The sequence below is a fragment of the Olea europaea genome, chromosome 6, assembly GCF_002742605.1.
Source record: "Olea europaea var. sylvestris chromosome 6, O_europaea_v1, whole genome shotgun sequence".
Lineage (NCBI taxonomy): Eukaryota > Viridiplantae > Streptophyta > Magnoliopsida > Lamiales > Oleaceae > Olea > Olea europaea.
In genome coordinates this window covers 7,593,732-7,665,820 of record NC_036242.1, presented here as the reverse complement: position 1 = coordinate 7,665,820, position 72,089 = coordinate 7,593,732, and the positions used below count along the sequence as shown (strand labels likewise).

At 37.3% G+C, this 72,089-nt stretch overlaps 2 protein-coding genes and 1 pseudogene across 2 annotated transcripts; 2 read left to right on the top strand and 1 right to left on the bottom strand.

The window, feature by feature from the left end:
- The first annotated feature begins 7,154 nt into the window (after positions 1–7,154).
- Positions 7,155–10,747, top strand: LOC111395088 (annotated as a pseudogene).
- Positions 10,748–32,388: 21,641 nt separating this feature from the next.
- LOC111395692 lies at positions 32,389–33,599 on the top strand. The gene has a single exon (XM_023021809.1). It carries the CDS (start codon positions 32,646–32,648, stop codon positions 33,540–33,542), a length of 897 nt encoding a protein of 298 aa, XP_022877577.1. The 5' UTR covers positions 32,389–32,645; the 3' UTR covers positions 33,543–33,599.
- Positions 33,600–36,950: 3,351 nt separating this feature from the next.
- On the bottom strand, positions 36,951–52,990 carry LOC111395691 (trafficking protein particle complex II-specific subunit 130 homolog). Its single transcript, XM_023021808.1, has 21 exons — positions 52,682–52,990; positions 51,463–51,692; positions 51,124–51,305; positions 50,555–50,738; positions 49,922–50,012; positions 48,775–48,935; positions 48,418–48,507; positions 48,149–48,310; positions 47,872–47,933; positions 47,530–47,620; positions 45,402–45,565; positions 44,583–44,781; positions 43,731–44,276; positions 43,422–43,634; positions 42,871–43,258; positions 42,662–42,758; positions 42,477–42,561; positions 41,531–41,720; positions 40,564–40,862; positions 40,032–40,122; positions 36,951–37,403 (listed from the first exon to the last, which is right to left on the bottom strand). Exons 1-21 carry the CDS (start codon positions 52,743–52,745, stop codon positions 37,228–37,230), a joined length of 3,765 nt encoding a protein of 1,254 aa, XP_022877576.1. The 5' UTR covers positions 52,746–52,990; the 3' UTR covers positions 36,951–37,227.
- Between the last annotated feature and the right edge of the window lie 19,099 nt (positions 52,991–72,089).

Here is a 72,089-nt window from a genome sequence, read left to right as displayed (position 1 = left end):
CTCTATATTATTTTATTAAAAATTGAAACACTCTGAATGCATTTAATTATACATAGTGAGTTAAGAGAATCAAGCACACTCTCTGAATTAAAATATTAATTTAAATAATCTCTTTGATGATGATTTTAAGAGTTCGCACTTTAAAATAGAGAGCATCTCATGTTTAAATACTCTATTGAAGATGCTGTAATGGATAATAAAATTCCAGATTCTGTATTCAACAAATGACGCTAGAATGGGTGAAATAAATGCATCGACAAAACGAACAACCTCCAGCGAAAAAGAAAGAAAACAAAAAATTGGACGGCTCTTTCGGCTTTCAGTTCATGGAGATTGGAGACTGGACAAGCAATATGGGCCGGTGGTTATTCCTTTCTTTTTTTCTTTCTTTCCATTTTTTTTCCCCTTTTTGTACATATTAATTGGTATTACCCCATATATGATGTCATTTTGTAAATTTAGGTACTATATATTAATTTTGATATAATGGTAACGAAAATGCATTTGCTAAAAAAAGGGGGAAAAAAATACAAATTTGCAAGTATAAAGATGAAATTGACTTGGATTCGAGTATCTCGGGAAGGGAAAAAGATTAAATTTAAAATATATCGATAAAAAATGTTGAGATCATCTTGCAACTTATTTTGGTATTTTGGTCTAATTAATTATTTATAATTGCATATTTGCCAAATTTTTAGCAAAAGTTGTTTCTTGTTAGCATGTCTATATTGACCTACCCTTCCTTATATGTGCATCGGATTTCAATCGCATTGAAGCTCCCCAACAAAACTTATGGCATATTTATGTTCTTGACTTTTTTTGTTGTGGTAGCTTTGTCTTCAATCTTTCATTAATTAGCACATATTATCCTTAATTTCAATTCCTAGTAATTATATTAAGACACATTAAAAGACTTATTTGCCCATCATATTTTTAAGTAATAAAAGAATACCAAATCCAAAAATACAATTAAATATTTGCCTTTTATTTAAAGTATGCTAATAGATTTTTGGACGAAAATGTAATCAATAACAATATATGCTAATTAATGCAATGTTGCAGATAAGAATGCGATAAAAATGTTAAGGATATAAGTATAACAATAAGTAAAGATCATGAATATTAAGAGCATCTCCAAGAAAATTTCTATTTTTAAATAGCATATTTTATAATTTCGAGAATATTTATAAATTTAAAGAGTAAAAATCTTTTAAGTATTTCAACAGGCTCTTTATACTTAATTTTATTACTCCAAAATACTATTTATTGTTTTCCCTATCTTTTACCAATTTATTATATTATTTTCCTCCACTGAAAATTAAAATACTATGAATGCATTTAATAGAGAGTGAACCACTTTCTAAATTAAAATGTTAAATTAAAAAAATCTCTTGGAGCATAATTTTAATGATTGAATCTTTAAAATAGAGAATATCTTATGTTTAAAGGATCTCTTGGACACGCTCTTACTACATTTAAAATATAATGCATTTATAAAATATAATAATAATATATTGTGCAAATATAATTATATTTCTTATACCATACTCTAATCATATTTTGTAAAATATGAATTTACAAAATACGGTTGCTAAAGTATAAATATACATTACACATAAAGTGCACTTTGTAAATTTTCCTTTATAGAATTTGCAAATCTAATAAATTCACACCTAAATTCGTACAAGCTATTTCATGGGCTTCAAAGAAGATGTGGGTCTTCTTTTATACAATACGTATGGTTGGATAGTGGTCCATAATGATCAATCAACTCGATCGAACCAGGTTATATGAATATGGCTAGAAATTAGAGAGGGTCAAATGAATGCCATAAATATGTATTGAAGAGTTTATTTCAACTTTTTCCTTACATAGAATTGTAGGAATTGAATTGGCAAGCACCATACTATAAAAGATTAGAATGGGGAGAAGAAGTCGAAAGAAACATTATCACAGGATTGCATAGAAATATCCAACAAGATTCATTTGAATTTCGACATTTCACACTCTCATCGGTCCTTCCATGGTCCCATTTTAGTTAGAAAATTTGACCGATTTGAATCTTGAACATAGTTCATATTATTTGAAAAAATGACTTGAAAGTACATACTTGTTGAAAATGTAACTACCCATTTGAAATATCCCTTATAGAATTATGTAATCGAACAACTTCGTTCTAGCTAATGGAAATATATCTTAACCGCACACATGGCAATGGTGCGTTGTAAAATAAAATTTTGGGATCTTGAATTAAAATTGCCACTCACTTGGCTATTTGCTAAATTAGCACGTCGTGCTTTAAAGTTTAAACTTACTTATAAACTCGTGGTTTAAAACTCGTAACCTAGAATTCCTAAGATTCTTGCCAATAGAAAACAAACAAAAAATAAAAAATTCATCTAGAAATAACCTAAAGTTTATTTAAAAACTTGAATGTAAAATAAATAAATAAGATTTGGAACTAGAGAAAAACTTGGGCAATCTGCAAATTGCAGTCTCGCTGTTCAATTTAGTATTCTCCAGGAACTATGGCTTAATGTATTATCTTTTGAAGATTTAAAGTTTCATTTTGAATGTTTGTCATGTAAAAAGGGACACGAGTGAACCATAATACGGATACTTATACAACATTACCAATATTATGAATCCTTCTTATCACAGTCGAACATGTCAATGTAAAATAAAATAATTATCAATTATCACATGTTAATATTATATTCATATTTGTTTTGGTCTTGGTAATAATATTAGTTATAAGATTTATATAAGTCGAACTGCATAACTACTATCTAACTTTCCAAAGAATTGATCAGACATATGTAGGAAGACAAGTCGCTAGTGGATGAAACCAATTGTATAAGTTTTATTCAATTGCAATAGCCGACTATTGAAATTAATAACCACAAGGCAAACGATTTCAATTTATCAAAAAAAAATTCGTTTCAGAATTTTCCAATGACTGAAAAAAATGTTTGGCAATACAAAATCAGAAATATAAGTTAACTGCGGGCTAAAACTGTAAACGATGAATCTGGAAGCTACACACTATGGAACTACAAACTGCATGAATTAAATAATAATGCGAAAATAATCTGTAGAAAGAAAACACAAACTGCATAATGATCAATCAACTCAATCTAACCAGGTTATATGAATATGGCTAGAAATTGGAAAGGGTCAAATGAATGCCATAAATATGCATTGAAGAGTTTATTTAAACTTTTTCCTTAAATAGAATTGTAGAAATTGAATTGGCAAGCACCATACTATAAAAGATTAGGATGGGGAGAAGAAGTCGAAAGAAACATTATCACGGGATTGCATAGAAATATCCAACAAGATTCATTTGAATTTTGACACGAGATATAGACATTTCACACTCTCATCGGTTCTTCCACTTAGTTAGAAAATTTGATTGATTTGAATCTTGAACATAGCTCACATTATTTGAAAAAATGACTTGAAATACATACTTGTCGAAAATGTAACTACCGATTTGAAATATCCCTTATAGAATTATGTAATCGAACAATTTTGTTCTAGCTAACGGAAATATATCTTAACCGCACGCATGGCAATGGTGCGTTGTAAAGTAAAATTTTGGGATCTTGAATTTAAATTGCCACTCGCTTGGCTATTTGCTAAATTAGCACCTGTTAGATTTAATGCCTCAAAATTGGGTTGAAATCTTAGAAGATCATGTTTGGCTTGAATTTGGAAAGAAATCAAATTACATCCAAGATTTTTTCCTTTTACGCTGTTTAACTTAATTCTAATATATTTTCTTACCTTTTGGGACTTCATTAGTTTTATGGACGTGACTTATAAATTAGAGACTCTTTTATCAGTTTTAATGAAGCATTATTGCTGTCCTGCTTTATTCTCTCCATATTGTCGGGTTTAATAAAATTCATCGTTCCTCTACTTAGTTTCTCTTTTTCTACTTTACTTTAATATTGTTTTTGTGATGCAATCTTGAATATTTCATAATTGTCATTAATCTCAATTTTGCATCGCCTTTGGAATCAACAACACCTTGTGCTTTAAAGTTTAAACTTACTCATAAACTCGTGGTTTAAAACTCATAACCTAGAATTCCTAAGATTCTTGCCAATAGAAAACAAAATAAAAAATAAAAAATTCATCTAGAAATAACTTAAAGTTTATTTAAAAACTTGAATGTAAAATAAATAAATAAGATTTGGAACTAAAGAAAAACTTGGGCAATCTGCAAATTGCAGTCTCGCTGTTCAACTTAGTATTCACCAGGAATTATGGCTTAATGTATTATCTTTTGAAGATTTAAAGTTTCATGTTCAATGTTTGTCATGTAAAAAGGACACGAGTGAACCATACTATGGATGCTTATACAACATTACCAATATTATGAATCCTTCTTATCACAACCGAACATGTCAATGTAGAATAAAATAATTATCAATTATCACGTGTTAATATTATATTCATATTTGTTTTGGTCTTGGTAATAATATGCGTTATAAGATTTATATAAGTCGAACGGCATAACTACTATCTAACTTTTCGAAGAATTGATCAGACATATATTCTCCCTATTATCTATACGTAGATATTTTACTCGTAACCAAAGTTCTTTCTCCACTTGATGTTTAAATTGAATAAACTTTGAGAGAGCTTCACTTTCGTGTTTCAGAAAATATAACCAGGTGAACCGAGAAAAATCATCATAGATGACCATCGAATAATGAAAACCAGTGTAGCTAGATGTGTAAGGAAAAGATCTGAATGGACCAAATGAGGAGAAGCAAAAGATCTATTCTTTAAATTTAGGAAAGGAAGCCAATGAGACTTTCTATATTAACAGCCTGGACGATCCACATCATGATGAATTTCTTTATAAATAATAATTAATTTCTTTTCCAAATGAATAACACATTAGCTACAATGTGCTTCACAGTTGGAAGAATCTTTGTACCTAGAAGTACCTACTTACCAAAATAAGCCATTTGAGAAACTGAGGCGAGATTCTTCTTTAAGCCAAGAACATGACAAACATCAATTATTTATTTTCCTTTGCTTTGAAATTCCCTTCTTTCCCACTATACAGTCGAATATCAGAAAGTAGAGAGGCATTTCCCGTTGCATGATGAGAACAACCTGAATCAATGAACCATTCCTTGTTTAGTCGAGAGAACCATTTGCATTCTTATATGATTCTTCGTGGTGCAGATCATAGGTCACATTAGCCGGTTGATCAATAGCTTCAATAGATAAGCATTTTTTTTTTTTTTTGTCAATTGGAGCTGCTCATATTCACTACTTTCATGTGCAACATTTGAACCTGATTCCGTGAGTTTTACCCAACAATTTGGCTCTCTGACTTCCCTTCATTTTTTTTTAACGAGGTGTCCCAACTTGCGCCAGACTATATCCTTGTCCCTGAACCTCCGGCCCCTCAGCAGCTCAGGGAGGTAAATCGCGGGATGTGCCCTTGTTGGTTTCCAGGTTCCCACACGGCTTTTACTCCTTTCCCAAAGGGAGTCTCTTCACTGCCTTACAGCAACTTGCCTTCCAAGATAAATTTTACCTTCCAAGAATCAAACCCCCCACGCTTGGTTCCAGAGCCCCCCAATGTGATTGTTCCGCCAATTTGGATGTGTCCCGGGGGGCGACTTCCCTTCATTTTTGAACTGCTTACTATCACCTAAAGAATGATTGAGACACGGACTCGTTGCCACTGATCATTTGTTTTAGCAATGCTTCATTGTTTGGAGAGAATCTTCAGTGATGCTGCGACCGCTCTATCAGGGTTCGCCACCTCGGCGGGTGTGCGCCCGTCCCACTAAAGATTCTTTCCCTTGTTTGATGGCTAAATTCTCCAACTCAATAAAACTAGGCCCATCACAGCTTGTTGGGCTCTCTATATGGCTTGGTCCGCTAAGAATCGGAGAAATTGGGATTCCTCTTACACTTCTAAGCACAAGATATTGAAAATTAAGCTGTAAATTTTGGAGTTTATGATGGCCAAATGAGTTAGCAAGGTCATTGTAAAATTGATCATATCGGATTTATGAGGCAAATTATAAATTTTTTTTTCATTTGCTGACTCAGCACCATTTAATGAATTAAGTTACCCTATCAATTAGGAGTGGTGCTATCTAGTTCTGTTCTATTCTGAAGAAAATTGAACCGAATCAAGTACTGACGGGAGTCTTAGAACTGAAATCATTGTTTCCTTATCTAACTGAAACCAAACAATCAACTTCGGTCCAATCTAGTTCTTGTATTGAAAAAATTATGAAAATAGAGTATGAAATTTTATATTACTTATAAAATATTTAGATATAATTTGAATTACCCATTCAATATTTCAATTTGGTTTGAGAAGAAAAGAATCTAAGAAGAGTGAAGGAAGGAATGATAGAAATCGAAGCATAGAATGAAATTCGAAATATGACTGATGAGAGAGAATAAGAGAGAAAAAAGAATGAGGGTATTATATTTACCAAAAAAAGTGAGGGAAAAAAGGAGGTTGCCATAACCAAATTAAAACTGGCTAGGAAACGAGATCGAACTTGTCAAGTCTATCCTATTTTGATCCGATTCCACATGTCCTGAAAATAAATACCCACGCCTACTATCAATCTAGTTAACTTGAGCAATTATGTCTTAAGTTCAACTCAAATTTGTCTTAAAGAGAGCATGTGTACCTTTGTTTATCCTATTTCAATTCGATTCCACTTGTCATGAGAATAAATACCCACGCCTACTATCAATCTAGTTAACTTGAAAAATTATGTCTAGATTCAATTCAAATCTGTCTTAAAGAGAGCATGTGTAAATTTGTGTTTTTCTAACAAACTACTTTCTTTTTTTTTTAATCATGCTACAAATATATAATTTTTTGACAGAAAAATCTTACAAACAACACATGTTGCGATATCATTGAAAGATTTAAAAAAAAAAAAAAAACAATCCACTCACATTTTCCCACGTCAAAAAATGCACGTTATTGATCTTTTACCTTTTGTGACGCTATTCTCAGAAATTGCTTCAAGTTTACATTTCGAGCCGTGATAACGAGAATGCATTTTCAAGAACGAAATCCAAGACACCAAAATCTGCATTACCAACCCCTAAAATCGTCGTTTTTAAAGAATTAGAAAATATAATTCATGACTCCTGTGATTGTTTCTGTACGCATCCGTATTCGTTGCCTATGTAATGTATCTTTCCCAATTTGGAGGTGGATCTATCAGATTACTTTCTATTGTTCCCTTTCTGGGTTTGATCCAATTTCTTCTATGGAGAACGATAATGATGAATACTCCCAAGAGTTGAATGTGGCTGTCAGGGTCGTCCACATGGCTTGTTCCCAGTGCCAAAAGGTGCAGAACCAATTGCTTTCCTCAAACAATTCCAATCAGATTAAGTCCAAGGATGATGATTCTTTTGTTACTGTTGCCGGTACTTTATGCCTTTTCTTTTCTCTTCTTTGCTTGTATTGGGTGTTTGCATTTCATTTTTTTTTCTGGGTTTGATGAATTCTGATACAAATTTGATGCATTGGTGCCTTTATGAAGAAATTGAATTGGATTACATGTTGCATGATGCTGTTTCCTTTTTTATTTTTTTTGTATCTTCTCTTATTCTGGAAGTGAACTTCATGCAATATGTTTTCACCTAGAAAAGAAACACTAATTGGAAGGCTTCCAATGATTACAAGAGAGGTGTGGTGGTCATATATGAATTTGGGAATGGCCACAAATAGTACTCCTTTATCAGGAAGAACAAGGATCAGTAAATTGAGGTTATATATGTACTGCTTATTCTGATCTTGTATGAATTTTATCTTGATTCTTACTACTAGAATCAAAATCAGAGTTGGATCGTGGAAAATGTTTGGAATCAAGTTTTCACCACTCACACCAGGATAGATACACGTCTCATGAAATGATTCAACCATGTAAAGGTGGGAAATTCTTATGATGTATTGAATAGGTGTAATGGTGCTTTAGCCCTAACTCAGTTGCTTAAGATGAGTGGTAAATACCGTCGTATGTATTTAAGACTAATCTTGTACTTAGAATGGATGGTTATATTGTGGAAGCAGACAGTTTTTTCCATGGACAGGCTATGTATATGATCTGTCCTATCAGTCCTCGGTTTCATCTTCGATATTTGTAACAGGGTTTATATGTTGTTTCTTAAATCTCCATTTACCTACCTTCCTTTTAGTTTATATTTTTCATAATATGAAGGGCTTGTTTTCAGGATAGACTTCCTGTATTCTAATTCAGTCAAAACTATTGAACTTGTTCATACAACAAGGCCAAAAGTGACTTGAACTTATTCACAATAACTTTGAGGTATCTGCTGCATGAATTTTTTCCCCCACTGCATTCGATCTGTTGCTACATGCTCATTACTCTACTGGGGATTTTACTCCTATTCTTTTGCCTCACACTTACAAATATGATATCAGGTGGATATCTATAGAGTAAGTTTATTGATTTCTTAGTATATAGATACATAGAAGAATAAATTTATATTAAGTTTTGAAAAGAGAGTTTGATCTTTTCTTAACTGATAAAACTTCTTAAGACATAGAAGCAACATGCATATTTCACAAATCTTTAAAATGTTATGGTTTCTCTGTGTAAAAACGTGTTCCAAAGTAAGTTTCTAACGTGTACAATCTCTGTTCAAATTGAATATCTTGTTTATATTTTTAGGCCAAAATGATGGTTTGCTCAAAGTCATATCTTACATCAATTCTATTAAATATATGGAATGATTATTCTATGTGATATTTTCCTAATTCAGTGGATTATTTTCCTTCATAATTAATTGTGTAATTATAACAAATTTTTTCATTTGAGAACGATATGTAACCCAATAAATAGGATCTTTTAAATTTGTAATACGAAAGAAACATCATACACACACTTCAATCATTCCTAACACGGTCTCAATTCTTGTTGCCCTTTTAATGAAATTTTGCATGCATTAGAATTTGAAATAAATCATGCTCACAAGTGAGGGGCATGTTGAAAATAAAGTTTAAGTGATATACATATGGCCGTATAAATGCTTAAACTTTTATGTCAAGCGGTTCTACAAATTCATTTAGCTTTTTGATTAAATAGACCTTCTAAGTAGCAGTCTTAATGTGAATTTCATGTCTCCCCAGTTATTTCTCAAGACTAAACATATAGTAGGATATTATGAAAGTAAGCAGTCTGCTTCATCATTAAACTGAAATCAAGACATTCAAACTGGGAGAAGGTGTATAAATCAAATTATTTCACTTGCTAAAATGCAGGCTATGAGTGCCTGATTTGGTTATTTAGAATGCTTCTGCACGAATAGACTGCAGTGTTCAAGCAACTGTAAGCTGGATGCTCTCAGAAGCTTTTGGTGGACAAAATATCTCCATTGTTGCAGAAGAAGATGATCAAACTCTTTTGAAGCCTGAATCATCCTCTCAACTGGGAATAGTGGTCAGTGCAGTGAATGAATGCTTAGCTGAGGAGCCTAAATTTGGTCTTAGGGATCCTAATGAAGCACTTGGTGCTTCACAATTGAAGCTCAACCGATGCAACTCATCTGGGGGCCCTGTGGGACGGCATTGGGTCCTTGATCTCTGTTGATGGAACACTGGGTTTTGTGCACAGAGATCAGTATGCCATTGCTCTTACCGTGATAGGTGGTGGAGAAGTTGCCATTGGAGTACTTGGGTGCCCTAATTACCCTGTGAAGGATGATAGCCTGATCAAATATAGTCAACAATGTCCTGTTACGTCAGAAATGTCAGTGCGGGAAGAAGATTGTGTGACGTACACAAGGAAAGGCAGCAGAAAAGCTTTGATGCAGCCCTTAATTCATAGTGATAAGAGGCTTGAGTGGCAAAATTCTGCAAGAAATACACGTTTCTTCCATTGACGATCCTGCACTAGCAACATTCTGTGAGCCAGTGGAAAGATCCAATTCAAACCATTCATTTGCTGCTGGAATTGCTAACACTGTAGGGCTAAGGTCCGCTGATGCACTATTTCATGTTATTGGAAATTATAGTTCAATTCCTTGCATTCGGGCTTGTTGAGGTGAAGTCTCTGGAACGTCGCAAATCGCAGATTACTTCCATAGGCTACAAGGCCACCAAATGGTTGACAATTAAAGTATAATCATAGTCCAATTGTCTATGATTTCAATTCTTGCATTCTGGAAAATATGATGTCTGACGATGAAGGTCACTTTTGATGCCCATAAGGGTGCTTTGCCTGGGGTGATCTTATGGAGAAAAACTCATGAATAGCACAATTAATATCATTCTAGTTTAATTTGAAACCTGAGGATTTTTCCAGAGGAATATACCTAGAAGGTCTCGATAGTGGCATAGTTGCTTGCTCTGGGTTCAAGTTGCATGAGAAAATTATTGGAGCTGTTTACGAGAGCCGGGAATCTTCAAATTTATGAGCCTTCCTGTTCTGTAAATAGGACGTCATCCAGCAATTCTTTGGTCTGAAATATTTTCTTCTTGTTCCATGGGCCTAGTTGGATAAATTATTTCAGGTTCCTAATAGATTCTTTGAAAAAGGAGTATAATCTCGATGCCAAATCAAACGATTACTGGCAGAATTCATCCTAAATTGACTGTCAATTTGATAAAAACTCCAATGCAAGTTGATCAAGAAAAGGACAAAAAAATGTGCATTGCAAGTCATCGTTCATAGCATTGATGTTCTTGCTGCTAATAATTCTTTCAATTATTTCAGGCAAGGAAGTTATTGATGGAGTTGTTCGCTTATCCTAAGACATAAAATAAGAGTCATGGCTGCTTCTACTAACAAGTAATTGCTTTATTTTCTTGTTGTTGTGACTCGAACCCAGTTCTTTTTGCTTCCATAATTTTCAGCTAAAGATGTTTTATGGAAATGCGATTTATAAAGTGAATTTACACTGAATGCTGACACTTGGCACATCATAAACCGTTGGATAAGTCAATTGGTCTTGGTGATATATATACACGCTTGGACGTTTCGTTTGGCTTCAGATATTTTCTGACTTTTCATTTTCGAGAGGGTTCATCTTCTGTGAGTGGCTAGGGTTTTCTGATTCGTCATTATTTTGAACATCTCATTCGAAATGATACTTTGAGAGTTTAGTCTTGAATACATGTGATTTGTTATGTGAAATCTGAATAGTTTTGAGAACTAGGGTTCTGGTTTCGTGAAGTCAGATCTGCAGTTTCTTGTGTGATTCGAGCCAGATCTATTGGTTCTTTGTGAAAAGATAAGTCTCTTATACTGTATTATGGTATTAGCTAAACGTTTGTAACCTTCGTTGCCAGTTTAAGGCATTATAGTGCAACCGAGCAATATCCATTCTTGAATGGATGCTCAACAGGGGACTAGGTGTTCAGAGGGTCATCGGACTTCTGGGGCTTCGGTCGAAAAATTCCTCTGTGTTCAGTTTTATTTTTTGGAAGTTTTAGTTTCTGTTATTAATCGATCCTTAGTAACTTGTGTTTAATATCGTGTTTGGGCTTTTCAGTGGTATCAGAGCACTAAACTGGGGACAAGATACCTGGATCTTTGAAGGAAGGCACTGGTCTGTTCCAGATCTGAAAATTTTTGGAACTGCTTTTAAGCAGGATAAAGGATATCAAGTTTTTACAACTCGTTGGGTGAGATCTTTCTGAATCTTTTGGAAAATTTATTTTCTAAATTCGATTTTTGGATTTTTCCCTTTGACTTACCATACACTAAAACCCCCTGGAAAATATTCTTTGTCCAAAGGCTCCTACGAGGCCTTGGGAATCTGAGATAAATCCAGTATGGGTGTGTATCTAGAGGGTCTTTGAAGGAGAGGTCACTGAAACATAATTCTGTGATCTCTGATATTGTATTCCTTATATTGTTTTTGACTACATGTCCTTCTATGTTAAAACTTGTGACACTGTTGTAATTGTTATTACACAAAACTTGAAATAAATTGTTCCTTGTATTCTTGATTCATATCTAAGCACTTTGTGTTCTATTGATATGGCTACTGCTAATTTTGAAGTTGCTCAATTTGATGGAAAAGGTGATTTTAATATGTGGAGTCAAAAGATGAAAGTCATACTTATGCAAATGAGATGTGCTTAGGCATTAGATGATAGTTGGCCTCAAGATATGAATCCTGTTAGGAAAACTGAACTTGAAGAAGTTGCCTGGAGTACCACTTTCTTGTATCTTTTTGATAATGTGATACGAACCATTGGTGAAACCAAAACTGCTTCTGAACTTTAGACCAAACTTGAAACCTAGTATGTTAGTAAGACTATCCCAAATAAATGCTATCTGTTAAAGCAGCTCTTTTCTTTTAAAATGGATCCTTCAATTGATTTAGATGATAACTTGAATAAGTTTACAAAGTTGACCCAAGACTTAGCCAATTGTGATGAAAAATTTTCAAAAGATTAGTTGGCTATAGTTCTGCTGAACTCTATTAGTGATAGATATAGAGACATTAAGGTTGCTCTTGATTATGGAAGGATGAACTTACTACTGATGTGATTATAAATACCTTAGGAAATAAAATATTGGAAATCAAATCTGAAATTAAGGATAATCATAGTGGTGACACCCTTATGGCAAAAGGAAAGGGGTTCGGTAAACCAAGTTATCATTCTAAGAACCTTAATGAGAATAAAAACAAATGAAATGAAAAAGCCGAATCCAAGAACAAGGCTAAAGGGAAAAAATGTTTCTACTGTGGGAAAATGGGTCACTTCATTAAAGACTGTTATAAAAAGAAAAATAAGTTGAAAGAAAAGAAAGTTGAGGATGGGAATGCTGCCTTAGTATTCAATAAGGATAAAACTGAAGATGGATTGGTCCTTGTTATTGTTGCAAAGAAGCTAAATAATGAATGGATCCTTAACTCTAGGTGTTCCTTCCACATATGCCCAAATAAGAATAGTTTTCTTGACTTTGAAAAGACAACTGGTGGGCATGATATAATGGGAAATAATATGACCTGTAAAATAAGTGGAATAGGAATCATAAAACTGTTGTTAGAAAATGGAAGAGTCCTAAATTTGAAAGGAACAAGGTATGTTCCAGACTTAGAAAGAAATCTGGTGTCTCTAGGAATGCTTGATGATATGGAGTTTGACATTAAAATAGGTCGAGGACATATGAAAATTCTTAGGGGAAATGACTTGGTCATTAGTGCCTCTAAGAGACATGGTCTCTATTTTCTTGAAGCAAAACCTTTACTTGGTTTGACTGCTGCTGCTTTAACTGATAACTTTACCTTTGCAAAGTTGTGGCATGAAAGGTTAGGCCATAATGGCAAGAAAAGTTTAAAAGCTTTACAAAACAAAGGAGTTTTTGGAAATCAAAATTTTAGTGAAATTGGCATTTGTGAAAAATGTGTGATAGGAAAGCAAGTTGAACTTCCTTTTCTTACCTAGAATTCATAAGTCTAAACAAATATTTGAGTATTTGCATGCTGATTTAGGGGCCCAGCCTCAGTTAATATCTTGTCTGGTTTTAAATATTACCTTCTAATCATTGATGATTATTCAAGGAAAATCTGGATTTTCTTGTTAAAATCAAAAGATGTAACTTTTTCTATTTTTAAGGAATGGAAAATTCAGATTGAAAATCAAACTGATAACAAAATAAAGATCCCGAGAACAGACAATGATTTGAAATTTTGCAATTATGAATTCAATAATTTTTGCAAAGAATGTGGCATAGTAAGATATAGAACAGTTACTTATACCCCTCAACAAAATGGTATAGTTGAAAGGATGAATAGAACCTTGTTGAATAAAGTGAGATGTATGCTTTTGAGTTCTGGTCTATGTAAACTATTTTGGAGTGAAGCAGTAAAAATTGCTGCATATTTAGTTAATAGAACTCAAACAAGTGCTCTGAATTATGATATTCTTGAATTTGTATGGTCTAAAAATCCTGTCGATTATTCACACTTAAATCTTTTTGGATATGCTGCCTATGCCCATCAGAATATTGGAAAGTTAGAATCTAGATCACTTAAGTGTGTTTTTCTAGGCTATGGTGAAAATGTAAAAGGGTACAGATTATGGCTTTACAATGAAAAGGGCTATAAAGTAATTCTTAGAAGAGATGTAGTTTTCAATGAATCTATTATGCCATGTTTAGAAAGAAAGGAGACTAATCTAACTGAAAAAGATGTTCAGATTGAGGTGGAGAAACTTCATAGTGAAACTGATTCTCATGTTCCTATCTTAACTAAACTTGACAAAAATGAAAATAGCATTACTACTGAAACTAAAAACAATCAATCATCTAATACTGATGAACAAACTAATTTTGCAAATCCTCCCTTAAATGAATATCAGTTAACTAGAGATAGGGAGAGAAGGCAAATTAGAACACCTGCTAGATTTGATTGTGAGGATTTTGTTTCACTGCTTACCTATCAAGAACAATTTGAAAACTCCTATGATGATGCCATTAATTGCAAAGATGCTAAAAATTAGATAGCAGCAATGAATGATGAAATGTCATCTCTTCTTAAGAATAATACTTGAGAATTGGTAAAGAGACCTAAGGATCAAAAGTTGATCTATTGTAAATAGATTTACAAGATAAAAGAAGGAGATGGAGGAAACAAAAGTGTAAGATATAAAGCAAGATTAGTTGCAAAGGGTTTTACACAGAAAGAGGGAGTGGATTACAATGAAATCTTTTCCTTTTGTTGTTAAGGATAATCAGATGTATTCTTGCCCTTGTTGTTCAGTCTAAAGGGGAACTGGATCAGTTAGATATTAAAACTGCCTTCTTGTATGGTGATTTAGATGAAAAAATTTATATGAAACAACCTGTTGGCTTTATAGAAGGTGATTCTGAAAAAGTTGTATGCCTTTTAAAGAAATCTTTGTATGGTTTAAAACAAGCCCCACGACAATGGTACAAAAGACACCTTTGTACTAAAACTTGGCTTTCAAAGAAGCAATTATAACATATGCCTATACTGTAGAGGTAATGGAGGTAAAAAATCTTTGTACTTAGTACTTTATATAGATGATATGTTACTTGCCAGTTGTGATAAATCTGAGATTGAGTTTATTAAATAGTAACTTAAATCTGAATTTGATATGAAGGATTAGGAGCTGCCAAAAAGATACTTGATATGCAGATTTTTAGAGATAAAGAAAAATATATATTGTTCTTAAATCAACATGATTATGTGAATAAAATTTTAAGAAGGTTTAATATGCTTGATTGTAAATCTATTACTTTACCTATAGCAAACCATTTCGAGCTTTCTTCTGATTTCTGCCCTAAAACTGCTGAAGAATATGATAGAATGTCAAATGTACCTTATGCTAGTGTGATTGGATCTGTAATGTATTTGATGGTATACACAAGACCTGATCTTGCATTCAGTATATATATACTTAGCAGATTTATGAGTAATCTTGGGGAAGAATATTGGAATGCTTTGAAAGGGCTTTTAAGATACTTGAAAGAGACATCCAACTATGGTCTCATGTTTAAGTTGAGTAAAGAAGGGGTAACTTTAAAGGGATTTACTAATTCAGATTTTGCTAGTAATAGGGATAACAGGAAATCAACTTCATCCTATTTCTTTACCTTATGTGGTACTGTGATTAGTTGGAAATCTCAACTTAAAAAAATTGTAGCTTTATCATCTACTGAAGCAGAATATATTGCTGCTTCTGATGCCTTTAAAGAAGGAATTTGGCTAAGTGAATTACTAGAGGAACTTGGTTTTGTTGATGAAAATACAACTTTATATTCAGATAACCAAAGTGTCATACATTTAAGTAAAAACCTCATGTATCATGATAGAACTAAACACATAGATGTTAAATATCATTTTATAAGCGATATAGAGCCTGTTTGGGAGTGATTTTAAGAATTGATTTTTTTACCGTTAGGAGAAAAGTGGGGTCCACCTGTGAGAGAAGAAGTCAAATATGACGGCTGGAATAGTGAAATAACGGCAAAAAAATTAATTTTTTGGGCAAAAAAATCATTCACAAACATGCTGATAATTTCAAAAGGAATTTTGAAAATTGGGAAGGTTGCTACTCAGGTTAATCCTTCTGATATGGAGACCAAGATAATACCTTTAAACAAGTTTAAAAACTGTCTAAAGATATTATCCATTGATACATTGTATTTTTTTTACAGGTACTTTTGGAGCGTATAAAATAAGAGAATATGATATGCTCCTAGCTGCACTATGAGCTAAAAACTATGGTAGCAAGGTGGAGATTGTTGTGACTCGAACCCGGTTCTTTGTACTCCCATAATTTTCAGCTAAAGACGTTTTATGAAAATGCGAATTAGAAAGTGAACGTTACACTGGATGCTAACACTTGACACATCATAAATCATTGGATAAGTCAATTGCTCTTTGTGATATATATATATATATACACACACACACACTTGGACGTTTCGTTTGGCCTCAGATATTTTTTGGCTTTTCATTTTCAAGAGGGTTCATCTTCTGTGAGTGGCTAGGGTTTTCTGATTCGCCATTATTTTGAACATCTCATTCGAATGATACTTTGAGAGTTTAGTCTTGAATACATGTGATTTCTGTGTAAAATCTGAACAGTTGTGAGAACTAAGGTTTTGGTTTCGTGAAGTCAGATCTGCAGTTTTTTGTGTGATTCGAGTCAGATCTGTTGGTTCTTTGTGAAGAGATAAGTCTTTTATACTGTATTCTGGTATTAGCTGTTTACCTTGAAAATTGGATCTTTCACGTGGCCAACCGAGAGCTACTCCACGTATTCTTCCCTATGCACAATCAACGCACTGTCAGACGCACACGGTCGGGACCAGTGGAGGTGGTGGCGGCCATATACACTCCGACGGTCAAGTCAGGTTTAGGTGGTCGGAACAGTACCCAGGGGTTGTGCAAAATAATAAGGGGGAGGAGAAAATATATATGCTTACTATAGAGTGCTATGTAGTAAGAGTTTCATTACCTTTGCCTCTTGCCAACCCTTGGGTATTTATAGGTGGGATGAACCGTTGGATGTGGGACACGTGTATACATCTGACGGTATGAGGTGTCTGCTCACAGGCGTCAATCAGCCGCGTCTGTAGAGTGGACGGGTAATTGCTTATCCCGAGTTGAGTTGACATAAAGTTGATAAGTCACATCAACTAACCTCATGGAAACGTCAAATCAATTTAAACCTTAGGGGCAGAAAGGATCTTGGCAAAAATCTTCTTCCGAAATTGGTGGCTGATCTTCTGACAGAGGTCCCTGTAGTGCACTTCGCCTCGGCCTCAGGGGTGAGGGCTCTTCGATAAGTTCAGCAAGATCGCCTATGTCTCGCAATGTGATAGTAGGTCGTTGACATTGGGGAGATCACTCGGAACCACTTCGGGTGGGTGTCTGTCAGACCGGAGTGCGTGGTGGTGGACATTCCGAGGTGGTTCAGATAGGGGCGTAACAGTGGTCCCCCAAGTCCAGGTATGAATATTTATATCATGGGTGGACTTGCCTTCCCGACTGAATGTGTATGCCTCCGTACGTGGACCGTGACTTGTGGGAGTTTGTGTGCCGATCTTCTGCATTCGCCGAAACAATGATCTTAGGCAGATGCTCTAAAACTTCGCTACTGCGTAAGGAATTACTCATGTGAGATCGAAGTGTTGCAAGACTGGATGATGCGTAGGAAGAAGGTCAATGCAGTGACCGAGGCGATGACCTACAGTGGACTCGCGTCAGGTGCGTCTAAACTTTGTAAAGTTGAGTGAGGAGCTCATCTGCCACCGGTGCGCTGACCCACAGGGGACGACGTGTTGGGAGATGACTAAAACTTTGTAAAGCTTAGGAGGGAACGCAACGACCAAGGCGATGACCCACATGGGACTCCACGTCAGGTGCGTCTAAACTTTGTAAAGTTGAGTGAGGAGCTCATCTGCCACCGGTGCGCTGACCCACAGGGGACGACGCGTTTGGAGATGGTTAAAACTTAGTAAAGCTTACGAGAGAACGCAGCGACCAAGACGATAACCCACTGGGGACTACGTGTCAAGTGCGTCTAAATTTTGTAAAGTTGAGTGGGGAGCTCATCTACCACCGGTGTGCTGACCCACAGGGGACAATGCGTTGGAAGATGGCTAAAACTTTGTAAAGCTTAGGAGGGAACGCAGCGACCGAGGCGATGACCCACAGGGGACTTTGCGTCAGGTGCGTCTAAGCTTTGTAAAGTTGAGTGAGGAGATCGACCAGAGGCGGGCATCTGACGTTAAATGATTTGACAGCTGTTGCGTATTTCCAAGGTGACAGTTGGGTACCATGCCTATTCCCCTAAAAAGCTAATGCGGCTACTTACTGTTGACGACTGGTGGTGACCGAGGTGATGTATTTTATGCGAGCGTGAGGGTCACAACAAGATCTTAGGCGTAGATCAAATCTGACGTTTCATTTCGATGGCCTAGATTGATTGCATTTGAATTCAATGGTGGAGATCAGCTGGAGCGTTCTATAAAAGGCGGATTTTGAGCGTCTTTGAAGATTTTCACCCTTGTGCAAACAGAAAATTCACTTTCCTCTCAAATCATTTGCGATTTTTGGCCTTTTTCAAGCTTTTCTGGCGAGAAATATCAATTTTCGGCGACCTTACATCATTACCTGACCATTTCCTGCTGGGAAAAACTCTGAATTCGTAGATTTCAGTAACTTTTGGGACATTCATTTTCTGAAAAATAGCTTTTGAGGGAAGTTCTGGTTCAGGGAGGGGGCTAGAATTAGTGAGGATGGACGAGCCCACTGTGGCGACCTCCTCCGATATAGCCGAAGCGATACTTGGGGGGAGAATATATGGAAGAGGCCGGATAGCCCGGCTGACACTTCTGTGTATTGGGGGGCGTTGGATTACCCCTCTAAACTAAAGAAGGCCGACCTAAAGAGACTTAGGGTAGAATATAGATTCCAGACAGTATAAATCTGATCCTTCCCGAGCCTGAAGAGAGGGCCTGCTACCCTAGGTCGGGGTGCGTGGCCATAAGTGAGGCGATCCTTAGAGCTGGCCTTAGGCTTCCAATTCACCCTTTCTTTAGGATGGTGCTTAGGTCCTTTGCATTAGCTCCGACCCAACTCAATTCGAACTCCTGGAATCAAATGGTGGACTCCTGGATGTTGTGGAAAAAGGCGTCACTTGGGGTTGAGATGCCCTTCTCCGTCTTTCAGACTCTTTATATCCCTAAAGTAACAACCGGGGGGGGGGGGGGGGGAAAGCGGTGAGGCGATCCTTAGGGCCGAACTTAGGCTGTCCGTTCACCCATTCTTTAGGATGGTGCTTAGGTCTTATGGGCTAGCCCCGACGCAGCTCAATCCGAACTCCTGGAGCCAGATGGTGGGCTCCTAGATGTTGTGAAAAGAGGCGTCGTTAGGGGTGGAGATGCCCCTTTCCATTTTCTAGACCCTCTATAACTTTATATCCCTAAAGGGGGGGGGGGGGGATAAGACCCGGGGCTGATATTACCTTACTTCATGGGGTTCCCATACTCCATTCGTACTCGATCTGCCGAGCTCCATCAAAGAGTGGAAGAGCTTGTGGTGCTGAGCCGCAGGACGATGGGACATGATGGAGGGGGACCCCTGGCACCTCTTACAGTCCCCACAAAGTACTCGACACTTAGTGAGTATCGCAGTTGCGTTTCTTTATATTTCTCTTCAATTCGGATCGTGACTAACATTTGTATTTCTCTTGAAGGTACTCGTCCTCGGTGCGAGCTGTCTTCGAAAAACTTCGACACCATTTGCATCATCTATCAGCTACCTCAAAAGAAGAGGTCATACCATCAGTTGATCAGAAAAAATCTACACTTCGTTACACATGACCTGATGGCATCTCAAGGTAATTGTCTCGAAGCCTTTACCCTTCAATATTTCTGAACCCTTTACACTTATACTAATTCATCGTTAGTTCCTTGCAGACAACTTCAACAAGAAGATGTCTGTGCACCCCAACTTTAAGACCATCCAAAGGATGATGGCAAAGGCACGGACGCTGAAGACCTCCTCCTCTGTGTCCCTTCAAAATGCCCAACTGTGGCGAGACCACCCCCCATTCTAAAGCAGACTAAAATCCCAACCAGGGTGGCCATTCTGGAGAAGAGGCCTGCACGAGCAGAGGTTGCTACTGCCCCGGCCACTTCGCCACTTGCTGCCGTGCCTATTGCCCAAGTGTCGGGGCAGTAGAGGAGAAAAGGGGCCCGTCCCTCTAAGGAGGTCGACTTCTTCAGCATCAACCTGGAGGAGCCGGTGAAGGAAGTGTTAGAGGCTCTTCCTCCAGAAACATCTGCGGTGACGGTGGTCCACAATAAATACTGGACCGAAGAGTGGAGGGACCAGACCGCTTCCTGCACAGCCGAAGACCTGGTGGCGGCCAACAGTGCATGCGTGACCCGGGCTCTCAGCACCAGCATCCAACTGAAGGGCTTGGTAAAGGATCTGAATGCTAAGAGGGAGGACCTCGCCACGCGCCTCGAGGAGGCAATGCACTAGGAGACGCTGTGGGGAAGGCCCAGGGCAAGACCACTGAGGAAAAGAATGGACGGAAGGAGGCCGAGGCCCAGCTGACTGACGCCAGAGCTGAAGTGGAGCAGCTGAAGAAAGAGCTATATGAGGTGGAGTGTCAGGTGGCTGCCATGACTCGACGAGTGGATCACGCCAACGAGCACCATCGGCTCGCCATGGAGGCTCTGGAGGCCTCAAACAAAGAAAAGGTGGAGCTGAGGCAAAAGGTAGAGACTCAATCTGAGGAGATCACCTCCTTGAAGGAGGAGTTGAAGTCGGCAGGGGAGGTAGCCGTTCAGAATTTCATTGACCACTTCGAATAACACCTCCTATACGATGACTTCGCCAACTTTTGGGCCTCCTGGAGTGCCCAAGGCTTGTTTGGTCGGCTAAAAGAGGTCCACCCCACTCTGGATATCTCCTCTTTGGAGACAGAGTTCGGGGGACCAACTAGAGGCCGGCCTGATAGGCCTGCTGAAGAAGCTCCGGAAGCCCCGGAGGTGGTCGAGGCAAATGCGGTCCGAGAAGACCCTCCAGTAGAATAGGGCTAACTTTTGTAATAGCTTCGGCCTTTTTGTATTTCAAATTCAAGTAAATGAAATGAAATTTTTTGTTAAGTATTGGTGCTTCTGCTATCTTATTGTATTAATCTGGGTACCCTTGTATGAACATTCAAGACTGAGCACCTCTTAACAATAACCCGTTAATAACAGAAGATCAGATCACTCAAGTTAATATGAAGTGGACCACTTAAGTAAACATGAAGTGCCTCTTAGCGTTAATCAGTTAACAATTTGAGATTGGATCACTTAAGTAAATATATTGAAGGACTGAGGAAACAATTTACTAACCAATGCGACACAGAACCGAAGGCAATTTCAAGACTTAGTAAGCTAGGAAATTTACAATTGAGATCAGATCAGAAAACTCATTCATTAGACAACATTGAGGTCGGATCGGAATAAAGGCTTATCATTGATAGTACTTCCTCAAGTGTTAGATGTTCCATTGATGAGGTAGTGTCTTTCCTGCCATGTCTTCAATTTCAAAAGTGCCAGATTGGGATTCTCTACGGATGCGATAAGGTCCCTCCCAGTTCGATCCAAACACTCCGGACCCTGTCGATTTTGAAGATTGGAAGACCCTTCTGAGAACGAGGTCTCCCAAGCGAAGAGTTCTGTTTCTGACCTTGGAGTTATAATAGCGGGTCATCTTTCGATGATACTTTGTCAAGTTCACTTGGGAAGCATCCCGTCTTTCTTCAAGGAGGTGGAGTTCAATTATTCGAGCCTCATTGTTGCTGATCTCATTGAAGTGTATCCAACTGTGTGATGGGACCCCGACCTTGATCGGGCTCTTGGCCTCGGCTCCATAGGTCATCGAGAATGGTGTTTTCCCTATTGCAGTTCGGCTGGATGTTCTGATAGCTCAGAGGACGTGGGGGGAGTTTCTCCACCCAAGCCCCTTTTGAGGTGTCAAGCTTCCTTTTCAGGGTGTGCTTGATATTCTTGTTCACTGTCTCAACTTGTCCGTTTGCTTGAGGGTCATGATGTGTTGACAAGTCCTTCTTTATGCCTAGCTCATCGCATAATTCTCGCATCTTCCTATTGTCGAACTGTCTTCCATTGTCGGATACTAAGGAGTGGGGAATGCCGAACTTACAATTGATGCTCTTCAAGATGAATTTAGTAGTTTTCACCTCGGTGATCCTGGCAAGAGGTTCAGCCTCAACCCACTTAGTGAAGTAGTCAATGGCGACAATGGTGAAAGTTGCGCTTCCTCTTCCTTTTCGGAGTGGACCAATGAAGTCAATGCCCCACTTGGCGAATGGCCAAGGGACTACGGAGAGGCCCTAAGAAGGCTGTCTTTGAATATTCGAGAAGCGCTGGCACTTGTCACATTTCTGGACAAACTGGCAAGCGTCCCTTTTTAGGGTCGGCCAGAAGTAGCCTTGACGGAGAACTTTGTGTGCCAGAGTCATTCCTCCGGAGAGATTTCAGCAGATTTCCTCATGGATTTCCCTGAGTATGTATGTGGCCTCTTCGCCTCCCACGCATCAAGAAGTGACGAGGTGAAGCCTCTCTTGTAAAGAGTATCTTTTTGCAGGACGAAGTGTGCAACCCTTCTTCTTAACTTCTGCGCCTCGCTTTTAGAAGCAGGCAGTGATTGATCCTTCAGATAGGCGATGATAGGCTGCATCCATAATGTGTGCCTTCTATCCATAGTACCTCTTCACCTCCGATAGTGGAGGGCTTTGATAAGTGCTCAATAGGGACAACCTTTAGCAACTCTGAATCCTTGCTGCTGGCCAGTTTTAAAAGGGCGTCTGCATGTGTATTTTCTAGGCGGGGGACTTGAGTCAATTCGAACCTTTCAAAATGAGGAACTAGGTCCAGAACCAACTTCAAGTATGCAACCATGCTATTGTCCTTGGCCGCGAAGTTCCCATTGACCTGATTCACTATAAGTTGAGAATTACTGCTCGCCAGTAGCCTTTTGACTTGCATCTCTTTAGTAAGTCTAAGACTTTCCAGAAGGGCCTCGTATTCAACAGCATTGCTCGAGACTTTGAAGCCGAACCTTACTACACAGTTTAGCTTGTAGCCTTCCGAGCTTTCCAAGACGATCCCTGCCTCGGAGCCAATCTCTCCTGAGGACCCATCTACGAACAATTTCTATGTGGGGGGCTCGGCTGGTTCCATTGTCGCCTCCATTTATGGGGTTTTGGCAAACTCAACCATAAAATATGCAAGGGTCTGGCCCTTGATGGCATGTCGAGATCGAAATAATAGATCGAACTCATTGAGCTCGATTGCCCATTTTAGCAGGCGTCCCGATGCGTCTGTTTTCTGTATCACCTGCTTCAATGGGAAGTTGGTGAGAACTTCGATTGAGTGGGCCTGAAAGTATGGCCTCAATTTTCTTAAGGCTGTGATACGGGCGAGTGCCAGTTTCTCCATGTCTGGGTAGCGTGTTTCAGTTGGGAGAAGTGCTTTGCTGATATAGTACACTGGCAGCTGGTGCTCACTTTCTTCTCTGACTAGGACGGCGCTGACCGCCATGTCTGAAATCGCTAAGTATTGCAGTAGTGACTCATCTGGTTGAGGTTTCGACAGGAAGGGTGCCTCTTCGAGGTGCTTTTTCAGCGCCTGGAAGGCCTCCTCACATTCAGAAGTCCATTGGAACTTCTTTCCTTGCTTAAGCGCATTGAAGAAAGGCAAACTTTTATCTGTGGCTCTGAAGATGAAGCGACTGAGTGCTGCTATCCGACCATTGAGGCTTTGGACCTCCTTTAGTTTCTGAGGTGACCTCATCGCTAGCAAGGCCGTTATTTTCACTGGATTTGCTTCAATTCCTCTTTGATTGACAATATATCCCAAGAACTGACCCGAAGTCACTCCAAAGGTGTATTTGAGGGGATTCAACTTCATCTTATATTTTTAAAGTATCTGAAAAGTTTGGTCGAGGTGACTTACGTGTTCGGCTACCTGGAGGCTTTCGACTAACATGTCGTCCACGTAGACCTTCATGGTTTTACCAATGAGTTCGGCAAATATCGTGTTGACCAGCCTCTGATATGTAGCTCCGGCATTCTTCAATCCGAAGGGCATGACTTTGTAGCAGTACAGACCTGTGTCTGTAATAAATGACGTAGCTTCCTCATAGGTCGGAACATGGGTATCTGGTTGTACCCTAAGTATGCATCCATGAAGCTCAGTAGTTCGTGTCCAGCAGTGAATCCACAAGTTGGTCTATCCTTGGAAGTGGGAAGCTGTCTTTAGGGCACGCCTTATTTAAGTTTGTGAAGACTACGCATACCCTCCACTTTCTGCTGGGCTTTTTGACCATGATCGGGTTGGATATCCACTTCGGGTAAATGGTTTCCCTTATGAAACCACTGCGGCTAAGTTTGTTTACTTTGTCTTTCAGTGCTTCGTACCTCTCCGGATTGAGGGCACGTCTCTTCTGTCGATGGGGGGTACAAGAGGGGTTGATGTTAAGATGGTGGCAACTGATCCTTGGATCTATTCCCACCATGTCTTCATGCTTCCAAGCGAAGACATCCAAGTTCCTTTTCAGGAAGCTTTTCATCTCTTCTTTTGCTTCAAGGGACAGTGTCTTCCCTATACGCAAGACCTGACTGGAGTTTTCTGGGTTGGCGGAGAAAGTTTCCAGTTCTTCCATTGGGGTTGCATTTGGTTCAGAGTCAATTATTCGGGGATCTAACTCATCAAGAGGGTGCCCTTGATCAGGGGCCTCTTCCATGTCGACGTCTTCCTCTTGTTCAGAGGTCTGCCATTGTTTAGGGGCGTCGAGCATTTCCACGTCTGTACCGATTTCAGTGGGAACCTCATTTAGGATTACATTAACAGTTCGGGGCTCCGACTTTTGCAGCGAGTTTAAGTAGCATGCCCTGGAGCCCATCTGATCACCTCGGACCGTTGCGATCCCATGTTCAGTTGGGAATTTCATACACAAGTAGTGGATGGATGTGACGGCCCAAAGATCCTTCAAAGCGGGGCTGCCCAATACTCCATGATAAGCCGATCTGTGGTCTACCACTAAGAATTTCATGAAGTGTTGGGCCACTAGGGGTGCCGAACCCATTTCGACCGACAAAGTGATCCGCCCTCATGGGACGATGCTATCCCCAGTAAACCCGAATAGTGGGTCTGTCATGGGGATCAACCCATGTTCAACCTTCATTTTGTTGAAGGTGGAGCCGAACAATATGTTCACCGAACTACCATTATCGACGAGCATGCGTTCGAGCCCATTTCTGGCTACTACAGCCCTCACAGCCAGTGCGTCGCAATGGGGATGGCGAACTCCTTGCGCATCTTCCTTGGAGAAGGTAATTGGGGCCATCCTGTTGGCCTCTTGGGACTCGTTGACAATGTAAGTGATTATTGGTGGGTCATTTGCTTCCCTTATATAATTCCTTTGGACATTCCTGATGTTGCCACCAATGTGGGGTCCCCCAATGATAGTGTCGATTTCCCTGATGATTTGGCCCCCAGAAAATGGGGCCTAATCTCTCTGTCTGGACTCTCCTTGGTCCCTTGATTCTCTTCTCCGGGGTGACTGCTCTCTGTGCCTTCGATCTCCCCTGTTCGGGGAGACAGATCTGCGAGGATATTCATTCCTCTTGGAGGGGTGTGGGTCGGTCCGGTCTGGGCAGCGTCTCTGCATTCGTTGGTGTCATGCCCATAGAGTTGATGAAAAGTGCAAAACCTTGCCCCTTCCAAGGGCCTGTTTGATCGCTTCTTCTTCTTTTCTTGCTATCGTTTCTTCCAGATGGCCCCGCTTCACCAAGAGCATTTTCATATGCCAATACCGGCACTCCATTTAGTGTGGCAGAAGACAGTGCCTGTCCAGAGGTGGGAGCTATTATATGTCCTGCTTGAGTCTATTGTTGAGTAACAAGGTGTGCTGCGGGTCCTCGACCTACCTGCCTCTGAGGCAGGTGGAGTCCCTGCATGGCACGGTTTCGGTGATCAATCACTTCTTCACTCACGATCTCATCTCTCATCATTTCCATGAGTTCGTCATAAGTGGAAGGATTCTTGCTGTGCACGTCCCTCCAGAACAAAGTGTTCATGTTGAGGCCGCCTTTCAGGGCTGAAAGGGCTTCTATGTCAGTGACCTGTTCACAGTATGTGATTTCGTCCGTAAACCTGGCAAGATAAATTTTCAGCATCTCTCCAAGGGCTTGCCTCATGTCTTGCAGGCGTTGCACTGGGGCCTCTCCTTCTCTTTGCGAGAGGTACTGATTCAAGAATGCCTTTGTCAAATCTGGCCAACTTCTAATGCTTAGGGGATGAAGCCTGTTGTACCACACTTCGGCGGTTCCGCCTAGTGTTAAATGGAAGGCTCTGCATTTCAAAGCAGACGAGGCTCCCCTAAGACTCATTTGTGTCATATACTTGGTGAGATGCTTCTCCGGGTCCTCATTTCCTTCATACTTGGGGATCTTAGGGGGCATGAAATTTGCTGGCATTGGGAAGCTTCGAATCTCCCTTGAGAAAGGGAGGTTATCATCATCGTCGTCAATTTCATAAGAACGACAGGGCCCATCTAACCCTTCATCATCTTGAATGTTATGGAGAGGTGGAGGTGCTTCTCCTCGACTCCCCCAATTGACTAGGTTCCTCCTGTCCCTCCTATTTTTGGGAGGAGGAAGAACCTGTTCTTGTTCCTGATCTGGCCGAACTGATCTTCTCACTGGGTGGACCCTATTGCTAGGATCCTCCCCAATCCGATCGAATATGCTTACTGACCTCTGTTCTTCATATTCTTGAGGGAAATTGTCCCCCAAGTGTGGTTCTGATGGCTGGTTCCCTTGCACATAAGATGTGGCTTCGGCATCCACTTCTCTTTCGAGAGGGCGTTCTCTGTGCTGAATGGTGTGGTCTCGGGAACAAGATACTGGGGCTTCCTGCACTAGGTAAGATCCTTGGAGCATTTGAGAGGCCTGGTGACCTCGGGCTTGCATGAGAAGTTCATGCATCACCATATTCTGAGCTGCGAGTTCTCTCATGCCTGCGGCTATTTGAGTCATTCCTTCAGTGAGCATGGCTGTTCTTTCACCTCGACGACGCCGGTGATCGGGTCTTTGGTGAGTAACATTGTTATGGAGCACCTCCTCTTCAGAGGCCTCCCTCATGGGGTTGTCGTCTTCATGGCTATAACTCATCCTGTCTCCTTTTTCAAGGGTGACGAGAACTTAGATTATAACTCGACTTTCTTCTTTTTCAAGAACGTGCCCTTTTCAGGGTTAGTCACTAGTTTTCCGGTGATTTCTCCGGTGGAGAATGCAGAACTTTGAACGGGAAGTGTTTCCCACAGGCGGCGTCAATCTGTTGACCTCGAAAATTGGACTTTCCACGTGGCCAACCGAGAGCTACTCCACGTATTCCTCCCCGCGCACAATCAATGCACGGTCAGACGCACACGGCAGGGACCAGCGGAGGTGGTGGCGTCCGTATACACTCCGACAGTCAAGTCAGGTTCAGGTGGTCGGAACAGTACCCAGGGGTTGTGCAAAATAATAAGGGGAGGAGAAAATATATATGCTTGCTATGGAGGGCTACGTAGTAAGAGTTTCATTACCTTTGCCTCTTGCCAACCCTTAGGTATTTATAGGTGGGATGAACCGTTGGATGTGGGACACGTATATACATCTGACGGTATGAGGTGTCTGCTCATAGACATCAATCAGCCTCGTCTGTAAAGTGGGCGAGTAATTGCTTCTCCCGAATTGAGTTGACATAAAGTTGATAAGTCACATCAACTAACTTCATGAAGACGTCAAATCAATTTAAACCTTAGGGGCAGAAAGGATCTTGGCAAAAATCTCCTTCTGAAATTGGCAACGGATCTTCTGAAATTCGTTTTTTTGACAATTCAATTTCATCTTTGCAATCAAAAGGACCCTACGGGAAAATTGATTTTCTTATGTTTTTATAATTTATAGCTAGGTTTAAGCCCCATTTTTTGAAAAATCAATTTTAACACATTTTTCAATAAAATAATTTTACAAGTAAATCAAAAAAATTTCTTGTTTTTTTAATCACATATTCTTCAAAAAATAATTATTCCATAGTACATTTTTTCCTCAAAATGAAGCTCAATCAAGGGCCTAATGTATCTTAACAAACTCTTCTACAAGAAGTTTAAGTAAAAGCAGAAATCTTGTCAATCGGACCCTGAAATCTTTCGGGCGTACATGGGTCGGTTCAAAGGATGGGTCTTCTCGACTGACTCGATTAAGAATCTAATAACTTATAAGAGCTCTCTTTCCAAGTATTTGAATAAATTTGTTGTTCATTTTGTTATATATAATTTCGCATTCTTAAGGATATCAATCAAGTAGTCAGGACTGGCACTAATGTCTCGAGGTCATGAGTTCTAGTTTCATCATGATGTTAGCGGTCGTCTTGTCGAAATTCTGAATTTTATGATAAGACCAAAGAAAAATGAGCAAAATTTTAAAATGTTACGAAAGTACAATGTATTCGTGTTTAACTGTCGTACAAGTTAGGAAATGCAAATACGTGTTTGGCTAAGCTTAAAGATAGTTTAAGCAAATAATGTATTTAAAGAATGACTTTCACAAGTAGGAAGCTAACTTTAATGAAAAATTATAAATACTAAAACTTAGTTACTAATAAGTAATTTCTTATACATAGCCAAACATGCAGGATCTAGGAATTATCTAATCCAACGGAAATTAACTGCAAATTAATTAACAGTATAATAAAGTACACTATATGTGGAATGGCTCAATTTTTATGCATTATTTCTTAGGTTATTAGACAGCTTCATTAATTTCAAACCCTCTTTTATTAGTTGTCAACACTCCTCCAATTAATTATCTAAATTGAATCCTCGAATTAAGAAATCTTCTCAAATATTCTTTATGATGTATGTTAATTTATGGAGTATTCAAACGTTTTTTTTCTTGTTTTAAAGATAATTTTCAAATTTATGTAAAGAAAATGGGAAATTTACAATAGCGGTCTCTAACTTTTTCATTTTTGCAGACCTTACTCTATTCTTCATTTTGTGTCAGCGGAAGTTCCTAACCCTTCATAAATATGCACTTGATGTCCATCTGAACGAAAATCGTTCAAAACAGCGTCAATTGATTGAAAAAATTAAGGATCAATATGCAATAAAATCTCCAAAATATCGTCCAAAAAGATATCAACATCCAATAAAATCGTTGCGATAACAGATAGTTTGAAGAATTTTTCCGGTCAACTAACAGTTTTCGTCTAGATGGACTTCAAGTGCATATTTATGAAAAGTTAGGGACTTTCGCTGAATGTTAGGATAAAGTCTGTAAAAAAAAAACGAAAGGTTAGGAGTCGCTGTTGCAATTTTTCCGAATTTTTAGTTCAGTTTAAAATAAGAAAAAATATTAACAATGCCGATCTGGTAGAACAGTCGAATACTTGAATTAGATGAAATTAAACAATGATTAATAAATTTTATATATTTATTAACTATATGAATCTTAATCATTTCAACATATTAATTATAAAAAAAAATAACATAAAAAAATAAATTTTATTACAACAATTTTGAATTAGAAATTTAGCTACCTTTAAAAGTTTTTTTTTTTTTAACCAAATAAGGTATTTTCAAAAAATTATCCGAATATGTTAAAAAACAGTTTAGTTATTTAATAAATAGCTTTTGATTTTTAAAGTCTGATCAAATGAACCCTTTACCACTTTAGACTTTTAAGATTATAAGTAACTTATAGACTTTTTCAAAAGTTATATACCAAATGGTCGATAAATAAACGTAAAGAAAAATTCTTAAATAGAGTGGTGACACCGTCAGAGCCGTGGCTTCGACACTTGGCTACTTTACGTCATTCCCGCGTTTTACATCTCTGGCACCCACATATCACTCTTCCAAATTGAGAACCCTTCTTTTCCTTTTACTTTTTTTGGAAGAACCCACAAGAATCCATAAAAATTGTAATTGCCATTAAAAAATTATACAAATTTTATCATAGAAATCTTTCTAATGACAAGTCAAAAGAAACGAAGTATTGATGTAAAATTAACTCGTGCATTGATTCAAAAAAAATGAAAAAAAAAATTTACATATTAGAAAAATATATTTTTTGCTATTCCGATCGATCATTTTAAATATTAGAGATAAGAAATGATCAAATATTTTATTTTGGAATTGGATTTATTTTTTAATACGAATTATTCACTTTAACTTGGAGTAATGTTATTTGTATTCATTCACTGCGATAGTCGTCCTATGTAACATCATATATAGGGATTTGTGATTTGATGTGTTAATGTGATAGTTTTTTCTTACCTCATATATCAAATCACTAACTGTCATATATATGTCATCATGTAGGACGACTGCGACAATGAGTGACTGCAAATAACATTATTGCTTTTGTAAATAAGAATTTACATAATTTTATTAGTGATAAAAATAGTATAGATAAACACACAACTTTTCCATATATGTGAAGGATAGACTTGTCTCTGAGAATGGGCTTGTTCAAAATATCCGTACAAAGATATTAAAAGCAATTCCATTTGCCGTAGCGTGTATTTGGTTTCTCGTGGACTGAAATTCCCCTTGATCAGCGGAATATAATACGGGCAATTTGTCGGCTAACTTTTTTTCTCATAAAATAATCTCAAAATTAATGTTTATTTTTGTTTGTTAGGATAAGTTTTGAACTTATTTCAAGTTTACATATTTAAATTTTTCTCTTTACTAGGTCTCTCCCTATCAAAATTTTGGACCTATTCGTCGGTACGAAGTCAAAACACAACCAAACTTTTATAAATTAGTGAAATAAAATTTTGGCAATTTACCATTTTCTATTCAACCTCAACATTCAAAATGGAATATTTCATTCCAATTATGTTGACTTCAAATACTACATAACTCAATTGTCAACAGATCTCACTCTTTTCTAATTGGGTTGTGCTATGGGTACATTATGGATACCATAATGATGTCCATAATGCACCATGTCCATAATGCACACATGGTGCCCCCTATTGAAGGGGCGCCGGGTCCAATAGGGGGCACCATGTGTGCATTATGGACACCATTATGGTGTCCATAATGTACACCAAGCATTATTCTTTCTAATTTACGTTTATGTTATCCGTACATTTAGACATCGGTATCAAACGGCAATTGAATATAATATATTGGACATGGGAGAGAAATGATAAACTGAAATGTAGATGTCGGGTTGAATATTATCAATTTTTCGTTGAGATTTTGCATTAGGATTCAAGATTACATTTGAATGTCAGTACGTGTAAGTATTTATAGCCAAGAGAGATGAATCAAAAGTCCATTGGATGTGCTGACACGTGAACTCATCCTAATGAATCACTGATCAAGCTCAATTATGTCTATTCAAAACTATATATTGTGTTAGTTCATATTTGTCTTAGTTATGCAGCCTCCCTAGCTTGAACATATACTAAAAAGTTTTGATTGAATAACCTTACTATAGAATTGTCACATCAATCAATCAAGCGTATTGTATAACTGTGTCTTGGTCAAGGCGCAACTTGTGGAAGTGGTACATCACATGAAATGTCACTCGCCTCAAAGTTGTATTGCAATAGGAAGGTGATAAATCGTTTCGAATAATAACATTTCGAGCAAGGAATTTAAAGAGACATGACTTAATCATCTCAGTGGACACATAGAAGAGGAGATGTCAAAGAGAGTGTTGACCTTGCGTGATCTCTTTTTTTGCTTCTTGTTCAGCTGACTGTCACTTAACCCATCTCGTAGATTGAGACGTAACATATTATATAAAAGATAGGTCTATAATTTCTAGAGGAGATACGAGTAATAATCTTAATACATAAGGTCAGTTTAGCATGCTTATTAATTTGTCGAAAAATAATACTCTCTTTATACCCCAAAAATAGAATTGCTTCCATTTTAAACATATTTAGAAAATATAATATATTATATTTGGAATAACAACATTTTCTTACATTTTTTGTAATATACCTTTATTTTGAATAATGTTTTAAATATAAGTAGACACGTTAAATAAGGACATATTGACAAATTAATAAATTAATTATACTCGTAACATGTAAATTTATTTATAATTTAAAATAAATGAAAAAGAAGGTAAACTTATCTTTCATGGAACGAATTAAGAAAGAATAGTTTTGGCCGGCATATAAAATGAAGAAGCACACACTTCCAAATTCAAATCACTAACCATTCAAGTTCAAACTCAACATAATAATAATAATAATAATAATAAATAATAATAATAAGTTAATAACCAACCAGTTGATGATATATATATACACACACATACAGATCACAATGCAGAATACCGTGTTTCTCTGTGTACTTACTTCACTGCAAGAACAGTTCTCAAAATCCAAACCCCGTCGACAAATCAAAAATCGAGGAATCTGTCAATTTCATCGTCAAAACCAACCACTTACCCCAAAAAGCTGCCATTTTTATAAATTCGCCAAATTGTTCTCTGATTTTGGTATTAACTCTTCCTCGTTGTTGGTGAGGCGAAAAATCTAATTCTGTTCAATTTGCAGGCTCTTATGGGGAAAACAGGAAGAGACTGGACACAGATCTATGCGATCTATGGAGTAGACGATTGGCAAACGCCATTGTTTCTCCTTATTCATGCTATAGCCTTTTCAATTCTTTCGCTAATCTTCCTCCTTTACTTTGATTCCGTGTGCTATCTCTTTCAACATTTTCTCGCCGGTCCAGGATTGGCTCGCTTTGCGGCGGGTTTTAGTGGATCAGTCACGGCTCTATCCGCCGTCTGTCTCTTTTTTGCCGCTGCAAACTTCTTCTACTCGGCCGTCTCCCTCCACTGGGATATGTCCCAGCGTATAGTCTCCTCCATCCCCGACTGGTCCTCCGTCAAGCATGCACTTGACCTTGGCTGTGGCCGCGGCATCCTCCTAAACGCCGTCGCCTTACAGCTCAAGAAATCAGGTTCTTCCGGCCGTGTTGTCGGGCTCAATCCGACTCAGAACGGGACAAATCAATTTCCCAACCCGACCAGCACCCTCCGGACCGCTACACTCGAGGGTGTTCAGGAGTACGTCACGTGCCGTCCAGGTGACCCGAGAACACTTCCCTTCAGTGACAACTGCTTCGACGTGGTGGTGTCGGCCGCGTTCGTGCACACAGTTGGAAAAGAATTCGGACCCAAGTCAGCCGCGGCGGCGGCTGAGCGGATGCGCGTGTTGGCTGAGGTGGCGCGTGTGTTGAAACCCGGCGGAGTAGCTGTGGTGTGGGACATAGTGTACGTGCCGGAGTATGTGCAGAGACTACACGAATGGAAGATGGAGGAGATTAGAGTGTCGGAGCGCGTGACAGCTTTCATGGTCAGCAGCCACATCGTATCATTTCGGAAGCCACGTCAGCATTTTATAGGGTCCAATGAAGTGAGATTAGATTGGAGATTCAACAATCTCTGTTGAAAAAAAATAATAAAAATAAAAAATAAAAATCATATGAAAAGTCATATGATTATAGTATATTGTTTTTTTTTTTTTTTTTTCTGTCCTTTCGATTTTAGTGGATCGACTATCACTTTGATTTTACTCTGTCCAAAAATAAAATCAAATTGATAAAAATAGCTAAATTTTATTTAATTTTGCATGTTAGGGTTGTTGGAAGGTCAAAATCGTACGACTGTGAAAGAGAAATGAGGACCCCAGAGTATGGGTTGGATGGAGTGAGCAATAAATTCTTGGACCCAATTTTTATTTGAATAATGCAAATCTAGCATTAGTGTTGAATCCCCTTTTCCTTATCGAGAGGGCAATCTTCTCTTACGGCCTTCACCTCCCGCCCGGCTCGGCATATATTATAGGTCCTATTAAAAATGTTATATTTTTTTTATATAATTGAATCTGTAATTTAGTGTCAATAATGTGTCACTACACTGATGTTAATACACTAATTGTGTTAAATTACATTACTCTTTTTAATTTGTAATACTTGATTTTTCCAAATTTGGTTAATATTGTGTTTTGTATATTATTTGATTGAAGTATGGCAATGTAATGGTGTAGCCCTACCATTCATGCGTAGTAATCTTAGCACAAGATTTTCAATCATGCTAGGGTGCCAAAAAAATTTTGACACATTAATTTGACATGCACTCTCAATAGGGGTGAGTAGGGGGGAACTTTTTACATTTTTTATTCATGCGGATTCCACGCGAGTCCCACGCACAAACGAGAATAGGTCATCCAAAGTGTCAAAATTTTCTGGCTTAATTGCACGAATTTATTAATTTTTTTTATATAAGTCATCTCTAATATCGAAAGTTGAATGGATTGAAGTGATACAGAAAAAATGAAATAAATTTAAATAAAAATAATTTTTGCGATGATCCGGTCTTTGAAGTGGGTTTATAAATTAATATTGTCTAATAGTGACATCCCTTTGAATTAATTGGAGAGGCGGAGGCCTATAGCTGTTTATTGAAAGTACATAATTAGTTGCATTGAATGACAAGTTAATATAAAATAAAATAAATACTAATTTACTATTTTCTTTTTCTATATCAAATTGGACATCGTTTTCAAGTCACCATCCTAATTCTTTCTATGGATATCAACTCAAGAACATTAATTTGCATAGATTTTTAAATAGATAATTTACCAAATTCCACTACAGCTTGGCTCAATATGTTTAGACATAATAAATAGAATCGTGTTATACGTACATAATGGTTTACCTAATCGTTTACCTACTACTTACATCATTTGAGTGGGATCTCGGTTCGAATTATTAAATAACACATGGGGCCCACATGTTTGTGAGGGGGGTGTAAACGGTTCGGTACACCCCCCTCGGTACAAATGGTTTATTCCTAATAAATAAGTAGATGCTTTTTTTTCCCTAAAATAATCGAACTTACATTCGGCTCGACTCGAATGAAAAACAACCAATTTTATTGCTTGAGGCTAAGAAGACAGTTCCTAGAGAAGTTGAGAGTAAGAAAAATAAAACAGAATGTATCATTCAAATTTGCTTTTTTCATGTGATGAAGCTGCTTTATCTTTTGAATAAGGACAGCAAAACATAGCTTTAATGAACAAAGAGAAACATAATATCCATCATGGGACCTATTTCAAGAAATGGTGTCGTTCTTATAGGAGTTATCAGATGGGACAATAATAATTTTATCGAAGAATCGAGGAGTAAGGAGATAAACTGAATATTTTTACACCAATATACGAAGTTTAGAGTAAGAAAAATAAAACAGAATGTATCATTCAAATTTGCTTTTTTCATGTGATGAAGCTGCTTTATCTTTTGAATAAGGACAGCAAAAACATAGCTTTAATGAACAAAGAGAAACATAATATCCATCATGGGACCTATTTCAAGAAATGGTGTCGTTCTTATAGGAGTTATCAGATGGGACAATAATAATTTTATCGAAGAATCGAGGAGTAAGGAGATAAACTGAATTTTTTTACACCAATATACGCACAAAAGATTGAAAAGTATTACGTACTAAACATACTACTATTAATTAGAAGCTGAATCATTGCATCACTTTAATTGATTAAAAGTTTAGGATAAAGTCACTAAAAATTTAGCATGCTTTAGTGCTTCTACACCTCTCTCTCTTTTTCTAAAACGGTCTTTGTTTTTTTAATTATTAGAGCACGAGATACAGGACAAAATAAAACCCAATAACAAGGGAAAACACGATCATCACTACTAAAGGCGGAGTTCTTGAGAGAGTTTTCAACACGAATCCACACACGGCTCCTATTTCGAGTTTCTAACATTTACAAGATGTTGGGAAATTTAGCGAAAATCGAAACACGTTTCTTCATTCCAGCAATAATGAGTCAACAAGGTATCAGATCATACAAATATCTTGGACAATCAAATAAATTTTCCCTTCAACAAACGACATTTTGCTTGTCGTATCCACAATGTAAAAACCCCCAGGGCACATCTCCAAGTGGTAAAATGGGAGGGTAAAGAAATCCAACTTTGTTTGAAACTGCCGCATCAAAGGTTCAAATCCTGAAATATGGATTTGACTCTTGAGTAAGTGCAAGTGTACAAGCAGCCTTCCACCCTATACCCTTGGAAACATAACCTGCGATTTACCTCCCTCACGATACTCTAGAGCAGGGGCGGGGGAGACCCTTAAGGTTGGGGTTCAACCTTTTTTTTTATCCACAATGTAAAAAGTTGAGTATTGCTTAAATACAAAGTTTATGAGCAGGTACAAGTATTGCCTATCCAGAACTGTTATATAACTTGCATTTAACATTAGATATTAGATGGAACAGTTGGGTAGGTGTGTGGTGTCAACATCGTTTCACATACTTCAATATAGGTGGAGGATTGACAAGGTTGGATTGAGACTGAACATCTGACCTGATATTTGCAATATTCTACCGATGGAGTATTCAAGATTTGAGTGGAAAAACTGGCCCAAGAGTTGATGTCATTTAACATCAAGCACCAGCCAATTCTCTACATCAACTACACAGTAGTGTGCTCCCACTAGATTTTTTCCCAACCCCACAAAGAAAATGCAAGGATTTTCCATTTACTAATGAGCATATCATAACAGAAATACAAATAAACATTCGTTTATCCAATGTTGGTTAGCATGAGATAAAACAACATAAAATGCATTCATGACGTACAAAAGAAGTTAACAAAATGAACCACATTCAGAAACATCATTCATGACTCTTACATGTTAATGTCTGGTCCATAGAAGAAAATTTTCTGATCAGGGTGTTTATAAAAATCTAGAAACAATGAGCCAAACATAGGTCAAGAGCCGCCGGTGCATCGCACATTATCAGATATGTCATTTATTGTGGAATAGCCAAGCAGAAAAAATAAAAATATTTCCTTTCTCATCTCATTTTCGTATACATGGTATTTCTCAGTTTCAGGTTCTATTCTACAATTCTCAAGTGCAACTGTACATGAGCGGAGAAATTACCCAGTCTGTCCATCTCAACACTAAAGGAGCTGAGTTTTGAATACCAGCAAATTCAAAAAATAAAATACAAATTTCACAAAATTTCAGGGAGAGAAAATTCACTGCACGATTCAAACAAATGACAGACTACCAAATGGACAGAATATTACAATGCCAAATCAACGTCAGGCTGGAATGCAGAAAGATGAACTGAGGGCTGGAGGCAATACACATATCAAGTGAGGCCCAGGTGGATTGCAACTTATGTTTGCCTCATCAACCTCCGGCAATCCCAGTTGCGGAGGGCGGACATATCCAGCAACCAGTGGCAAGCATAAAATAGTTATCTCTATCCGTGAACCTATTAGAAACATCATGGTATTTTAGCCATGCTCCAGAAAAAAACAATTCAAACCAATAGCTAGCCATTGAAAACTAGATGCATGCAGCATGTACTGAATACTGCAGCAGTTAGGAATGGACTCCATAGCGATATATTTGTCTAGTCAAATTTTGGGTAGGTATGTAAATTTAATCAGCTAGTTGGATTAATCTCAATAGTTGGATCAACTGACATTTAAAAATAGCTACGTATTCAGTATTTTCAAATCCATCGTACCAATTGTATAGAAAGCTAAGTCCAACTTTTTATAAAACTTGTCTAATTTCATAAATTTACTAGTGATGACTCAAATACAATTTCTAATTTAGCAAGTGAACCATAGCCAATACCAAATAAATGTCAAAGGGAATATAATAGAAATGGAAATAATAACGGTCCACCTCGTCACATTTCAGTAAATTCTCAGAACCGTAATTAGTTGTAGGAACAAGCTCAACTCCAAATAAGGGAATTGACCAATACCTATCAGTAATCACAATAAAATGCAGGACAACTTAAATTTTCAAGCTGTTTCCTTGAAATATTTTCATAACATAAAATAACATGAGAACCAATGGAATACAATATGTAATTATCTTAATTAGTTCAAAAATCAATGTACGCTTTCTTCGAGAAGGTAATTATCGATCAGGAAATCAATAGAGTTTTCAAGTTGCACTCAAAATTTATGACTTCAGAAGGCTAGTTTTCCTCAACTAGAATGACACCTGACTAAAGAAACAACTAGAATGCTAGTATCATCTCTGACAATTATTTGGTATCACAACCTATATCTTAACCCTAGTATTTCTACTTCATTAAATAAACCCAAATATCTTCAATACTGCAATATATTATTTAAAGAAGAAAGCATAAAATAACATCTATATTTTAGATAAAAACCGGATGAAAAGAAATCAGGAAACTGGACAGGACCGACCAGGAAACTAGGAACTGTGCCTAAATCAGGTCCGGTCAGTTCATAGGGTAAAAACCAGATGAAAAGAAATCAGGAAACTGGACAGGACCGACCAGGAAACTAGGAACTGTGCCTAAATCAGGTCCGGTCAGTTCATAGGGTAAAAACCAGATGAAAAGAAATCAGAGCAAAATCCGGTGAACCGGGTACAATTTCCCGGGTTCAATGGCTGATTTTGTGTCCCCCCCCCACCAAAAAAAAAAAAAGGAAAAAGGTGAGTAGGTAAAGCACAGAACTAAGCTTTGCTGCCATTTCTCTGGTCGCCCAATAGTCACAGAGCCCCACAGTATCTATGGAAAAGGCCTTGTGCTCCATTTCAGTCAAAATATCCAAAATCCATACAAATCTTACAAATAAATGAAAGCATACAGATACAAATGTACAAACATATACAAGTATTTCTATGCATGAGAGAAAATGAGTCGTTATCGAGAACTCAAAGGAAATGACACATTTGGATCTGAAACTAAGGCAGCTGCAAGTTAACAAAGACAATGGTACAGTTTGCACTTGGGATATATAGTTGTCTATGTATTGTTGAAGTAATGTTTGGTCCATTTAGTTCTCACATAGTGCTTGTTTGATAAAAGTTGGCTAAAAGGTTATCAACTTTTGAACCATTCAAACTTCAATTTTAACCACACATTTCATGGGACCCAAAACTTTTATCAGATTTTCAACTACACATTTCATCAATTTTTATCAAAATCTATTAAAACTTCATCAACAATTTTGTCAAACAACCCCATAATGTTAAATGGCTCCATAAATAGTATGTGTTAACTAATGAATTTTTTTAATTATATTTATAAATCTACATATAAAATAGTTAGTTAATTATATTAATTTCTGGGTCGACCCGGCTCAAGCTCGATTCAACCATTTGACCTTGACCTCTTTAGCTTTACCAAGTCAATTGGTAAGATTTTATCCAACTGTATTTCTTTGCTCAGGCCCTATTTGATTATCATTTTTATCAAAATGCATTTTCTCTCTTCTTTTTAACCATACACTCGTCATTAAAATAATATGACACGTAAATCAAAAACTTTTCTTTATTTTTCATCCACACATTCTCCATCAATTTACTATTCCAAAATTCATTTTTCCAGCAAAATGCGTGTCAAACACCCTCTCAATCTCTACTTAATTAAAGGTTAATCCTTTCTATCAATGAGTTCAAATAATGTAAATCTAACATTAAAATTATCCATTAATAAAATTTTATATTAATAAATTGTAGAATTATATAAAACATAGAATACAAAATTTAATTATGATTTAATTAATTTAAATATAAGTTACAATAAAACTTGGATTGAAAATAGTATTTGATTGGCTCATTAAATGTTTGAAATAATATTTGTTCATCTAATAAAAATTTTAGAAATTAAATGTTGAATTAATTTAAATATTCAACGGGAAATTTAATAATGTTCCAATTTGAGAATACAAGTTCAATATTATTTTATTGAGAATAGTTATTTGATTACTTTGCTAAAACCAAATTAAAATTTTCTTTTCAATCATTTGCCATTCTAACTCTACTTAAAAAGAACTATTTTACCAAACAAAAAAAAACTATTTATAAGTACACGTAAAGGGAAATATTAAGGAGAGTGAGATACCTTGTTTTGTGGAGAGTGATACATGCCCTCTTTTCCTTCCAGCAATCATCCAGTTTTCAGAACTTGCAATGACTTCATACAGAATCTTGTCCTGTTACACAAGAAAGGAAAACAATAAACTAATGATAAGTAAGTTTTTAAGAAGTAATATTGCAATATGCTTCATCCCAAAGAAACTTTGACATATGTTCTCTCTCTCTCTCTCTCTCTCTCTCTCTCTCTTTTCTTTTTATATATATATTAGCAAAAAAAAATCTGGCCAGATTGTCAGCAGAAGAAGACAAGGACATGATTAGAACCAAAAGCAGTGAACATATGGCATTGGAAGAAACTATAAGAGGATAACCATTACAGGGTCGTGGGGGTTTATTTATTACAAATGAAAAACTCCTCCACATTATGTAGAACCCATGCTGCTTGGGATATATAAATCCTCACATTACTTGTGAACTTGTACCTCACAAATTGCCAAGAATAGAAAGAAGCTTTAGCTAAAATATTTTAAAAGCTAACAGCATCTTTGGTGGCTTACATGGTTTTGAGAAGCCATATTCTCCTCCAAGTCTTTTAACCTTTCGACCCTCCATTTCATGGTCATAAGCTGCCCAACTCGGAGACCACTTGAAGGGAGAGGCAGAAAACCAACAGCAAGGCAAGGGTTGAGCACAGGTTGCTGTAAAACAAGAGCACTCCTGAAGGTCAAATGCTGTGAATCGTCATCAGCTGCAATGGGTTCCTCAGCTACAGAGGCATGAGCTCCAAGAGTTCTACAGCCAGAAATCCCATATCTAATATTTAATATACTATCTGGATGCAACTCCGTCGTTTCATCTGTAGAAATAAGATATTAAGATTCAGATGAAACAAAAGTACCAATCATGTGGGTTCTCCATAAGATGAAGTGGAGACCTAGCACTGAACCGAACTTTTCCTTGTATATAAGACAATTAAAATGATACAGGGAACATTTCAAGTTTATATAAGACAAAATATATCTGTCAGTTATAGAGAAAGTGTATTAACTTGTGTCACCACAGGATACAGCAAAAAGCAATAAGAATTTATTTACTTTATTTCTCTGAACCTCAGCAACCTGCTATAACAGAAATGGATTAATTCATTATTAGATTAGCTTTTTACCATTGTTCTATAGAAGGTACTCCAGCATATATGTAACATGTACAGTTACCATTCACAAGGAGCTCATTTCATGTTCAACCTCCACTTGAAATCCGCTTCTCAGTGCTTCAAATTAACATCTATTAAGAAATTTTCAGCTATGCATATGCCTCATAATTCTACTGCATGACCTCTTAGTTTACATGGAAATTAGAGTATGGCACGATAAGTAGGCTTGAGACAGATCTCTTCATTATTTGGGATATTACATGTCAATGCCACAATTTATATTCAGCAACTCGGGTCTACTTAGAGGAAGATCCAAATGATGTATTATAAAAGTAGTAGGAAGGAGAGAGAGAGCAAAAAATGGGGCATACCTTTGATTAATGTGTTCCCAAGGCATATACTAAAAAGAATCCCAGCTTTGGATTTTGCGGAAACAATGAGTGGAAAGAAGTTAGAGGTTGGTCTTCCATCACGATTTCCAGCATGCACAAAGCCATCTTGAAGATCCAGCCAAGCATCATAGATGGTTAATGAAGCTTTCACCTGTGACTGCAGTATGACCTAAACAAAAAAGGAGCAATTTAAGAGAAGATACATATATATTCAGTTATTCATTATTCTCAATTAGACATACAAAATGCACAATGCCATACTTTGCAACAATTTTGTGCATTCATCTCATCTAATGCATGTTTGGCAAAGCTTATAATTGCTTACAAGCTCATCAAACTCTATTTTTATCCACGCATTCCATAGGACCCACAATTTTTACCTACTTTAAACACTTAAGCCCTGTTTGTCTACCATTATTTTAAAACACTCTTCTTCTTGAACTCATTTTCAACCACATATTCTCGCACTAAATATTTTGCATGTAAACCCAAAATTTTTGATAACTTTTAACCACAAATTCTCCAAAAATTCACTATTCCAAAACTCATTTTCATTGAATAATGGTAGAAAAATTGGAGCTTAATACCAACACATTTTATAGGACCCACAGCTGGTAATCTTATAAAATATTTGCCAAACATGCTTCTAATTACCTCCTAGTCTCATATAAATTCGGAGATCAAAGAAGAAAGTGTGCGAGTTAACTGCAGGGGGCCTGCAGTAAGTACAAGGTTATAACCCAACTCATATTCATTACATTTTAGTACGATAGACTTAAAACTAAGCCCCAAAGCAACATGCTGACAAGTTCAAATTAGCTAGGCAGCATTTGAGCTTCCATATGATAACAGAAAGCCAGAGACGAATTCACAAGAGCATCATAGCAATGAAAAATGATCCGCAAATAAGCTGGATAGTAAATACCTGCAAAAGCATCGTACCATCATTGCATTTGTCTGCAACACGTGTGCTCACATGGAAAGGATCAGTAAAATGCACGGCTATTGTCCTGTGATATTGCCTCAATTGCTTCAGCCTTCAGGCTTGGTTCAACAAAGAAATAACAGATAATGAAGGGAAATGAATCTAAGAAAAAGGAGACCTAGTACTTTTCAAATATCTGGTTATGAGAAACTCCAAACTCAAGTTTCAGAGCTATAGTCCTCAAGCCATCCACAACACTCTGTCTCTGGGAAACAATTGCCCCTGCAAATATGTAATAGCCCAAATGGTTAAACATTCAAACGATAGAGGACATCCTGTTATGCATGAACAAGTCATTTGAATTGAAATTGCCAAAGGTTTATCCATTATTGACCTGCAGGTGTTCCTTTAGGTAGCTCATCACTAATAGCTAGCACTGGAATCCATAAAACTGAAGTTATGTTGCTTGCCCAGTCGACCAACTTGATCCTACCATCAATAAGAGTCAATTGCTTGACTTCATCAGCGACTGGAGAACCATCATTCTCCGAACTCTGTGCATTATCTAAGCTGGCTGCATTAGGCGACTCAGTTGCAAGCTTCTCAATTTCAATTCCATGTTTCTCAATCCTCAAACCAGGACCTGTATCTATGTGCAGCACAGCACCCCTAAGGGAGTAGTTAATTGGTTTAACAATTATTCCAACCCACTGAGGTTCATTAATCAGCAAAGCAGATGAAACAGCAGCAGCGAGATCAACCAGAGACCTTGGTTTTGACACCTAGATAACAATATGATATATAAAAAAACTCAGCTAAAAGTCTAAACGTAAGAGAAAACTGAATATGTATAGCCAATAGAGGATAATTCCACCTCATGACTAGACATTACCAATACAGTAAAAGAGGCTGCTTAAATGTTCTGCTAAATCACATGCACAGTACCTTTAAGATAGGCCTTGTTGGTTTCTCGTAACTCATAAAATCATCAGTGTCAGCAGGTCCACCCTTTGAAAAACTATGAGATCTAAATCTTAATTGACCAATCTGTCCAGTGAGAACCCCCAACACGTAGTAACCGGGTTTTTGTGGGGGTAAGGGAAGGGTGATTGTATTTCTGCCAGGCTTTAGTACGGTAATGCCCAAGCTCTTTATTTGCTGAATAAATTTGAGAATGGATTATCAATGAAATGTAAAAGATGTACTCTGATAAATACAGCACTAAACAAATTTGATGTCAAGTGGAAAAAGTACCTTAGAACCTTCATCCGTATTATTAGTAGCTGTCAGAGTAAGGCTAAGTGACTCAAGAGTTATATCATCTGGAAATCCACTCCACACAGTAACAGACAGGGAGCCAGGATCCCCATCACAGAGCTCCAGTGGATGCCCTTGATTTCCTGAAAATGTAATTAAGGAAGATACATCTAAGGGCACAGTACGGTCCATTTCACTGTGTGCGAGATGCATAACTTCACACTGAAATGCCTGTCGCTCCTTGCTCAAGAACAATCCTTTATCTAGTGAGAGCAATTTCACACAAGAAGATAGATAGCCAGCTTGATCATTCAGTATCTTTTGACACTGTGCTAAATTTGGAAGGACTTCAGCCAGCAAGTTCTCCCATCCTTCACCAGCATAAAGAGCACAAACCTTCTCGTACAATTTTGCAGCAAGATCATAGTTTTCGTGCTTAAGGTACATGGCTGCAATTTCACCATCAAGGACAACTCCATGTCTCTTCCACCAAGAACGGTGATAATTATTTGCAGCACCTTTTGACAGATCTAAATATTTTTGCTGGCACATAGACGAATGCAAATCATGTGAAAAGTGAATATGAAAAAGACGAAACAAGATTCAAGAAGTGAACACAGAAAGGTCATGACTGTATAGGAACTTTATAAATGTTTCAGTAAGGGGGAAATGAGTTTTAACAACAGTCAGAACAGATTGCATGTTAACACATTATCACAGCTATTTTTCAACCAGTTATTATTTGTGATCTAGAATGTCTGCCGCATAATTGCAGCAATAAATTAAAATCTCTAATTCAATATGAACAAATACATGTAATATAAGCACCGCATGCTAAAAGCTAAATACCTCAAATTCTTCCACGGAAGATAATGATTTCCACAGGTTCACATCAGAAATTGTATTCCGCAAAGCATGCTCAGAACCAACATAAATCTCTGCAAGTCTCATAGGCCGATCAATTGAGCCATTAAAATTGCCCGGCGAAGAGTAAGTTCGAGACATGGACGTGGCATTTACTAAAGGCACTGGAGACATTTGCACTGAGCTGTCAATGAATCACAATTATATAAGAGCTCAAATCCTCAACAATCCAAAAATGATAGATAAAGAATCTCGTTCAGAAAATAGAAAGAATAAAGAAAAGGAGAGACATATTCACTTTACCAACATAACCCACCCAGTAGCACAAGTTAACAATTATTGACCCCCAAGATAAGGGCTGTATAAAAATATGCACAATGAACTTTAGCTTTCACTAAAGCTGCAACTTACCTCCTAATAGAAATATCAAAACAAATTTTGGTCAAATTTGAAAGTTATTTTTGCTAAAAGCAGCTCCTAAACTATCTTTTTTTGGTGTAAAACTTGGATAAGATATTCTTTTACCAAAAAAATGATTTTAAAATTATAAATGAATAAGGCTTAATTTCTCAATCCCTATAAACTATAAAACAAAAAACAAAAATTTGGAGTGTTCTTGGCCAATTCTGCCACCACTAGGGAAAGATTGCAATTAAGTCAAAACACAAAGGAATGATGCTACGTCAAATAGATATTTTAAATATGGTTAACTTTTTACTTTTTCTCTATCAGCCATATAAATAAATAAGGGAATTGAGCAAAACCAGATATCGATACAGTTGATTCAGTCCTTAAAGTTGTTACCCATCAATAGCATTTGGACGACCATCAAATAACTCAAACATATTTCCAGCTGATAGAGTTGCCCTCCGACGATTTGCCTCGCGCAACAGTACCGACGGTTCAAGAGGCAACGGCTTCCTCTGAATACCAAAGTGCTTAGGCCGTGGAGATTCTTGGAGAATCATCTGTGCACACAAAGTGGCTAGTGCCATAAATTCATGAGTGGAGAAAACTGCTAACGGAAATTATCAAAACTTTTAGCATAAGGAACTATTCACTTGTAGCCTTTGTCTGAAAAACTTAAGCCATACCTGCTATATGATAGTCAATTTGGGAATGCAGGAGGTGTTCACAGTAATTGCAATCAAAATACAATACAGTATACAGTTTCAAGGGGGAAAAAGGGTCAGCTGTTGCCAAGTCAAGTCTAGGAATCTATGCATGTGCTCAGATTACAGTAAAACCTCTATAAAATAATAATGTTGGGGCCGAGAAAATTATTATTTTAAAGGGGTTATTAGTTTATCAATAAATGAATAATTTATTACTTATTAATTTATAGAGTATTTTACCATAATACATGTAGGAAATTTTAAAAAGAAAATATTGAATGTGGTGAAATTTAAATTTTAATGTATAAGAACACAAAAAGGCACACACATGCATACATTAAAGAGGAAACATTATTGTACATGCATTGGTTTCAAAGTTTAATATCTTGAAAGATTAATCGTACAAGTTATTTCATGAACACATGGAACATAATTTCTACAATCATTTGTTTTAAATTGAGACCCCAATCATTCCAAATTTCATACTACTATGGCATCTCATTTAAAAGAAGGTACAAAATGATGATGATGATGATGATGATGATGATGATGATGATGATGAATTAGCGATGAAGTTGAGTTTGATTTGAGTGGAAAGAAAAAGCAGGAATTTAGATGCATATTTTCAAAAGATACAAGTTGATAAAAATATTATCAAATTAAAAGTTTGTTAATTTGTATTAGTATGAACTTTTATAAATTTTGAAGCAATTATTATTTTATATATTTGTCAGGCCTTAAAGAATCTCAAAAAATATTATTATCTTATGCATTTAGCGAAATTTTTAATTTAGTACACTGGCCCAAGTTGGACCAAAGAATATTATTATTTAAACGAGATTATTTATTTTATTTTATTTTTTTATGACCACGGGTGTTCGGCCCCCTTACATGCACCTCGACTAATCCCACGGGGCTATTAATTTATCAAATATTCATTTATCGAAATTTTACTGTAATTTGAATTTCCAAACTAGAAAACATTTATGCTCCATTTATTTGAATACAAAAACATTTTCCACGAAATATTTATCATATGTAAACCCGGTTTTGTCAACAACATAAAAACAAGAGTGTTGATCAAAGTGCATGGGCCAATGTGCAAAGCTGCCACAAACGAGCGTTGATCATATTTTGGTTTGCATCACAAAATGCATAAACAGTAAAGCATTAATTGCAAACGTATATTGAGAAAAAAAATTATGAAAAAATTATGCAAAGTAAATTTTTTCATTATTTTCTACATAGTCCGTCCCAATTTCCAACTAAATAAAGAGAAATGCAAAAAGCATTTCCATAACAAAGACAACACTCGTATAAAAGGCAGGATTGATAGGAAGGCTGTGCGAAGTCTAAATAATAGTGGGATCTAGTGTCCTAAAATATAATAAATGTAGGCAGCAACACATCTACAGCAATATAACTATTATTATTATTATTTTTTTTTTTTGATAGTTAACATCTACAGTAATATAACTATAGAAGATAACTAAAGTAAAAATGACATTGATTTTCAAAGGGTAAAAGTTTAGTTACGTTTTAAAGTATTACCTAATTAATGTATCAAAATGGTAAAATTTTGACACCGAGAAGGCTCCTGAAAGTAGATCAAGTGGATCTCAAATAATGAATCAAATGCTATTTCTTTTAACATGTTTCACTACTTTGTCTACCTTCAGTAGTGACTTGCTCCAGGAAAATAAGCAATATAGGAGACATTAATTACAAACATTAAACACCATATAATTGTTTGTTAATTTTTCAAGTAAACAGGATTCCCCACTCCAGCTTCTACACTTCCAGGTATGGGAACTCACCTTTTCTTTTGCAAGCACTTCAGCAGAAGCATCAGGTGGAACTGAAGGCCAAACTGCTGGCTTAGGCCACGGTAGCATGCTTAGTGAAGCACTGCTCAGAAGAATTTAGACTTGCATAAGCTTAGAAAAATTAGCGTGACGTGAAAGGTTTATTTGGCTGTTCCAAAATTGCTAATTTTATCATTTGACATAAACAAAAAACTTCAAATTACAATCTGGTTCTAAAACATAAAGTAATAATAGTAGTAGCAGCAGTAGCACTAGTGGTGGAAATCCAGATATTTTATTAGGACGGACAGGTGAGCTCAATAGAATAGATTGGGGTAAAATTTGGGCAAATACCTGTTGACAGGACTTCTCTCTATGCTTGAATCATAGCCAATTAAATATGCTAGTCGCAGGAACTGCCAAAGCCATGAGATTGGTCAATACAATTGCAAAGTAGAATTTAATCAATTTATAATGAAATGAAATTAATAATAGTCCCTCATGAATAATCTCATTGTTACACTAGCAATGGATAATTTTCAACTATAAGGGCTAAGTTACTCAGTGAATTGCAGTAAAGATGCTGTACTAAATATCAAGCTTGCTAGACTCAAACACAAAAAAAGGTTACCTTAGTCCGGCATAAAGTAAACAGTTCCCCTTGAACGCGGTAAAATTCCTTTTCCATGTCAGGTGCTGCTAATTTGCCCTTATAAAGGGAAGCAGTTGCATCGATCAAAGTCAAGCAAGCAGTTATTACCCAGACTTCACGCATAGAGAATGGTAATGTGCTCTGGTAAACCCCAGAATATATAATCAGAAAGAAAGATTCCATTCTCTGAATTGGCAGACAGCAGTAAAAATACAGAACAATACTGATCAAAACTGAATATCATCTACCTCATGCAGGGCCAATGCCTTTGAAAAGCTAATTATAAATGAATAGCCCCTTGCTGCAGCCTCAAATGGACGATTCAGCTTAAAGAGTAGCTGTGAATTTGTAAGGTGATCAAAGACCATTATTAGAATATAAGTCCAAGAAATAAAATTCTGCAAAACAAGTAGGGGGAAAATTCTACATAAATTTATAGGTACGAATTAAGACAAATCAACTCTAAGCTAATCACCCCACACCAGAGTAATTTATATGGTCAATATCATCTTAGTAGATATTGAACAAATTGGAAGTAGTGTAAGAAACATTTCATATGATACACAGTCAACCTAAAAAAGTAACTACATCTCAGTCATGCACACCTTTGCTTGACAGGCAAACATATACTGCCTGAATTCAAACTCCCTAAATGAATCATCTTGAATAATCTGAGTTAATGATTTTTTCCCTGGATCAAGTATTGTAGCTTGATCATCTCCCTTTTCCATTCCTCCAAAATCCCTTAGCCTTCCTGCCGTATTAACTACAATGTAGAGACAAGCAAAGAAGGTTAGGTTAATGATCCAAACAACTCCAAGCTACATGAAAATCAAACATCGATAACAGCAAAGATGCAGACAAAGAAGCATTAGGTCTTACTTAACTTGAAGCAAAACTTAAAAGCAAGGAAAAATAGATCAAATACAGAGAGGACGTTGGCAAGACCTGATTTACGAAGAAAAGACTAAAAAGAAAATCTGTATTTTTTTATCAATATTCATAATATATGCGCATGAATATATTCCATGCATCTTCTATATCTGTTTTCATAGAAACTTCCCATATTCTTTCATAAAAATACTCTAAATTTAGCTGTACATGTTTCACCATCCTTCACTGCACTATTGACAACAGTTTCTTTTCCCTAAATAGAGTGTAGAAGATGTTAATTTTGTCCAATTTTCTTGCTGTAACACTAAATGATGCATCATATAGAATTAGCCAGTGCACAGTCTCCCTGTTAAGAGAGTTTTTGCACTTTGAACAATTTATCCAGTAAAAAATTTCATGAAACTTAAATCATAGCAGAAGGACGTAGGTTAATAAAATGACTAAGTTCTCAATAAGAGCTCCAGAAAGAATATGTTGGCAACAATGTTGAAGTGTAGAACTAATAGTAGAACAGATTGAATGATTAAACTAGCAGCTAATATATATATATATATTGAGCGAGAGAGTGAGAGAACTGAGACTTCAGTTTACACCTTATATGTGCACAAAAAATAAAAAATCATCAAACAAACCAACAGTGCCATCCAAATTTGTTAGAAGTTCCATTGTCTTCTCAACAGCAGTCACATCATAGGCATGCCAAGAAAGAGATTGTCCACTAAAAAGAAACATTGCTAAACTAATAAAATGCGCGGTGTAGGTAACAGTGAAGCAAGTCAAATTGAAAGTATCACCTACATCAATATCTATGCTGTCACAGTACAAGTGGAAAGGCAAGAAATCAAATACTTTGCATACCAGTTTCTGAATAGCAGAGTTCAAGCTCGTCGTATTCACGTAATGCATCTTCATGGAGATGAGCAATCTCAAACATAAAAGCCAAGCTTTCCTGTCAACAGAGGGGAAATACTTATTAGAAGAATTTGTAGAACGAGGATGCCCTTAACAGTGTCTTACATGTGATTGTTCTTGATGGCTAGAAGAGAGGAAGATAAGAAACATCATATCTAACAATATTTGAAAGAAATAAGTGCACACTCTGGAAGTAAGGCTTTATTGTTTTGCCATCATGCAATTAAACTGTTTTATTTTGATGGGAGTGTTGTAGATTATTAGGTTTAAAAGTTTCAGCAGCAATTTTAAAACTATGAAGATAAAAGATCTATACTAAGTGACATTGGCTCCTCCGCTCTTCCCTTTCCCCAATCTCATCCTAGTGGCCTAGATGGCAGGGGATTTTTCCCTCCTCTAATCCTTTTGGACAAAATTTAATCTATCAAAATTAATTTATTTCACATAAAGTAATCCGTATTAGATCAAACCATTTAAGATTATCTTTTACATGGAGTCGTGGACAATGGACAAAATTCATTCAAACAAGCAATGTGTACCATCAGCTTTCTAGTATTACAAGGGCAATCAAGAAAATACCTTCAAGATGAAGAAGTTACAGAAGTTCCAAACTGGCATAAATCGCTGTTCACTGAGCTTGCGAATTTCTTCTTCATAAAACTGAATGCGTCTATCCAGTGTATTTCTGATGCACTCCATAATTTTAGCCTCCAAATCTTCCCAGAAACTTGAATCAGGCCCGTGCATATCTAGTTTGCAGCACCTAAGTGAAACATTTGTTTAGAGCCTCAAAGACAATTTCCAGGAGTGGTAGATATCTTTTCATCTTATATAGTGAACTCAAAATAATTTTACATGTCCATACTTCTGCAGTCAGTTAAATCCTTATCATGACAACTTCATCTAGTGCACAACTTATTACTTATGACAAATCTTTGACCAACGTAATAAACAATAAAATTAAGAGTTGAACGCTTGAATGTGATATTGCAAGGCCAGAGCTAAACAGAGAAACTAGAAGGGGAACTAGAACAGAGCAGGCTACACAATTCCCCTGAGGGAATATGGTTACCAAATCCCAAAAACTAAAACATTTTAATAGTCTATTGAACTTCGCATAACTCCAATATTACAAGTGAAGAGTATACCTTTCCCTCTTCTTAGAGCTGAAATCAACTTCAAGTTTGGCATAAACCTTTTTTGCGATCTTGGTGGCCTGATCATTGTGAACTGGTGCTTTAGACACAAAAACAATAAACCATTCTCGTTCCTCATTTTGAACTATTAATTTGATGCGTGGCTTAAGAATAGTCCTAAACTCGTCAAGATCCTAGGTGAGACAAAAAATTCATCAGTTTTAGATAAGGAAAAATGCATGAGAAGGGAAGAAGAAAAATATATACCCATGCTAGGGGATTCATCAGGTAAAGGAAATAATTGCTTTCAGAAAATATGTGATCATATTAGTGTGATGAAAGATAGTATACCTCACAAGTAACAAGAACTACAGTTGCGTATGGTTCTCGGAACCAAAATAACAATTGTTCTTGAGGAAATCGACTACGAAGTCTTGCATCTGTTGTCAAAATGAAATCAGCAGGTAATTCGTCAACAGGCACGGGATTACGAGTCTTGTTGTTCAGGAAAACCCTTCTGAATGGCAACCGCTCTTCGAAATCCTTCTTAAGGTCAGGCCACAGATCATTTACATCCTCAACTGTGACAAGTTATAGCAATAAATGTTACAAACATATAAGCAGCATACTAATAACATTGTGCTGCTTCTCCTAATATGCAAAGGAACAATGTCAATACATAAAAAGAATAATTTATGGAGAAAAGATTACTAGCTCTTAACATATTGTGCAACTGTTCACCCTTAAAAATTCAAGAAATTGAACCCTACCACATCAGTTGGTAGATGTGTTTGTTTAGGTCCTCAGAAAGTATGCCCCCATTTGGTACAGATTTTTTTGACGCTTTTATCCCTAAACTCATTTTCAACCACACATTTTTCCAATAAAATAATTTTGCATAAGATCCATAATTTTTCCACTTTTTAACTACTCATTTTTCAAAAAAAACACTTTTCACAAAACCTATTAGCCCTTGTTTTAGCCCATATTTAGATTCTTGAACATGACTTGGCCCATTTCAAACACATTCTTCAATAAAATAATATTACACGCAAATTCAAAACTTTTTCCTATTTTTCAACCACATATTATCGTCATAACACTGTTACAAAATGCATTTTTTGAAATGAAAAACGAAAAAGAAAAAGTGGGGCTCAAGCAAGCCCTTACAAAAAATAAACAAGCCCTATATTTCATTTACTAAATTATTCAGAATATCGAACAATCAGCTAGCTAGCGATTGAACTAACAATTAGTTAATCATCATAATTATTGCCAACTCTTGCAACAGTTTTCATCGCTCGGAGGCAGGAAAAAACAGTAAGGATGAAAAATCCATAACTTCTAACGCTTTCTTCAATTAATCCAATTCAGATGTTGGAGAACACGTACGTAGATCAATGCAATCTGTAAACCAGCCAAGTTGAATTTAAAAATCACATATTTTTCCGCGGGAAAAAAAAAGAAAAAAGGAGAGAGCATTTTGAAAACCTATAATTATGAAAAAAGCAAAAGAAATTAAAGTTGAAGTGACAATTATGGTTACAGAATTAATAATTTTTTAAATTACCGGCAATAACGAGGCGATCGCACGAGGATTTAATACTCTGAAACTGAGCTAAAAGATTCGCCATTTTAGCGATCTGATGAAACCATAGAATCTAATGAGAGCAGAGATCCATGAAAATGGAATGCGATAGTAGTAGAAGAGGACGAGTGAGCGGTGCCAGTCAGGAAGTTTCCCTTATTAACTGTGCAGTGGAATCGACCTTGGTAAATTTGTTTGTTCCGTCGATATTGGGGAACCTCCAAGTTAGTGGTGCGGTAATCACCTTTGTATGTGAGACAAAAATGGGGATATAAAATAATTAACAATTAATAAAAATTGATACATATCCCAATCCAAAGTATTGAATGAGTGCCATCATCTAACGAATAGTTAGCTTGCTTAGTTATCGTGCTTTATTAAGAGCAAATCTAAAGATATTACAAGGGTGCGTTTGATTTCATGCGTGGAGTTTGTATGGAAAAAGAATAAATTACGGACAATTCAATTGTCTAGAATTTATATATATGAAAATTATTAATTAAATTATTTGATTGATTTAATTTTCAACCTAAATAATATTATACTTGTCTATTTTTTTATTGATTGGTGGATAAGAGAGCGCGTTCCCTGAAAAATTAAATCCTACTTCTAAAAGTGGAAAATATTTTTCATAAAAAAAATGTCAATCTAACAGCACAAAAGTAAAAATTTGGACAGAAAAACACATTTTTTACGGAAAAATATTAGCAATCAAACGCATCCTAAATTTTATTTGATGGAGTGGGTGAAGGTACTCGCAAAGGAAATGGTTTTGATTAGTTAGTTATTGGACAAGATTTTACGAAAAAATTCATATATCGTCCTATTAGAGGAATCGAGAATCGAGATGGGAATGATCACGAACAAGCACTACTTCTAACGTGATGAACTTAAAATGATCAAGGTAGAAATTTAAAGAAATGTGACGAGCAGCTACCGAATAACTGCAAAAATATCAATGAGGTTGGATCTTGTCTTCTTTTTTTTTAGCCAAAGCAAAACAGAAGTAATAATAATTGATTTCATAAATATATCGAATTTTCAAAGTAAGTTAATTATCAACTAATCAAGGATTCTTAAATAAATGGAGCGACCCTCACAAATTGTGAATACTAATTTGTTAAAAATTAAATTATCGCACCAACCTCAACTACTCCAATCCTAACGAGGATTGGATTCTTGATTTAACTTGTTCTTTTCATATATGTCCCAATCAGGACTTTTGTCTTCAGCATATGAAATAGTTTTGAGACAAAATAGATAGCCTAATGAGATGGAATGGAAGAATACCTTTTCAAACATATCATTGGTTGGATTTAGCGTTGTTATAAATGTTAAAAATTTAATTATGATACAAAACAAAACGAAATCGAACCCCGAGATTTGCCCAGTGCTTACCATGACATGACGTGCTACCCAAACCTTTAAAATATAGATTCACTGGAAGATCGAAACTTTTTCTATGGAACATAAGTCGAATAAAATCTAGTTGTATATGAAATATAACACTATAAAATTACACATTTCTCAATATTTGCATGGCATATTTGGGAATTTCACAGCAGGCTCGAGATTTGACCTATTAACTTACTCAAAATCAGCTTGAAAATCAAATGTTACTATTCCTCGGATTAATATGCTGCTCAAGCACCTAGGTCAGTGCAAGAGAGTGGTCCCTGAGCAGCAGTCATCCTTGTCTTCCGGTGCTAAGCCCATTGATTATAAATGAATATTTAAAATTAAGAGGGATTCGAATGGTGACATGGAGAAATATAAGGCTCGTCTTGTTGCAAAGGATTTTCTTAAAATGAAGACATTAACTAGTGTTTTGAGTATTTTTTTATGCTTTTAGAGTCGAGGTTCGTTAAGCCGTACGATGGACGCATTTGTGCACATCAATGGAATGAGGCTATAACGTAGGATAATATGGTTAGTTGCACCCATGCTGTCTTCCCATATGAGTTTCAATATGTTCACGGGTCTGCTTTGCAGGTTTCAACAATGATCCTTCATAGGTTGACCTATGGAAACCTTGTTACGACTTGCCGTTCCTCTAAATGATAAGGTTAAATGTTAGTTTAAATAGATTTCAAAAGCATATTCCAATGCTCTTAAAATTTAAAAGGGAAGCCTGTAGAGCCTAAGGATGTGAGGAAAATCGAGACAATCATGAATGAACAAATTAAGTTTGAATTGGATGTATTCTCAAAGGAAACTAGGCTGGCCGATGCAAACTCGTCAATGGTTTAAAAGTTGTTATGTAGTTGTTTTAGACATAGGAGCATTTCACATGATTGTACTCCCAGAAAACAATTTCAAAGTCCTCGATACTAACCCAAGAAAATGTTTGCATTTGAAATACTTACAAATTTTGAATCAGTCGAAAAATTGATTTTCACAGAGGATGATTTAATTCAATTTTTTTCTAAAAAATGAAAATGCTCAAGAGCTCTAAAATCAGCTCCGATACCAGTTTTCTTGAATATTCCAATTGTGATATGGGTTTACCAGCATTCTTGACTAAGTGTGGAGTTAGGTCTACTGGTGTTTTAACCTGGACTATCATCATATGCCTTTAATTTCTTAAGTATAGCCTCAACATTTTAGCTAAAGCAAAGCCGAAGTAATAATAATCGATTCCATAAATATATTGACTTTTTGAAGTAAGTTATTTATCATATTAATCAAGGATTCTTATATGGCTAGAGTGACCCTTGCAAATTGTGAATACTAATTTGTCAAAAATTAAATATTGCACCAACCAAGTTGCTTCCAGTGTGAGAATTAGCTGAAGAGGAGCTAGAGTAAGTGTACAAAAAGCTATAAAGTAAAAAAAATGTGTACTATGACGACTCGACTTCTGAGTCCAAGTCGTTAACCTACTCACCATTCATTGTGAATAAGTCTAAATCTATTTTACCCACACGAATTTTTATCGCGTCCTAAAGATTCGAACCTTTAACATTTTCCATTAAGAATGACTTTAGTTAAATCCTAGTACCAATTAGGTAAGTTGTTCCACTAGTCTCAAGATTCAACTTAAGTGAAAGGTCAAGGATTCAAATCTTAGTAAACACGACAGGAAGCTCGTGAGGGGTAAAATAAGGTTAGGCTCTCCTAAAGCTGACGGTGTGTAAAAGAATGGCCAGGCACGAGGCCTGGCTTGATATAAAAATGCGTATTTTTTTATACCGATCTAGCCTCTATGCCTAAGCCATTTTTTTCTTGGGTATAGATTTATGCGAGTTTTATGGGATAGTTACCATGGGAATTAGGACTTCGGAGGTCCTTCACCTCACGGGCTTAGATGCATAGCTACGATTAAGAATCCTAATGCATAAAGAAGACTTTTACAAGCTTCCTTAGTTGAAAAGAGATGGACTCCTAGTTAAGCCCTAATAGGGACATCAACTCCTGAGGTACAATTTCTAAGAAGGTTTACCATTTTGGGAGGTCGCATTTGGAGCTGCAAATACATTGAAGTTGAGTCATGAGTACTTGATGATAGGGGGGGTCGAGGCACTAGGTTGAGACTTTCTTGCACAACCAAGGTTAAAATGGTCCTTTAGGTATGACGTGCTAGGTGTACGTGATCGGTTTTTTCTCAACTTGGTAGGTTCTTGAATAAATAAAGTTTTAAAACAAGAATTCATTAAAACTTAAACTTGTCCTTTTAGTTGTTACTTGAAACTAAAATTTCTCGTTCTAAAAATATTTAAAAAGCACATAACAACTATCTTTATATTGAGATGAGAGCCTCGAGATAATAAATGAAGTGTTAAAAGTTCCAAACATATAAATTTTTAATGATTTAGAATGAGAGAACAATCATCTTTTAACTCGATAACTTATCTTCAAACTTGCTTATTTTCACAATTTCTAAAACAATCGATGTATTTCTAAAATTTGTTTAACAATACTAATATGAGTTTACATACGACTTATTGATTTTAATAGCCTTTTGCTCCACTACTTAAATACTAGTTGTGTAACTCTTCGATTAAAAAATCTTGCTTTGACAAATTGCTAATTCTTCGTCTCTCAAAAGTTTGTAAAATTTTTCTTTTGTGTAATTAACATAAAATATCATTACATTTCAATATTATCGTACAAAACGTCCATATCTTTTAATTTTTGACATTTTCACCATTATTTCCATTTTTTATTGTGATATCATTGTTTTCATTTATAGTCCTAAAATTTCAAAAAATTACAAATGAATCAAATATATAATTAAAAATCAAAACTGAAAAACAAAAATTACTTCATCTTCTTCCTCCCGTCTCCACCATTATCCACTTCCTCACTTTGAGACTCAATTCCATTTTATTGGATAGAGGTTAATGAATTTATTGGCTAAAAGAAATTGTACCTTCTTCCCCCCAAACCTCTCACCTAAACCAAAAATAAAGACCACTTGTTGTCGCCACCATCTCCGCACTGCAATAGCCACCAACACCATCCAAGGTCGTATACCATTTGGATCACAGCTAGTTCATGTGAACTGACTCATGTTTCATTTTCCAATTCCAAAAATAAAATGAAAAGGCATATTTTACATTCTTCTAAAAAGCACTTTTTGAACAAACTCCATATCTAAAAATGATTGACCGTAAATAAATAGTATGATCCAGATATTTAAATAGTATAGTTTGCTACCCGAACACATCATGGTGATAAAATGTTTATTTTAATTGCTAGTTGGAAAATCCACAAGGCAGTAGGCGATGTTTAAAAGCCCACAATAAATCTTTTAAAGCATTGACAAAGTTAAAAGCAGCATGTCTTCTATAGGCTCTACTTTCTTAAGACAATAGTCTATCCCTGACAGTGACTCTGAATTCTCTGTCAAAAGCTTGCGAATGTATAAATTGTTGCTGATCAATACAGAATGGTCTACGTGGAGACCTCACATTCATATACATGGCAAGCACCCAAGAATTGGTGTAGAAGGGATCAACATCCAAAGTTGTCACATGAAGCGCCGAGGTCATTTCCCTAAGTTTTTTCGAGGTGGTTTACCTTTTACTACCGAACTCTTTGAGTATTCGAAGTCCTTGACAACCAGAAAAGGGTTGGACAAACATGTCTTCAGAGTTGACTAATGTGACGTGCACAGTTAATGAGTGTCAGGAATGTCAACCTAGGTTTATATGATGGCTGACCTCTTATCAAAAGTCTATCAATGTAATTAATATGTAATAAAGTTGATGTGACACTGAGGGTCGGCAGATCAGGCCATGTGGATCCAATCCAACGATGACCACATCGACCTGATCACTATAAATAAGTAATTCTTGTATCATTTAAAGGCGATCTTAGAATTACAAAAAGGGGAATATAATATACTTGTATTGCCTACTATTCATCTTCTTCTATAAATACACTATAATATTTACAGCTTAAGTACTGTGAAATACATCCACGTACACACTATACCTGTTGGCCATTTTTGGAGGTCAACGGATTGGCACCGTCTGTGGGAAGCTTGGAACAGCTAAACCACAAAAGTCCCATGGATAAAGTAAGGAAATCTAAGTTTTTAGAAAAGGCCAAGAAAGAGAAACTTTGACAAAAAAGAAATATCCTTAGGCACGAGGGATGCAACAGACACGCCCCGAAAACAGCATTCGTACATGAAAAGAATTTTGGAAAGATAGCATGAATACTAGCGAAGAAGAACCTGCTCCTCGAAGAATGAGGGAACATCTTGAAGAAGGAGAACCCTCGCACACTGCCCTAATGTTGCGCCACCGATTCCAACAACCAAGTAGATAAGGTGACTTACGCGACAGGACTCGGGAGGTTCTGGATTGACCGTTAGGCTCACTAGAGAAGTAGCCACTATGGCTGTGAATATGAGAAATATTACTCAGCAGAATCTTGCTATGCATGAGCTGCTAAGGAGCATGCAAGGCCAGAGAGGGTAACTAATCCTACCATATGCTCTCCAAGGGAATACTTCCGTACAAGGCAATTACTATAGAGGTAATGATGAGGTTCATAGCCAGAGAACTGGATATTAGCAATGTCCAAGGAAAGAAGACCCTCAGGAGAGAAAAGTGGGAGTAGATACCTCGACAAATTACTCTTCGGACCACTACGCCGAAGCCTCCCTCAATTTTCCACTAGAATACAACCCAAGAAATCCGGCTAGAAAATCAGTAAGTGTTTTTGACAGACTAAGCCCAGGACAACCTAGCAGTAGGCATGGCCAACATTTGGCTCATAGGAATAGGCAGCAAGAAGGGCCTCGATTGGGAGTGCCCAATGATCCTATCGGAGGAAATGCCAACCCCCGCGTAGAAATAGGTGATAAATGAGAGCAAAACAAGCACGATAACAAACGGAACAATCCTAACCGCCTGTGGAAGCCCCCAATATAGGATAAGGTAATTCTAACGAACCACAGAGGTCTTGCAACCTCGACGATGACGATGATAACTTGTCATTTTCACAAGAAATTAGAAATGCTCCAACACTAAACCACTTCACACTGCCTAAGATACCTAAGTATGACTGGAGAGGAGACCTCACAAAACACCTCAATAGCTTCAAAACCCACATGGGGCTTAGGAGCACCACATCGGCAATAAAGTGTAGGGCTTTCCACTTATCGCTTAACGGGGCAGCTGAAGTGTGGTACACTAGATTGGAGACCAGGAGCATACGGAGTTGGCTAGACTTTAAGAAGGTTTTTCTCGAATGTTTTGCCATAAGCAAGGAAAGTGAAGGACCAATTCAGCGGTTGCAAGATATGAGACAGCAGCCAGAAGAGTCACTAAAGAGCTTCCTGACCCGCTTCACAGATAAGATGACCTACTGTGTACAAGTCATTAAGAGAGAAGCACTAATTGCCTTAAGAGGAAGGTTAGACATGAATTCTCTCTTTTGGAGGGATGTGCAGAATAAAGACCCCGCTAATTATGACGTCCTGTTAGAAATAATACGATGAGAGATCATCAATGAAGAATTGAGGGATCATCGTAACAAGGAAAATGAAGGGCTCCCACCTCCACAGATACAGAGAGGAAAATATCCAACATCACATTTGATTGACCAGCAAGCTGGACCATCCCCTTCTCTAAATTCGGGTCAAGCACTGGCAGCGACAACTCTCAACGTCGTCCTAACACTAGCTTATGAAGAGGTGAATCTTAGCGTCGAGATACACCAGGAGAGAGTACCTCAACGACCCTCTCGAGGACGAGGAAGGAGAGGACGAGGAGCTCAACCTAGGAATAGAAATGAAGCCCCTCCATATTGCACCTATCATCAATCCTACAATCATAGTACAGCGGGATGCTGGGTTATAGCCAGACACCCATCCAACCAGAAAAGGAACGAACGTCAGGAAAACGATCTCCGTATACAAAGTTGGCAGATGAGAAATAACGAAAATCGATCTGAAAGAAACAACTCCCAAGGGCGAGGTGACAATCATGCTAGACTTGAAGAAGGTCGTAGGCATTGAAGGAGCCTTCCACCAAACGCCGAACACGAAACCATTTGATAAATTGATACCATATTTGCAGGGCCATGTGTAGGTGGCCAGACAAGGAATGCCCAAATTAACTACGTTAGGAAAGCCAAAGACCGTCAGATGACCAGCTTCATAGTCAATAGTAGCCAATCCCTCGGTGATAGAGAAATTGAGCCATCACATTCGCCCAAGACGATGCTGTCAAAGTACATTATCCTCACTGTGATGCCCTGGTTGTAAGGGCGATGGTGGCTAGAAATGGCCTTAAAAAGATGCTGGTGGACAATGGGAGCTCGGTCAATAAAATATATGGATCCACTTATGATAAAATGGAGGTAGACCATAAACTAATGCAGGTGAATTCTCCACTCTACGGATTCACAGGAGATAGCATCTTCCCCCGAGGAAAAATCACCTTGGCAACAGAAATGGAAGTGGCGCCCCTCATGGCCCACAATTTCATGGAATTTTTTAATGGTGGATCATCATTCAGTATATCATGGAGTATTAGAGAGACCTACCTTGAAAGAGTTATGGGTAGTAACCTTCATTCACCATCTTTGCATGAAGCTCTCCATACAACGGAGCGTTGCTACTATCAGAGGTGACCAACGAAGTGCCAGAGAATGTTATTCTAGCTCTGTGCGAAAAGTCAACCCACCAAGCATTAACGCCATATTAATGGAGAACGATGAGGTCGACGACCCTATACAAGGGAAAAACGTCGATATGGTTGATGCCTCAGAAGAAGAGGACATGGAGATTCAGAATATCCCTGAAGAAGGGATGGGGTCTACAGACGTCCCCAGGTTGATGAACTGGACCCTGCATGATTGAAGACGAGCCCCATACGACTCCAATGGAGAAATTGGAAAACTTCAAAGTAGGTTATCCGACCTCACCCAAATACTTGTAGGTCGGCAAGAGCTTATCCCCGCATTGAACGAGAAGTTGCAGAACTTCCTGCGAAGTAACCTGGATGTGTTTGCATGGAAACATGAAGACATAGTTGGGATAGATCCGAAGGTTAGTTGCCATCACTTAAAGATCAACCTCAACGCAAGTCCTTAGGGGCAAAAGATGAGAGCCTTAAATCTAGAGAGGTATGAAGCCTTGAAAGACGAGGTGCAAAGGTTGATTGCCAACCAATTTATCAGGGAGTCTGTTTATCCGAAGTGGGTATCCAACCCAGTGCTAGTCAGGAAGCACAGCAGGAACTAGAGAGTGTGCGTATATTTCACTAATCTGAACCGGGCTTGTCCAAAGGACAACTTCCCACTCCCATGAATAGATCAGTTGCTTGATTCCATAGCTGGCCACGAATTGTTGAGTTTCATGGACGCCTACTCCGGCTATAATCAAATCCCCATAAACCCCGTTGACGAAAAGCACACGTCCTTTCATAGACTGAGGCATGTACTTCTACAAGGCAATACCCTTGGGGTTGAAAAACGTCGGAGCCACTAAAGCTTGTAACCAAAATGTTTGCCGACCTCCTAGGCAAAACAATGAGGTTTATGTAGACGATATGTTTGTGAAAAGCCTGAAAGCCGATGACTACATCCAACATCTAGAGAAGATCTTCCAGATTCTTCGTAGGTATAGAATGAGATCGAACCCCCTCAAGTATTCCTTTAGAGTAGCCTCAGGGAAGTTTTTAGAGTACATAGTGAATCAAAGAGGCATTGAGGCCAATTTAAACAAGATTAAGGACTTGATAGAAATGAGGTTGCCTCAAAAACCTAAAGAGGTCCAAAGCCTCATAGGACGAGTGGCTGCACTGAGCTGCTTCGTATCCAAGACAACAGATAAATGCATTCCATTTTTCAAAATTCTCAAGGGAAATCGATTTCAATGGATCCATGAATGCCAAGAGGCCTTGCAAGCACTGAAAAAGCACCTCGACCAGACATCCCTCCTGTTGAAACCTAGAAATGGGAAGTTTATGTTGCTGTATCTAGTTGTAACCACGGAAGCAGTCAGCTTGGTGTTATTGTGAGAAGAAGAAGGTCGGCAGCTACCCATCTACTACATAAGCAAGGTACTATTCGTAGCTGAAACACGCTATTCGAATATGAAAAAACTTGCTCTAGCACTAATTACAGCTTCACAAAAGCTGAGGCCCTGTTTTCAAACACACACTGTCAAGGTGCTAACCAACTTTCCTCTCAAACAAGTGCTTCAAAAAACAGATGCTTTCTGGAAGGCTGTTAAAGTGGGCCGTCAAATTAAGTGAGTTTGACATAATCTTCAAGGCAAAGACAGCAATCAATGGTCAGGTATTGGCAAATTTTGAGGCCGAATTTGCCTCTCTTCCAGAAATGGAGCTAGCCAACCCCCTTACCTGGAATTTGTTCATTGAAGGCTCCTCCGTAGAAACCAGATCTGGAGCAGGCATTGTCCTAATTAGTTCAGAAGAACACAAGCTTAATTGTGCCGTAAGGTTTGGATTCAAAGTAACCAACAACGTCGTCGAATATGAAGCTCTCTTGGCTGGCCTTAGATTAGCCACAGAAATGCAGGTCAAGAGGCTCCATACCAATTGTGATTCCCAATTGGTGGTTAGCCAGGTCAATTGCAACTTCATTGCCAAGGACAAGAGCATGGCTGCATATCTCAAACAAGTCAACGAATTCATCCCCACTTTTGAAAAATTTGAGTTGGTCTAAATCCCCCGGAGTGAAAACTCTCATTTAGACGCCCTTTCAAAGTTGGCCCATAGCAAGGACTCTGAATTGCTTACTGTTGTCCCAATTGAACACTTACGGAATCCCTCAATTTCTAAAGACCAAGATATAATATGGGTAGAAGATACCCCTACATGGATGGTCCCAATCATTACCTTTTTACAAGACCAACTCCTATATCTGACAAAAAGGAAGCCCGAAAGCTAAGGAGGCGTGATGTACACTTTATTTTTCAAGATGACATACTTTACAAACGAGGTTTCTCCTTGCCTCTACTTCCATGTATAGGTGGAGAGCAATCTACTTATGTTCTGAAAGAAATGCATGAAGGAGTGTGTCACAACTATTCTGGAGGATGGGCTTTAAGCCAAAAAGTTCTGAGATAAGGATAATATTGGCCGACCTTGAAAAAGGATGCCCAACGATACGCGAAGAAGTGTGATAAATGCCAAATTTTCGTGACTGTCCAACGACAACCTTCCCAGGAGCTCAATGTTGTATCCAGTCCTTGGCCGTTCGCCAAATGGAGCATTGATTTAATTGGGCTTATGCATAAAGGACGAGGCAGCGCCTATTTTGCTATTGTGGCAATTGATTATTTTACCAAGTGATTCAAAACTAAGCCTCTATCCACGATAACTAGAGCAATTACTTCGAAATTCTTGTGGAAAAACATTATCTGCAGGTTTGGGATTCCCCACTCGATTGTATCTAACAATGAGCACCAATTTGACAACAAAAAGGTCAGAAACCTATACAACGAACTGGGAATCAAGAAACATTTTTCTTCCCCACATCATCCCTAGGCAAATGGGCAAGTTGAAGCTGTTAATAAGACCATGAAATATACATTGAAGATGAAGCTCAATGCCTCAAAAGATGTATGGGTTGATGAGCTACCTCAGGTCTTATGGGCTATTGAAACTACAAGCAGAATTGCCACTGATCAGACTCCTTTTTCCATGACCTATGGAGCTGAGGCGATGAAGCCAGTCGAAATGGGTCTGCCATCACCCCGAAAGGATATACTTTAATGAAATCTCCAATGAAGAGTTAAGAAAGTGTAAATTGGATTTTCTTGAAGAAATGAGGGATCAATCATAGTCCAAATAGACCATATACCAAAGAAAGATGATGATGTACTATAACTTGAAGGTTAAGAAAAAGGTGTTCTGTATAGATGACCTCGTCCTCCGCAGGGTGTTCTTGTCCACAAAGGAAGCAGGGGTCGAAACCTTAGGTCCGAATTAGGAAGGACCGTACCGCATAAAAGAAGAGGTCAGAGCTGGTACATACAAAATCAAAACCTTGGATGGAAAGATATAATCTCATCCATGGAACGCAGAACATCTACGAAAATATTATCAATGAACTTTGTATGCGACCTTGTAGTGGTTTATTAAATTCAACGAGTTCGGTATTAACTTAGTGAGTTATGTTATTATGCTAAGTTGAGTCCCGAAGCGGACCACTTTATTAATTGACAAAGTATAGAAAGAGGCTATTATCACCATTCTACAATTAAGCTCATACTAACAAAGTAAGCTAAATGGTCGAAATACCAACACTTCGTAAGTGTTGACTAAAAGGAAGTAAAGTATTTGCATAAAATGAAGTCATAATATGAAGTCAGTGAACATGTATAGACGAATGAACTTGTAAGCGAAAAAATTTCCATTAATCACTGAAAAATTTGTACATAGAAGGCCTTGGAGGCCAAAGTTACAATATAAAAAGAGGGTGAATGAACTCCTATCTAAACATGCAGGAGAGGGGGAGGTACAAATGGAACTATGGCTTGGGATGCCACCTCATGGACATCAGCCTCTGCCTTAGTAGCTTCGTCTTCAATCTCAATGATGTGACTTTCCTCTGCCAGTGTTTGTGGCTCACCCTCCTCCTTCAAAAACTCCGCCCTTAGTTCAGATATGTTGACAACTTGGAGTTTGGCCTCAATCCACTCCACCATCTCGGTATAGGGGTACCTACTCCAGTAAGCACCAAAGTTTTGGTACGCCTCCATCAAGTAGAAGTTGGTAATGTATCTTTTTTCTGCTTCACTACCAACAACTTCAGCCTCCTTCCTTGTCGTCTCAACTTCCTCAACTAAGCCACAAATACGGGAGTTCAGCTTCCCCACTAGCTGCTTCAAAGCAACATTCTCTTTATTGGCCAACTCTAGGGCCTCGGTAGTAATCCTTTGTGGTTATCTGATGTCTCCACCTGCTTCGTCAGAGAGGCCACTTCGCTCTGAGATAGGTGGACCTCCTTTTTGAAATTTTCAATTTCTACTAAGATAGTAGCTAGTTTCATTGACTCTTGAGCCTGGCTCTTTTTCAAAGCCTCACCTTAGACAAAGATCTCTTGGCTACTTCCTCGGCTTCCTCAGCCTCCTTAGCCCGGTTGGAATACCCCTTATTCTTATGCATGAGGTTTTTAACGAGGGCCTCAACCTCAATAGCAGTTCCAAACGCCCTCGCCATTTGGTTCACCATGGAAATAAACACATCAGCACACTCGTTGGACTCCACGAATGACTGTCAACACTCCGTCCAGTACTTGTAAAACGTTGCTGAAGCAGTTTACACTTCTGGAGGCAACATAGTCAGAACTTTTGGAGCCAGCTCGTCGCTTCTATAAGACATGGAGAGCTTCAGGCGATGCGTGGTATCCGTAAAAGAAGACCTACCGGATGTCTTCCCCTTCTTTGAACTACGAGGAGGATCTGTTTCACTGGCCCTCTTTTGGTTCCCCCTCGCAGCAGCAATAGATGCTGCCATAAATTTCTCTCCTGCAGGAGCTTCGAAACGAGGCACCGGCAAGGTGGCAGTTGACCCACCTACTCTGGTAACAAAGAAACTTTATTTTTCTTGGAGACCTCCTCTACCTTCCCCTTCACTTTATCCAAAGGAGATTTTCCAGGGGCTTCTTAGGCAGCAGCCTCTTTGCTAACTTTATCAACTTAGTCCCTCACTTGCCTCCCTGCAATAGATGAGGGCTTTAGCCCTTTTCGCCCAGCAGGAGAGGTTGCTGCCAAGATAGTAGCCATATCAGGAGTTGGGTGCCTCTTCATTTTAAAATTTTCTGTTACCAAGTCAATGAAACCATCAGAATTAAAAGCACAGTTGATAAACCATGATAATAAAAAGCTGCAAATGGTATACAGAGCTGCCTCGACTGGCCATCAAGTTAAACTCCTCAAAAAATCGCCTCGAAATCACAAGCCTCTCAAACTCCCAAGACGAAGCTGAGCATAAATAAGTATCCCTGATAAGCTCAAATTCGGATGAACTTAGCTCGAACCTATCAACGCTTCCTACGCACAGTTAAACAAACACAACATTAGAACATATGAAAAATATTATCCACATAAAGCAACAAAGAATGTCACCATTGGCTTCAGAGTACGAGGTCAGAAATGTCATATGGGAAACGGTGTCACCCTCGCACACCCGCCACTTTCCCCTTGCCCAAAACCACGTCTCCTTCCACATTTTAATGGAGGAGGAGAGACCTATTGCTAAGGGAACATGTGACCCCATGGACAGAGAGAATACCACCATTTAGAATCCCTTTTTCCTAATGACCTAGGTTGAAACAAAGTCTGGAATATGTGGAGTGGCGTGTCCTCGCCGAGTGAGGTCTCCTTCCAAAGGAAATGCGACACCAGTTGAGCCTACGCATTAGGGACAAGCTAGGTAGGTGCCAGCTCGTACAACCTAAGAACGACCCTAAAAAATGGGTGCAAAGGAAGTCGGAGTCCTACCTTCAGATGGAACTCACTGATAGCTACACAACTCGACCTCAAATAAGGGGCTAGTAGTTCGATATCGTACGAGATGTGATATTTTTCTCTCACATTTATTAAAAATGGGGCATTTGCAATATATTGAATTGTTTCAGCCCCCCAACCCTCATTCCCACTCCCTCCGCCAACTATGGGCAAACAACTCCGGCTAGCCGTGATGGCATTAACCAGGTCAGCAGTACCGGTAATTTCCACTCCCATCTCAGCACACATCCTCTTTACATCTACCTCCTCAGATGAACCAGACGCCACAGCAGTGACAAAAGTTACAAAATTCTTTAGATATTTACAAAAACTTGCTTGATAACATCACAAGTATTCCCCAAAAATTGAAGACAAAAATCGCAATGTGAAGAAGTTGGAGAAAAGAAAGAATGCAAGCAACCCAGAAGCGCAATTTCAAGGCAAAAGTGAAAAATAACTCTAGCCTCAATTCTCTTTTATAGCCAACCCTATCTAATCTTAGCCGTTCAATTCAAACTTCAAAATTTTCCAGCCATCAATCTGGCAGTTCAATCTTAGCCATTAACTAGCCTACCGTTTCGTATTCTGAGGCCTAGGTGGCACGAAGTAAGGAACCATGTCATATATGTTTGGAATAGATTCCATCTTGAGAGAGCGCGACGCTTCCCACATGCTCTAATTCGCCTAGGAAAAAGCTAGCACGACTGCAACTACCACCCATGCACATTTAATGCACCGTCAGTTACGTGCATCGGAAGGGAAACCGTCACCAACTGTCTTGTCTAGAGATTAACAACAACAACTAATCATTGCAACAAAATGCTCAATACCCTTCACATGTTCCCATGCTGACCCTATGCAACCTCTCATTCTGACACTCACCACTTCGGTAACTCACTCTTCCAAGGCACCTTGGCTTACCTCTTGGAAAGCCTCAACTTAGCTTTGGAAGCACCTCAGTGGCCCCCTTTGAGAGCCCTAACTGAAGTGGGGGACTATAAATTTTAACTTCAACAACACCTCCCTCTTACCATATATTCTAATTTCCACATCAATGTTAGCAAATTAGACTTGGGGAACTCACATTCATCATGGATTTCTTTTCTTGGAGATTATAAATTCTATCTACCACATGAATGATCATACATAAACTTGGGGGACTAGTGTTGCTGATCAATATAGAATGGTCCATGTGGAGACCTCATATTCATACACATGACAATTACCCAAAAATTGGTGTAGAAGGGATCAACATCCGAAGTTGTCACATGAAGTGCCGAGGTCGTTTCACTAAGTTCTTCCGTAGTGGTTTACCTTTTACTACTGAACTCCTTGAATATTTGAAGTCCTTGACAACCAGAAGAGGGTCGGGCAAGCACGTCTTCAGAGTTGACCGATGAGTGTCAAGAATGTCAGCCTAGGTGTGTAGGGTGGCTGACGTCTTGTCAAAATTCTACCAATGTAACTAATATGTAATAGAGTTGATGTGATACTAAGGGTCGACAGATAAAGCCATGTGGATCCAATCCAACGGTGACCACGTCGACCTGATCACTATAAATAAGTAATTCTTGTATCATTTAAAGGGGATCTTGGAATTACAAAAAGTATAATACAATATACTTCCATTGCCTATTATTCATCTTCTTCTATAAATACACTATACTATTTACAGCTTAAGTACTTGAAATACATCCACGTGCATACTATTTACTAATGACACTTGTTGACCATTTTTGGAGGTCAACACAAATCACTTTAATATTGCAAATGCAATCACAGAAGAGGTTTAAATGAAACTTCCTACACCTGCACCTGCACCCTAATGCGAAATATGCCATTTAGGCTTTTGGGTCTACTATTGTTAGCTGGCTCGAAAAGTTTTGTTGTTGGGTGGAGTTAAAGGAAAGAATTTGTGGGGTATGGGACTTGGATTTGGTGGCTACAGTGTTCAGAGATTGAATAAGTAAAGGGAATCGACAGATAGGTAGCAGAGGAGAAGGAAGAAGATGAAATGATTCTTGTTTTTTTAGTTTTGATTTTTAATAATACTTGTGATTCATACATAGTTTTTTTTTTTTTTTTTTTAAAATTTTGTGATTATGGTTGCAACTAATTTTTTATTTTTGTATTATTTAAATATGACGGTATATTTATTATTTCATAACTTTTAATTGAGAAAAATGATGAAAATGATGTTTTTCCTCAATAAACAGTGAAATAAGGGTAAAAATATCCCAAAAAAAAATATATGGACGTTTTACATGATAATATTGAAGATAGGGACGTTTTGTGCTAATTACCCTTTTCTTTTTTACAACTTGCATTAGATGTTTTCATTTCTTCCTCCTTTTGATTATTCTTAGTGAAAATTGTCATTTAATTACAATTTAACTTTTATATCTCATGAACTTTCGATTTGGTCTATAGGTTATTAGCAAACACGCGTTAATAAGCACTTATATAACTCTTTCATTTTTTTAAATGTATTTTGCTCCTTGTCTTCGTACAAAAACTAGTCTCTGCTTGAGTCCCATTTTATTGTAAGCCCCTGTTTGATAGCAATTTTTCACCCAAAAAATTAATTTTTTAACTGTAATTTTACTATTTTAGCCGTCATTTTTTACTTTCTCACTCATAAGTGAGACCCACTTTTTCTTCTAACAGTCAAAAAATCAATTCTCATAATCACTACCAAAAAAGTCCTAAGAATGTAATTTGAAATAATAGATCAACAAAGGATGTACGGTTAAAAAAATAAGAAAATATCTTGAATTTGAGTGTAATAATATTTTAATAAAAATTGTGTGATTATCATAAACATGGTTCTATTCAAAATGAACAGGATAAAACTCTTCATTATGGATAGAACGCCAGTCGTGTGAGTTTATAATTGGTTAAAGTGGAAATTACCAAAATAGTTAATTTTTTACTTCAAAAAGTCATATTTTTTTAAGTCTTTACAAGATTGTTAATTTTGGAAAATGTTGGACATTTTTACCAATCTAGATATTTCAAATACCCTACACGTCCTTTATTAAAAACTGATTTGACTTGATGGAAAAATAGTACAAATTTTTTTAAAACATCACATCAATAACTCTCACCTCACTATTTGATATATATATCATTCACATTATTACTTTGTGGTCTCTCTCTTATCACTTAAATACATCTCTTTGGACGATTGAAGGATTTGAAGCCCTAACTAAAAAATTCCTATCTGTAAGAAGAAGAAGAAATCTGCAAAAGCCGCTTCTGGAGGTGGTCAACGGCATGGCGGTGCTGGTGTTTCTTCGTGTTTTTTTTCAAGACATGACAACCTTATTTTAGCCATCGAAACCGTTCAATGTTTGGTAAGCTTTGAGGAATTAGTTGGGAAATTCTAGAATGTTAATTTTGTGGATTTTATCAGCTTTTTTTGCTGGTTTTGAATCAATCTTTGGTCAAATGTAGTGTCTGAAAGATAGGGTTGCTTATATTTGTTTTCTTTAATTTCAAATGGCAAAATTAATGTGGCGAAATGGAAATATGGTAAATATATAATTGTAAGTAGTCAAGACTTCATTTGGATGTGTTATTATGCTCTTCTTTCTATATAATATTAGAGTGAGTGGAAACTTGAAAATAGCTTGCACAAAGAAGTCAACAAATCTTTTATTTATTTCTTAGATAGTACAGTTTTTTATTTTATTTTATGGAGCTATGCATCAATTGATTCTATGCACCCCGAGAATGATAACTAATGGCTTTACTGCGAAGGAAGTGATTATATTCGAATGTAGGGTCCTGAAGAAGTATAACAGATTGCTAAAGTGTGCAGGCTGCTTGAACTGTCGTTCCCGACAGTACAACTCTGTCAATCTTGATAGATGATGGAATCTCAAGCATATGTCGAGATTAACCATCGGTATCGACAGATGAACTGTCCATATCGAAAATTGATGTCAGTTTTTCTTGATAGTTCACCTCACTACAGGCATGAGTTCGATTCATTACGTGTTACATTTCTATATTTCATCATGATCTAATCAGTGTTTTTCTCGCTGTACCTTGTAGGAGAAATGGAGTTTGAATTCCTCGTTTCGAAAAATGCCCGATTGCGAGCTCACATTTTGCAACGGAGCAACTTGAAGTATGTGAAGACGGTCATGGAGACCTTCAACGACCGATGATGTGAAGACTTCTGAAACTCCTGCCTCGACTTCCTGGCCGAGGTGCTGGCATACAGTTCTTTGCCCAACTTATCCAACAGTTGGTATTCAAATATATGATTTAAGAGTCACATGTTGGTAATGTAAAGCTCCATTATGACCCAGTGAATGAAGCATTGCATGAGATGTATGTGGCTATGGAGGATTCGTGACCGATTTCGAGAAACACTTGTGTACATCAGGGAAAAAAGTGCTAAAATGTCCTTGTAAAATTTGTAATATATGGTATGTGCATTTTATCCATTGACTTTGTATTTCTACCTTGTTGGGGCTAATTTATAGCATAATGTGAAACAGTCGTTGAAGGAAAATCAGCGAAATATGTCGGGAAAGACAGATGAACTGTCATATTATAATGCAGTATGTTGTCTATGACTACGTATTTTGCTTGTGAAATTGAACAAGTGTTTGCCTGTATGCGAATGATAATGGATTGTGATTATGACGATGTAAGGTGAAAATTAAGTTGATAATGTGTTGGGGAATACCGTAAGTTGCACGGATGTTACGACAGATATGTAAGTTTCAGTCAAATATTCGATTTATAAGCATAAGAAGTAATAACGATAATGAAAAAGAGATTATTTCGCTGATTTTTTCTAAAAGTTCAATAACCTCTCCAACTGTGAAAATGTTAAAAGTATTTCAATCCAATTTTGGTAATCGTTATCCTCATTCTATTCTTCGTGGTATTACTATTTAATATTAGCGGTGTTTATCATTTATGCGTCACTTGAGTCTACTATTTACAATTTACAAACTACAATTTGGTTGGTGGGGATTAAAATTATCATTTTGAGCATATTTGTGATAGAAGGTTTTGAAGTAATAGGTTGATGAATTATTTTGAACAAGCATAGAGTTGGAGGACCTTTTATATGTTTTCAAAGAATTGGCAATTTAAATTTTTTGACATGTTCTGTACATTCCATATGTCGACATGTAGATCCATGTAGTACCAAAAAGGGAAAGGGTGACAACAATTTTCAAGCATTGAAATAGACAATTAAATTGTCTATCCCGACATTTACTAAATGTTGTCTTCGACAGTTAAAATGTCCAACCCAACGGTTTCGAAAATACTATTCGACGGTTGAATTGCCATAATTTTTTGGAAAGCTTAAAAACATGTGTTTGATTATTTGGAAGAAATTATTGAAAATATTAATGGTGATAATTAATTCTCAACTACAACATCACAATATCTTTCCACAAATAAAGAAGAAATAACTTA

Bases quoted from the DNA above. Each gene is read 5' to 3' on its own strand.
- LOC111395692 (XM_023021809.1), top strand. From the start codon at position 32,646: ATGGGGAAAACAGGAAGAGACTGGACACAGATCTATGCGATCTATGGA.
- LOC111395691 (XM_023021808.1), bottom strand. From the start codon at position 52,745: ATGGCGAATCTTTTAGCTCAGTTTCAGAGTATTAAATCCTCGTGCGAT. The intron at 47,621-47,871 runs GTATTTGCCCAA...TCTTCTGAGCAG, and splicing joins GAGAGAAGTCCTGTCAACAG to TGCTTCACTAAGCATGCTAC. The intron at 40,123-40,563 runs GTAAGCCACCAA...CTTGTGTAACAG, and splicing joins ATATGGCTTCTCAAAACCAT to GACAAGATTCTGTATGAAGT.